This window comes from Arachis hypogaea, chromosome 20 (genome assembly GCF_003086295.3).
Source record: "Arachis hypogaea cultivar Tifrunner chromosome 20, arahy.Tifrunner.gnm2.J5K5, whole genome shotgun sequence".
In the NCBI taxonomy this organism is placed as follows: Eukaryota; Viridiplantae; Streptophyta; class Magnoliopsida; order Fabales; family Fabaceae; genus Arachis; species Arachis hypogaea.
In genome coordinates this window covers 81720565-81792653 of record NC_092055.1, presented here as the reverse complement: position 1 = coordinate 81792653, position 72089 = coordinate 81720565, and the positions used below count along the sequence as shown (strand labels likewise).

At 37.9% G+C, this 72089-nt stretch overlaps 2 non-coding genes across 2 annotated transcripts; both read left to right on the top strand.

Annotated features, from left to right (window-relative positions):
* The first annotated feature begins 22874 nt into the window (after positions 1-22874).
* LOC112787491 (small nucleolar RNA R71) lies at positions 22875-22982 on the top strand. Its single transcript, XR_003194902.1, has one exon. It is a non-coding gene; the product is annotated as a small nucleolar RNA R71 (small nucleolar RNA).
* Positions 22983-34266: 11284 nt separating this feature from the next.
* LOC112788368 (small nucleolar RNA R71) lies at positions 34267-34373 on the top strand. Its single transcript, XR_003195734.1, has one exon. It is a non-coding gene; the product is annotated as a small nucleolar RNA R71 (small nucleolar RNA).
* Positions 34374-72089: the final 37716 nt, after the last annotated feature.

Below are 72089 nucleotides of genomic sequence, written 5' to 3'. Positions count from 1 at the left end.
ATAAAATAAGAAAAGATTTGAAATTGAAATTTAAAATTAGAAAAAGATAAGAAAAGATAAGACGAGAAATTAAAATGATTTAAAATTTTAAAATTTGAAGCTAGAAAATATAAGATAAGAATTTGAAAAGATTTCAAAAAGATAAGATTTGAAATTTGATTTTTGAAAAATTGAATATTGAAATTTGAAATTTGAAATTTCAATTTTAAATTTTGAAGTTTGAAATTTCGATTTTAAATTTTGAATTTTGAAAAAGACAAGATAAGATTTTTGAATTTTGAAAAAGATAAGATTTTTAATTTTGAAAAGATTCAATTTTTGAAAATTGAAAACTAAGATAAGATAAGATAAAAATTTTAAAAATTGAAATCTGAATTTTAATGAAAAATTTTGAAAATTAAGTTAAAGTAAAGATAGAAAAGATTTTTTTATTTTTGAATTTAATGATAAAAGAGAAAAACAAGTAAAAGACGCAAAACTTAAAATTTTTAGATCTAATGCCCCATGTTTTCGAAAATTTGAAGGAAACACACAAAGGGACACCAAACTTAAAAATTTTAAGATCAAAACACAAAGAAAACTCAAGAACACTTTGAAGACTAACAAGAACACCAAGAACAAGAGTAAAAAAATTTAAGGAACACAAGAACACATAAAGAACACCAAACTTAAAATTTTTAGAAAACTAAACATAAAATTTTCGAAAATTAAAGGAAAAATAACAAGAAGATACCAAACTTAAGGATTGAAAACAAGACTCAAACAAAAAGACACTAATTTTAAAAAATTTTAGAAAAAGGACTTAAGATTTTCGAAAATTTTAACCACGAACATAAACAAAAAGACTCAAATCAAAAACAAAGATTAAACGAAGAAAGCTAAGGATTCTTGAAAATAAACTTTTTGAAAAAGTTTTAAAATTTTTGGGAAAGAAAATAGAAAACAGGTAAGACTCAAACCAAGAACACAGATTAAACAAAGAAAACACAAATATTTTTGAAAAATATTTTTTATTTTATCAAAAAATAGAGAAGAAAATAAAAATAAAAGACTCAATTAAAATAAAAATTTCCTGATCTAAAGAGCAAGACAATCCATCAGTTTGTCCAAACTCGAGCAATCCCTGGCAACAGTGCCAAAAACTTGGTGCACGAATCCCACACTTTCGTACAACTGTACCAGCAAGTGCACTAGGTCATCCAAGTAATACCTGAGTGAGTCAGGGTCGATCCCATGAGGATTGTGGTTTGAAGCAAGCTATGGTTGTCTTATAGGTCTTCGTCAGGTGAAATCAAGAACATCTAAATGGGTTGAAGCAATAGCAACACCCACTGTTCATGCTCTGGGTCGAGCTGTACGACCCGGGCTGATTGGAGACAAGTCGACCGACCTCTTCAGGTCAGCACTATCTGACCTCTTCTCAAAGAGCTCGGCCAAATCATCAGGAAAGCCCAAAAAGGGCCCAAACAGAGGAACGCAACCCAAGTCCATGGGCAGGCCAAGCCTAGAAGGATAAGGGTGGTTCCCCTTAAAGATAAGATGACTTCACCCAAAGATAAGATAAGATAACTAACTTATCTTATCTAGAAAGGTCAGCCCACACCATTATAAATACACTGGAGTACCCAGGTATAACTCATACTCTGATTCTACTAAAAACCTGCTTAATACCCTTGCTAACTTAAGCATCGGAGTCCCTTGCAGGTACCACCACCCTCCGGTGATGAAGGATCTGCATCATCAACAAGTCCAACAAGTTGGACACGGCGGCTCCAGCCACCACCCACAAGTCAGACACATCAGCGCCGACCAGCACAGAAGATCTCGTCCGAGATCAACCCACAGTTTCAGGTAAACCCTCGGAACACCCACTAATGACACCAGAGTAGTGATAAAGATCCTCCAAAAGAACATCTTCAGCAGATTTGGTGTCCCTAGGACACTGATTAGTGATGGAGGTACTCATTTCTACAACAGACAGCTGGATTCTGTCTTAAACGGTTATGGAGTTCGCCATAAAGTAGCAACACCGTATCATCTCTAAACAAATGGGCAAGCTGAATTCTCAAATAGAGAACTAAAGAGAATCCTAGAGAGGAGAGTAAGCGACTCTAGAAAGGATTGGGCTAGAAAGCTTGATTATGCTCTTTGGGCATACAGAACAGCTTTCAAAACCACCATTGGAACCTCATCATATCAGCTGGGATATGGGAAATCCTATCATCTGCCAGTGGAACTAGAACACAAGGCCTATTGGGCTACTAGATTCCTTAACCTTGATGCTAAAGCAGTAGGAGAGAAATGGCATCTCCAACTAAATGAATTGGACGAATTCCACTTAGCTGCATTTGAAAATGCAAAGATCTATAAGGAAAAGGCAAAAAGGTAGCATGGCAGGAAGATATCTTCCAGAGTCTTTGAACCAGGACAGAAAGTCCTGCTCTTCAACTCAAGACTCAAACTATTCCCTGGGAAACTCAAATCCTGTTGGAAGGGACCATATGTGATTACTAGTGTATCACCTTATGGGCACATAGAACTTCAAGGAAAAGATCCTGACACAAGATTCACTGTCAATGGATAGAGGGTCAAGCATTACCTTGGAGGAGATATTGAGCCAGGAGGCTCAACGCTGCTACTAAGTTAAGTTCAATGAAGTCCAGCTAAAGATATTAAAGAAGGGCTTGTTGAGAGGCAACCCAATGATTAATCATATATTATTTTCTAATTTTCTAATTATTTCTGTTTTAATTAGTTTTTCCTTATAATGAGTTTTTAACTAGGTTGATTTTAATGTTAGTGATCATGAACAGTGTTTACACAGAGACAGAATGATGCAGAACGGAAAGCAGAACATCTTGGAAAAGGGATCTCTATCGCGTTAAACGCCAGAAAAAGGGTGAAAATTGGGCATTTAAACGCCCATGGAGGTAGCAAGCCTAGCGTTGAACGCTAGCCAGGGAGCCTGGCTAGGCATTCAAATGTCCATCAGCAGGGCAGCCTGGCGTTGAACGCCAGAATGGGTGCCATTCTGGGCGTTCAATGCCCAGCAAGAAGAGGCAGCAGCGTTAAACGCCATAATGCAGCCATTCTGGGCGTTTAAACGCCATTAAGACAGCAAGGGAGGTAATTTCCAAAACCTTATCTTTTCTTTATTAAACCTATCTTTTTAAATTTCAATTTTGAAACTCCATGACTTTTCAATCAAATCTTTTTCAAAAATTTCAAATTCAAATTAATTTCAATTTTAAAATATTTTCAAATCTTTTAAAATCTTTTTCAAAATCTCATATCTTTTTCAAACTAGTTTTCACATCCTTTCAAATCTTTTCTTATTTTTAGTAATTCTTGTTCATATCTTTTATTAAACTTTAAAATCCTTTTTACTTCTTATCTTATCTTTTATATATTTTATATCTTTTTCATATCTTTCAAAGTTTAACAACTTATCTTTTCTATCATTTCCAAAACTTCCTTATCTTTCTTTTATGATTGAATTCGAAAATCACTCGCCCCTCCCTATATATAACCATGCTCCCGCTCCCCTCTCGCTCTTTCACCACCTCTCCATTCGAATTCTCTTCTTCTCTTCTCTTCTCCTTCACTTTCTTCTTCTTCCTTTCTTACCTTTTGCTCAAGGACGAGCAAACCTCTTAAGTTTGGTGTGGAAGAAGCCCTTTTCTCTCATTGAGATTCGAATCCCATGGCTCTAAAAAGTGGCAAGACTGCTCCAAGAAACAAGAAAGAAAATGACCCAACAGTTGTTTTTAAACCTGTCAGATTCTACACCAAGCAACATGAAGAACATTACCACAAAATAATGAGGAAGAGGCCAGTGATCCCTGAGGTCAGATTCGAATTAGGAGAAGATGGAGATTCAAAAGCAAACTCGAAAGAGAGGCTGGGAGATTCTAGCCAATGTTGAGATCACTGTTAGATACAACATGATCCATAAATTTTATGTAAATCTGTGGATGACAGATAAGAAAAAGAAAGATGGAACAACATTCCATACTTTTTGCACCATGGTGATGAGAGGACTTTTGTGTGGTTTAGAATTTCACAAATGAAGTCTCATTGTAAATTATAGTTTCTAAACCAATCAATAATCCTTTCATACAAAAGATTGTTTGTCACTAAAATGAACCCCTAAATTTATAAACCAAAGTATTGGAACCTCGGGTCGTTCTCCCTAGGAATTGCAATAAAGCATCTTATTATTGGTTATGGAGTATGTTTTGGGGTTTTTGGGATAAGAGACAGGAAATGTAAATGGCAATGAAATTCAAATAACAAAAAGGCCTTGGTAAGGGTTGGTGGTCAAGAATCTCTATCCTTATCACTAACCACAACATGAGAATTGGCAAGGATCAATCCCACTAAGTCAACCCCTAACTAATAGTAGAGGAAAGTCAAGTGAGCTATATCAATCCAAATCCATAAGTCCTAGTTCTCCACCAAATCAATTAGTGAGATCTAGCGTTAATGGCTCCCAATCGTCAATTACTTGGACATTAGTGACTCAAGAGTTCCTAAGTTACCTTCCCAAGCCAAGAGCATAAAATCCTACTCTAAAATCCTTCCAAGCATTTTATCAAACACTTGGAAGGCATAAAAGGAAAGCATAGTAAAATTTCAAGGAAAGTAAATCTACACTACTCAATTGCAAGGAATTAAACAACAACAAATCAAATAAACAATAAAAGAACATGAATCATAAATTGCATTAAAGGAAAAGGGAAGAACAAAAGTGCATCAACATAAAAGTAGAGAATTACAAGTATTAAATGCAAAATAGAAAGAGGAAAGGTAGAAGAAGAAGAAGTTGCAAAGGAAAAAGTAAATCTAAGCATGAAATTAACCTAGATCTAAGAATTCATAATCTAGATCTAACCTACTCCTAATTCTAGAGAGAAGAGAGAGCTTCTCTCTCTAGAAACTAACTAAAGCATGAATAAAACTCACTAACTAACTAGATGTCCCATCCCTCTTCTATTCTTAGGTTAAATAGCATCAGAAATGAGTTGGATTGGGCCCAAAATTCCTTAGAATTCGCTGGCCACGAGTTGCATTAAGTGAAGCATGTGCAACCATTGGTGCGTACGTGTAGGGGTGTTCATGGTTTGGTTAATCCAAAAACCAAACCAGTTTTTTGGTTAACCAAAAATATAGTATTGGTTAATTAACCAAATTGGTTTTACATGATAAAAATGGTTATTAACCGGTTAGTGAAATTCAAAACCGGTTTTTAACCAGTTATTAAAATAAAAACCGGTTTTTAAAAAAATAACCGGTTTTTATATAAAAAACCGGTTTTTGTACCAAAAAATCGGTTTTTGTACCAAAAAACCGTTTTTTTGTACTAAGAAACCGGTTTTTGTACTAAAAAAATTAGTTTTTATACCATAAAATTGGTTTTTACATATAAAAATAGATTTTTACACAAAAATTAATATTTTTACATATAAAACCCAAATTTTTATACAAAAAACCGGTTTTTGACCCAAAAACCGGTTTTTATACTAAAAAATTGGTTTTTATACTATAAAATTGGTTTTTACATGTAAAAATTGATTTTTACACAAAAATTAATATTTTTACATACAAAAACCCAAAATTTTAAACCTTTTTTTAATTGAATTTTTTTAATCTATTTTTTTTCTTTCTAAATGATACGAGTAACATTTGTAAATAATGAAGTTCCTTCCATTGCTTTCGTTCCTTTTTTTTTCTTATCTCTTTTCAATATTTTCTATAAATAATTTTTTCTCTTTCTCTCTCTCTCTCTCCCCTCTTCTCTTTCTTTTCTCTCTCTCTTTCTCTCTCTCCCATTTTTCTCTCTCCTCCTCTCTTTCTCTTCTCTCTCTCCCCCTCCTCTCTATCTATCTATCTATCTCTCTCTCTCCCCTTTCCCTCTTTCTCCCCCTCCCCTTTCGTTCTCTCTATCCTTCTCTCCCTCTCTCTCCCCATGCTCTCTCTCTCCCCCTCCCTCTTTCTCTCTCCCCTCCTCTCCCTCTCTCCTTCTCTCTCCCCTCTTCTCTTTTCTCTCTCTCCTTCTTTTTTTCTGTCTCTCTCTCCTTCTCTCTCCCCATCCTCTCTCTCTCCACTCTCTCTTTCTCTCTCTTCTTCTCTCTCTCTTATCCTTCTTCTCTCTTCTTATCTCTTTCCTTTTTTCTTTCTCATCCTCTATCTTCGCCTCCTCTATCTCTTCTCTCTCGCTTTAGAGATAAGAGGAGAAAAGAGATAGAAGCGGGATAGAGATTGAGAGAAGGTTGAGAGAGAAAGAGAAAAGAGATAGTAAGAAAAAAAAGGAGAAGGAGAGAAAAGGAAGAGAGGAAGAGGAGGAGAGAGAGAAAGAAGAAAAGGAAATAGAGATGAGCGAGAGAGAGAAAGAGAGAAAAAAAAGAGAGAGAGAAAGAGAGGGGAGGTAAAGGAGAGAGAGAGAAAGAAGAGGGGAGAGAGAGAGAGAGAGAAAGAGAGAGAGAAGGGAAAAGAGAGGAGAAAGGAGAGAGATATGGGAGAGAGAGAAGGAGAGAAGAGAGAGAGAGAGGAGGAGGAGAGATAGAAAAAGGGGAGAGATGATTAGAGAGAAGAAGGGGAGGAGAGAGAGGAAGAGAGAGAACGGAGGGGGAGAAAGAGGGCAAGGAAAGAGAGAGAGAGAGAGAGAGGAAGTGAGAGAGCAGAGAGAAGGAGAGAGAGGGAGAGAGAGAAAGAGGGAAGGGGAGAGAGATGGAGAGAAGGATAGAGAGACAAGGGAGAGAGAAAGAAAGACAATGTGGAGAGAGAAAGAAAGAGAGAGAGAGAGAGGGAGGGGAGAGAGAGGAGGAAGAGGGGAGAGAGAGAGAGAGAGAAAGAGAGGAAGAAAGGGAAAGATAGAGATAGGGGAGAGAGAGGAGGAGAGAAAGAAGGAAAAAGAAAAGAGAGAGAGAGAGAGAGAGAGAGAGAGAGAGAAGGGGAAAAAAGATGGAGAGAGAGAGAAGCAGAGAGAGAGGAAAAGGAGAGAGGAGATAAAGAGAAAAATGAGTTAGAGAGAGAAGGGAGAGAGAGAGAGGGGGAAGGAAAGGGGAGAGAGAGAAAAGGGAGAGAAATAGGGGGAAAAGGAGAGAAGGGGACAGAGAATAGAGAGAGAGAGAGAGAGAGGATAGGGAGAGAGAAAAGGAGAGGAGGAGAAAAAGGAAAATGAGAGAGAGAGTGGAGGGAGAGTAGGGAAAAAGAGAGATAAGATGAGAGAGAGAAGGGAGAGAGAGAGAGAGAGAGAGAGAGAGAGAAGGGAGGGAGAGAGAAAGAGAGAGGAAGGGGGAGAGGGAGGGAGAGAGAGAGAGAGAGAGAGAAAGAGAGAAAGAGTATGTAATTTGGTTATGAAATTAGGTTTTGATTTTAATTTGGTTTTGGTTTTGGTTAACCGGTTAAAAACCGATTTTTTTTAATTTGGTTTTGGTTAACCAATTCTAAAAAATATGGATATGGTTTTTAAATTGTTTCATTAAACTGGTTAACCAAAATGTGGTTATGGTTTTTTAACTGGTTAACCACATTTTGGTTTTTTTATGAACACCCCTACGTACGTGTACCGTGCGCGTGCGCGCCCCTATGCACGGTCAACTATGGTAAATCTTATATCATTTCGAAGCCCCGGATGCTAACCGTCCAACGCAACTAGAACCGTATCATTTGGATCTCTGTAGCTCAAGTTATGATCGATTAAGTGCAAAGAGGTCGGCTTGACAGCTTTTGCGATTCCTTCTTTTCTTCATGAGTTCTCCATTTTTACATGCTTTTTCTTTATTCCCTTGATCCAATTCTTGCCTCCTAAATCTGAAATCACTTATCAAACATATCAAGGCATCTAATGGAATCAAGGTGAATTAAGTTTAGCTATTTTAAGTCCTAGAAAGCATGTTTTCACTCTTAAGCACAAATTAGGAGACAATCATGAAACCATGCTATTTAATTGAATAAATATAGGAAAACGGTTATTAAATCCCCTAAATCAAGCACAAGATAAACCCTACAAATGGGGTTCACATGGTCAGGGGGAAGATCATCTATTTTAATCTGGATAGGGTGAGAGAGATCTTTAAATTACCCTTACAAAGGGATGACCCTAATTTCTACAATAAAAGGGTGGTAGCAAACCCTAAGTTGGATCAAGTCCTAGAGGACATCTGCCTGCCTGGAACTCAATGGATTGAGGATGCAAAAGGTAAGCCAAACCAGCTGAAAAGAATGAACCTCAAGCCAATTGAAAAGGATGGCTAAACTTCATTGGGCGTTCTATACTCCCTACCAGTAACTGGTCTGAAGTCACTATTCAGAGAGCTGTGATGGTTCACTGCATCATGATGGAGAATGAGGTAGAAGTCCACCAAATAATCCCCCGTGAGATATACAAGTTGGCAAACAGGATGTCTACTCGTACCATCATGGCTTATCCAAGCCTATTCCTTTACCTATGCCAAGAGGGTAAGATCCTGATCCACGTGGACAATTTTATTCCAGTGGAAAGCCCAATCACCAAGCAGGTGATGGAAAGCTCCAAGATACCAGAGGATCATCCCAAAAGGAAGGCACCTGAGCCTCCTCAAGAGATCCATCCAATTGAATACTGGGATCAGTTGAAAGAATTTGTGATGCACCTGCAAACTACCTTGGATAATCTAAGAGAGGAGCAAAAAGATCAAACTAGCATGATTTGCAAACTGATTAAGGAACAAGAGAAGCAAGGGTGTGAGATAGAAGAATTGAAGCGCTAAAAGCTCTCCCTTAAAGAGCCCAGCGCCCCTCAAGCTGAAGGTTGTTGAGTTTCAACCCTGTGACTATTCCAATTCCTATTTCTCATATTTCTGTTATTCTAATTCCTGTCTTTCATATTTAGGTTTACATGATCACTAGTAGTATTTAAGTCTTTATTTTATTTTTTTGAATTACATAAGCATTAGTAGTAATTAATTTTTATTTTTCAATTAGCTATAAAATATTCCTCTTATAATCATTAAACATGAATAAAATAGTAATTTTTTTAGAAGAATTAAAGATGCATAAATTTTTGAGTTCTACAATAAGAATAATCAATTATTTTGATGTGGTGGTATTGCTTTTATTTTTTGAATGTATGAATGAACAGTGCATTTTTGAAATTGGAGTTTATGAATGTTAGCTCTTGAAAGAACAAGGAAAAAGGAGAAGTATTATTGGTAATCTGAAAAATCTAAAAATTGATTCTTGAAGCAAGAAAAAGCAGCAAAAAGCATGTTGCAATAAAAGAAAAAAAATAATATATATATATATATATATATATGCATGCGAGAAAAAAAATATGGCAAAAAAATAAATAAAAAGCAGAAAAAGCCAATAGCTCTTAAAACCAAAAGGCAAGAGCAAAAAGCGAATAACCCTTTAAACCAAAAGGCAAGGGTAAAAGGATCCAAAAATCCTAAGAATGTGCTTAAGAACTCTGGACACCTCTATCTGGGGATTCTAGCAAAGCTGAATCACAATTCGAACGGGTCCACCCAGTTAAAGTGTCTGTGGCATTTATGTATCTGGTGGTAATACTGGAAAACAAAGTGCTTAGGGTCACGGCCAAAACTCTAAAATCTGTGTTCAAGAATAAAAAAGAACTAAACTATGAGAGTCAATAATATCATCTGGATTCTAAGTTCTTAAAGTGACCAACATTTTCGAGTTTTAATGGATACTGAGATGCCAAAACTATTCAAAAGCAAAAAGCTACTAAGTCCCGCACATCTAATTGAAATTGAGCTTCATTGGAAACTTTGAGATTTATTGTACCTTACTCTTCTTTTTATCCTACTGTGTTTTTAGTTGCTTGGGGACAAACAACGGTTTAAGTTTGGTGTTGTGATGAGCGAATATTTTATACGCTTTTTGGCATCATTTTCATATAGTTTTTAGCATCTTGTGTTTAATTTTTATTAAGTTTTCATAGGTTTTAGTGTAAAATTTAAATTTTTTTATTCTACTTTGATTTTGTGTGTTTTTATGCAATTTCAGGTATTTTCTGGCTGAAATTGAGGAGCTGGATCAAAAGTATGATTCAGAGATAGAGAAAGCACTGTAGATGTTGTCCGGATCTGACCTCCTTACACTCGAAAGAGATTTTTGGAGCTACAGAAGTCCAAAAGGAGCATTCCCAATGGCTATGGAAATCGAACATCCAGGGCTTTCCAACAATGTGTAATAGTCCATACTTTACTTTAGAAATGAAGCCTCAAAACTGGCATACAACGCTAGCCTCCTGCCCTATTCTGGCATCCAACGCCCAAAGGAGAAGAGACCAGCATCCAATGTAAGAACCACGACTAATCAACCGGTTAATTAAGTGATTAATGGCCCAAATTAGATTTTGAAAAGTTAGAGTAAGAATTTGAGGATTTAAAGGTGATTTTTGGACTCAGTGGGTTTTTCTGAGCCAGAAAATGTGCTTTTTTTGAAAAACCGTAAAAAACTACGAACCGGCAGTTGAACCGGTTGAACCGGTTCAAATCTGCCCAGTACCGCATGAGAAAAATTGGAAACTGGCGAAAACCTTAGAAAAATGTTAGAAATGGAAAACTGGGTGTTAATTTTAAAGGTTTGGCCCGAAGTTGGGCCAAACGCGCTAAAAATGCTAACGGGTTGGACCGGGCCCAAGTTGGGCCCAAGCCCAACATATAAAAGGTTCATGAATGAACCCATTTTCAGCACAACACATAATCAAACACTACACTTGCATGCTGAAAATGGGGAAGAAGAGAAACCCCATGGTTACTATTCATCCCAAACTTCCAAAGCTCATATCTGAGCTACGGTGCTCCGATTTACGTGCCGTCAGGGCTACACGTTCCTTGTGAAGAGCTCTACAAAACTCATATAAGAAACTGGTAAGAAAAGCTCGAATCTTTCTCAGTTTCTCTCCTCAAAATTTCGGGTTTATCGGGTTTTTGATTAAATGAGTTTTTGTGATTCTTGGTATTTAGGTTTGCTCTAATCCTTGCTTAGCCTTGGATTCTTGCTAGTAAATATATGGGAGAAGGTAAGAGCCACTAAACCTTTGTGAATTTATGTATAATTGGAACCCTAGGATGACTTGAGGTGATTTATATGTATATAGTCTGATTATTGTGGTTTTGGGAGCTCTTGGAACTTGTTTGTGCTTAGTGGAGTGGATGTGAAAGCTTGGAATTTGGCTGAAAGCTATTTGGTGATCAATTTGAGTTTTGGTGCAAAAAAGGGAATCGGCCAAGGTATGGCTTCAGTTTTCTCTATGTAGTATATAATATTCATGGACACATAGTCTAGTGACCAATAAGATAGGTTGAACTAAAATGATGGTTGGTGTGTTATATGATGATGAATTGATGATTGTTAGGTTAATTGTAATGAATTTTAATGATATGTTGATGTTGAATGATTGTATGGATTGGAAGTTAGTTCCTTATGATAATTGTAGTATGATGACTTATGAAATGGTGAGTGTGATAATGATTTTGATCATAAGTGTTATATGGTTGATGTTGGAATTGAAAGTAATGAAATGAGAAGGAGAATGTGGTAAGGTTGGTGTATTATGATACAACAGGTACATTTTGACGAAAAATGGAGTTTTGGATGGTATGGTATGCTTGAGAATGTGTATGGTAAGAAATTGTGTAAATTGTAAAGTTTGGTAAAATTGAGTTTTTGGTGAAATTTGCTCGATCATAACTTTTGCCTCGGTTATCAAAATTGATTGAAATTTTTTTATAATTAAAGATCCTTGAAAACTCTTTAAATTGATATAAAATTTGTGAAAATTGAAATTTTGTAGAGGAAGTTATGATCCTTCAAAGTTCGTGTTAAAAATCTGAAATTCTGCAAAGTTGCAGAATTTCATGATTTCTGATGTGTGCGGGCGCACACCCTTGTGCGGACGCACACCCTGCAAATATTTTGACCTGTGTGGATGCACACGTCTGTGTGCACGCACAGACAGGGAAGTGCGTTCTGTTTGCAGTGCCAGCACAGTTTGTGCGCGCACACATATAAGGAAAAACTTCAACCTGTGCGGACGCACACGTCGGGAAGGTCAGTCTGTTGGGGGCGCTGGCATAGGTTGTGCGAGTGCATAGATCCTTGTAAAAATTGACACCTGTGCATACGCACAGACCCTTGTGCAGCTGCACACGTCCTGTTTATCAAAATTTTATTTGTTTTCAATTATTCTACCTTCCTAACATGGTCGTAAGCTCCTAAAAACACCATTTTAAAAGTTATGGACTTAATTTTGAATATTGGAACATGGGATGTAACTTAAGGTTTCTAGAACACTTTTTATGATAAATTAGAAAACGGAGGCTTAGGTTTCTGGCGTGCTGAGAATGATTTGACATTGGGTGGAGGATGAGCGATATATGAGATAAGGAATGATGAACTTTAGGCCTTGGAAACTGAGTTATAAAAGGGACAGTGGTTGAGATGAGTTGAGGACTCGGATTGAGATGATGGATCTCTGTATACTGAAAATGTTTTCTAAAAACCACTGAAATATTATTTTTACTGAGAATTTGAGATGCTATGCGCCTAGCAGGGACGGCGGTTGGATCCCGCCTGTCGAGGTAGCGGCGGCGGCGTAAGGGCGGTAGTTCGTCCCACATGCGTTGAGATGTGAGGTCTGTGGCAAGAGTATCCTGCTTGCATCCCTTCGGACCTATAGAGCATGCAAGCGCCGGTACCTGGATAGTGATCCGGGCACTATATCTCGGGGGTTCCCATATGAAAAATTCGAAGGGCGACGTCTCCATGGAGATGTGTCGGGTTGGCAGTTGAACCGACAATGTGATATCATAGCCAGTAGGGCAGGCATTCATCATATGCATTTTCTACCTGTTTTTTTGCTTTGCTGACTTGTAATTGTATGCCTAATTTAATAACATGTCTATTTGCTTACTTGATCTACTTGCCTTGTATGCTGTTACTTGTGAATTATTTGGATTATTATTAATTGTGCTTTCTACTGGGATTGACGAGGTTCGGAAGGCGGTGGCAATGGGATCGCATGGAGGATAGGTTGGTGAAGGCTGTGGGACAGCGGTGTTTGTTTAGAATTAGAACTCCCTTAAGACAGTTCACCCGGTTTATTTATGATGAGGTTTATATTATGCTTATTTGTTTTATAATGCCTTAAGCTTGAATCTTGTGATGGATATGGAGCTTAGGATTGCCTTTGGCATCCCAGGGTCTTATATCCTACATCACTGGGCACTGTTACCATACTGAGAACCTCCGGTTCTCATACCATATCTTTGTTGTGTTTTTTAGATGCAGGTCGCAACCCACCTCGGTGAGTTGCTTTGGATGGTGACAGGCATGGAGGATCTTGGATTCTTTTGGAGTCTTTTTGGTTTATCTGTTTATACATCTCTCTTTTGTATATTGTTTTGCCTAGAGGCATGTTTATGAGAGAAAAACTTGTATAAGCTGTTTTAAAACTGTCAGTTTTCTGTATAATTCTGTATACTTGTATATGGCTAGCCGGCTTAAACTCCGCGAGCCGAGGCTAGTTTCCTATGATACTATATACTTATATTTTGCTGTATCTATTCTGTTTCTTGTGTCTCAAGCTAGTAGTTTCGTTAGTACGCTTTGCGCTTTGGAAATCCTATTTTTGAGCTATATTCTTTATCGGGCTTCTAGATTATATTATTTCTTCTATATATTATACATATGAGCTTAGAACTATCGTAATCTCTGATTAACCTTTGCTTTACGATGCGAGGTAAGGCTTAGGCTAATTAGGTGGTGGGTGGAAATCAGATTCCACACCTAAACTCACCGACAAGTGTACCGGGTTGCATCAAGTAGTAAAACTCACTTAGAGTGAGGTCGATCCCACAAGGATTGATGGATCAAGCAACTTTAGTGAGTGATTAGTCTAGTCAAGCTAACATTGGTGAATTGAAGTGAAATTGAAGCAACAGAATATAAATAGCAGTGAATTTAAAGTTGCAGAAAGTAAATGAGCAGAAAACTTAAAGAGCAAGGAATGTAAACTGCAGAAGCTTAAATGACAAGAAAGGTAAATTGCATGAAATGTAAATAAGCAGAATGTAGATTGGACAAAAGCTTAAAGAGCAAGAAAAAATAAATTACAGCAAAATGTAAAGGGGGCTGGGTGCTGGAAAGTAAAAGAAGCAGTAGATCAAAGCTTAGAGCAATTGCAGAGGAATTAAATTGTGCAGGAAATGTAAATCAAGCTCAGTGTGAATGGAAAACTGAAATTGTAGAAGTACAGAATTGCATATTTGCAGGAAAAAAGTAAATTTGGATCTCAACAATTTCAAATGTAAGTTGCAGAATGTAGAAGAGTAAAACAAGCTCAAAGGAAACTAAATTGTGAAAGTGCAGAAGAACAGAATTTCAGGAAAGGAAATTTGCATAAAGCTGAATTGATCTTTGAAATGTAAAGAGTACAGAAAATTAAAAGTGTTTCAAAGAAGACTATCTATTCTACCCTACTCGTAATGCTCTCTAGCAGAGCCAGCCTTCTTAATGAAATGAAACTGATGCCTTTATATAGGCTTTATAAAATGAAAATTGAAATCAAATTACAATTAAATGAAATTTCTATTCTAACTAATCCTTGTGCCTTTGAGTGATGTCAATTGGGCTTTGCTTGCTTTGGATTTCAATGAAATGGGTTGATTTTTATTTGGCCTTGAATAAAAAATGGATTTGAAGAAGGATGGGTCCGATTAGCTTTGGTTCAAGTTGGTTGGAGGCATGGGGCTGCTCCCAGTGGAACGCTCAGTTAAGTTAGTGAACTGAGCGCTACACATGCTCCTTGTGTCAAGCCTCAAACCAAGCCTTGCCCATAGTGTATACATAGCGCTCAGTGAGATAATTCAACGTAGCGCTCACATGTTGCGCTCGTTTCCCTCTTCGAGCCTTGGCTGCTCCTCTCCTTGGCTAGCAATGATGTAACGCTCGGTTAAGTGATGTAATGTAGTGCCCTTGCTTGCCCTTGTAGCGCTCTTCACTTGTCTTCATGGGGGCCCCGAAAAAGTTACAAAATTCAACGTAGTGCTCCCTTTAACAATGAGCGCTCCGTTGCCTTTTATGAACGCTACATGCTTTCATGAATGACTTTACTAACTAATGCATGCTTTTATTATACTACTTAGTCAATAAAGCCAATTGCATTACGTTAAAGCATTCATTCATTGATTCATTGGCTTTAATAATGTATTACATGCATGCTTGATTAGTAATGCCGTAAAGCTCATTCATTTTTGGCATTAATGATTCAAATGCTTTATACATGCATTAATTGGTATTATTCGCAATGCCAATTAATGAACTTTAGCGTTCATTCACATAACGCCATGATTCATTGGCTTGAATAATTAAATGCATGCATAAGGCATATATATCATGCCATGGCTTCATGGTAATGGGCCACGCTTTTAAAAGCGTGGCCTAAAGCTCCAAAGTGTGCCTCAACTCCAAAATGTGCCCAAAATTCCTCTTTTTTTTCTTTTTAACTTATTTTGTACTATTTTGCTTCTTTTTCCACTTATTTTCCTACAAAATTTATAAAATCAAAAGATCAAAAAAATATACCATTTAAGCACAAAAGAATGCAATATTTAAGCACTAATCCTCAATTTCTTGTATGAAAAAGCATAGAAAAACATGACATGATGACATGTCATCACAACACCAAACTTAAACCTTGCTTGTCCCCAAGCAAGAAAAGAATCATGCAATAAAGATTGACAATCCAAGGTATGAAGAATAGCAACTCAATGTTCATGGTTAGCTAGTTTTCTATGCATGCTACAATCACAAAAGAAATGTAAATGATTGATGCTTCTATCTAGCTCAATTTATGAAATCTTTTTCTTATATTTCTTCCTTGAAACAAGCTTTTGATTTTCTTATTAGCTTCTCCTTTTGGGTGCTTTGCCCCATGAGTTGATAACAAAGCTACGACTCTAAATGCTTTGTTTTCAAGTATTACCACTTGATATATAAGCACCACAAGCATTTAATTAGAGGACCTCATTAAGCTCATTTGTTTCTTTTTTTGACTCTCTAATCATTGATGCTCAGAGCCTTGAGCTTTGAGGGAGTGCTTTTTGCACTTTGAGCCTAACCTTGACTTCTAAGTGTTTTGTTTTCAAGCTTTTTGCTTGATACATAAACACCACAAGTACTTAACAAGGAAATTGTCATTGGTACTCAGAGCCTTCAGCTTTCTCATTCTTTCCCTTTTTCTTTTCTTGTCTTAACTGCATATGCTTTTTCAAGGTTTTCATGATTTCCAAAGATTTCACAAAATGTTCTAGATGCAAACTTCAATTATATAAAATCTAATGCAATTGATTAACAATTAACCATACTAGCCTTCCAATACTTGTATGCACATGCTAAGTTCTTCTTTAATTCCTTGTTTGTTTATGATCATGATACTTTATTGCTTTTGAATTTACAAAACTCAAGTTGGTAGTCATAATGTCACAGCACCATTTTACAATCAAAATTCAGGCTATGCTTATTCATACACACACATGCATACAGAGAATATAAAGACAATCATGCAATTTAAAGTGCTAGAAACAAATGAGAGGAAAAAGAACTTTACAACCTTGTAACTCATCTTCTCTATTGTTATCATTTTCCTCCCGTTCTCCTCCTTCCTATACCACACTTAAAATGCTTGCTCATCCTTAAGCAACAATTAAAACAATGGTAGTGGGGTCTAAAATGGATCACTAATGTCTTACATAAGAAGATGTCAGTAGCATATGTGTTTAAGAAAGCAAGTTAAAAATAACCATCAAGGCACAGAGAAACAGAAACATTGTGATTGCAAACATCAGAGGGTATGCATGATACATTGCATAAAGAATAAGTGGCACACCAAACTTAGTGTGACACTTTCACTTGAAATTGATGCAAGTATCCAGTAAGGATTGGAAGCAAATTTTGTTGCATAGCAACACCAAACTTAGAATGCAGTCACATGTCTATTTTATTTGAACTAAAACTAAGCAAAGGAAACTGTTATATGTTAAATACAATCACCAAGCCAAGAATCTGTCATGAATAAGGATTTCTTGGTGATGTATTAACAAAAACAGTTAATAAAAGAAAGCACTGAAAACAAGGAAATGACTAAAATAAAGAGAAAACTAAAATTGTCTAACTAAAAGAAAGATAACACTGTAAAAGGCCTTATGATTATGCAGACAAGTGGTGTTGCTAAATGAATTGCATAGAAAAATAAGTGGCACACCAAACCTAGAATCTTAGTGTGACACTTCCATGTAGAATTGATGCAATCATCCAAAGGGATTGAAAATAAATTGTTGCAGGGCTACACCAAACTTAGAGTGTAACCATATGCCAATTTATTGAAATTTAAACAAAGCAGACAGAGAACATAAACAAAGCAAAGAAATGAAATGTTACCTAAGGTTGGGTTACCTCCCAACAAGCGCTCTTTTAGTGTCATTAGCTTGACATGTTGTTCTTCACTTTCTTCCTCTTCTTCTAGTTTGTTAAGAGGAATGACCTCAAGGGGGGGGGGGGAAGATTCAGCTGGTGTCCCCTGTCTTGGCCTCTCCTCAGCAAGCTTCCTTTTGTTAATGGCTTGATTGAGCTTGCTTGCTAGATCAGGGGTAGGATTGGTGCTCTTGTTAGTTGCCTTCACTTCTTTGGATTCAAGACTTGGTTGCTGTGTGATTATTGGAGTTTTATCTTCATCTTGAGCCTTTTGAATTGCTAGCTCAATGAGCTCTTCCTTCATGTACTTCTCTTCCTCACATGAGTGTGAATTTTCTTGACTGACTTCCTTACTTTCTTGTTCTTCCACTTCCTCTTTTGCACTCAACATTTGAGTTAATAGAACTTTCATGGAGGAGGTCTGTTGTTCTTCCCAAGATTTCTTCATCTCCTCTTCATATCTTTCAATCACAGATTCAAGTGTTGAGCATCTTTGGTTCAGGGAGGTTTGTGGGGGTTGTGAGCTTTCATATTCCTTTGTCATCTCAAGTAGCTTCTGTGGATATGCAAATTCAGGTTTAAATTCCTCCTCCACTTCATTCTTCATTAAAATTTCACTTGATACAGTATCCTTTTCTTCTTGCCCTTCCACTTTCTTCTTTGCACTCAACATTTGATCTACCATCACTTCCATGTTTGTGAGGGAGTTTTCTCGTTCTTTCCAGGATTTCTTTCTCTCCTCTTCATATGTTTTGAACATGGACTCAAGCTTTGAGAGTCTTTGGTTCATGGAAGTTTGTGTTGGTTGTGAGTCTTGGGAGGGATTTTGTGATGAGGCATAGTCAAGTGATGAAGAATTTTCAAATGTAGAAATGGGAGGTGAGTTTGGACAATATCTCATGTGATTAGCTTGATCAATTTGTGGCTCTGGAGCAAATCTCCATGGATTGGAGTGCTCAGAATTTGCAATTTCTTGGTGATACTCCCAGCCACCATTAGGATAATGACTTGAATCATTTTGTGGTGGTGAGAAATATCCCATATGATTCTCTTGCTCATCTTGTGGTTCTGAAGCATATCTCCATGGATTGGAGTGCTCAGGATCTGAAGTTTCTTGGTGATATTTCCAGCCACCATTAGAGATTTGTGATGGTGGGTAATATCCCATAAAATTTGTTTGATCACAAGATGAGTTGAACTCCAATTGAATTTTGTAAAACACAACACCAATGAAAATTGAAATTGCTCATATCAGAGATGAGAATTTCTTAGTGAGGCAATAACACAAACACCTTGCTTATTAGCAGAGAACAAAAACAAAGAAAAAAATGCTTAATCTAGACTTCTCACCCACTTAATCATTGTTGATCTATATCAATCCCCGGCAACGGTACCAAAAACTTGGTGGGTGGAAATCAGATTCCACACCTAAACTCACTGGCAAGTGTACTAGGTCGCATCAAGTAGTAAAACTCACTTAGAGTGAGGTCGATCCCACAGGGATTGATGGATCAAGCAACTTTAGTGAGTGATTAGTCTAGTCAAGCTAACATTAGTGAATTGAAGAGAAATTGAAGCAACAGAATGTAAATAGCAGGGAATTTAAAGTTGCAGAAAGTAAATGAGCAGAAAACTTAAAGAGCAAGGAATGTAAACTGCAGAAGCTTAAATGACAAGAAAGGTAAAACAGAAGCTTAAAACATTTTCCATTTAAGAGAGGTGATGGATTCATAGGACATTCATAACTTTAAGACATAGTTACTAACTACTAATGATCATGTAATGAAGAGACAAACATAGATAAGCACTTAACATAGAAAACGAAAAACAGAAGAAATAAGAACAAGGAATGAATCCACCTTAGTGATGGTGGCGTTTCCTTCTTGAGGAACCAATGATGTCCTTGAGCTCTTCTATGTCTCTTCCTTGTCTTTGTTGCTCCTCCCTCATTGCTCTTTGTGGAGGAAAATGCATTTGAGGCATCTCCGGGATCTCATGGTGATGAGCTTCATGCGCCTCTTGAACTCCATGAATGGGCTCTCTTGCTTGCTCCATCTTTTTCTTAGTGATGGGCTTGTCCTCTTTAATGAGGATATCTCCCTCTATGTCAATCCCAGCCGAATTGCATAGGTGGCAGATGAGGTGAGGAAAGGCTAACCTTGCCATAGTGGAGGACTTGTCAGCCACTTTGTAGAGTTCTTGAGGTATAATCTCATGAACTTCCACCTCTTCTCCAATCATGATGCTATGGATCAGGATGGCCCGGTCTATAGTAACTTCAGACCGGTTGCTAGTGGGAATGATTGAGCATTGAATAAACTCCAACCATCCTCTAACTACAGGCTTGAGGTCCAATCTTCTTAGTTGAACCGGCTTGCCTTTGGAGTCAATCTTCCATTGAGCTCCTTCCACACATATGTCCATAAGGACTTGATCCAACCTTTGATCAAGGTTGACTCTCCTTGTGTAGGGGCGTGCGTTTTCTTCCATGTTTGGCAAGTTGAACGCCAACCTCACATTCTCCGGACTAAAATCTAAGTATTTCCCCCGAACCATTGTAACATAGTACTTTGGATCCGGGTTCTTACTTTGATCATGGTTCTTGGTGATCCATGCATTGGCATAAAACTCTTGAACCATTAGGATGCCGACTTGTTGGATGGGATTTGTTAGAACTTCCCAACCTCTTCTTTGAATTTCATGTCGGATCTCCGGATACTCATTTCTTTTGAGTTTGAAAGGGACCTCGGGGATCACCTTCTTCTTGGCCACAACATCATAGAAGTGGTCTTGATGGGCTTTGGAGATGAACCTTTCTATCTCCCATGACTCGGAGGTGGAAGCTTTTGTCTTCCCTTTCCCTTTTCTAGAGGATTCTCCGGTCTTAGGTGCCATCAATGGTAATGGAAAAACAAAAAGCTTATGCTTTTACCACACCTAACTTAGAATTTTGCTCGCCCTCGAGCAAGAGAAGAAAGAATAGATGAAGAAGAAGAAGAAATGGAGGAGAGGGAGAAGGGGTTGTGTTTCGGCCAAGAAGAGAAGAGTGGGTTGTGTTGTGTGAAAATGAGGAAGAATGGAGGGCTATATATAGGGAAGGGAGGGGGGTGAAGGTTCGGCCAATTAGGGTGGGTTTGGGTGGGAAATTGATTTTGAATTTTGAAGGTAGATGGAGTTTATGAGGTAGGTTTATGGGGAATAGTGGATGGATGTGAGTGGTGAAGAGGTGATGGGGAAGAGAGATTGAGGTGATTGGTGAAGGGTTTTGGGGAAGAGTGTTTATGGGATTATGTGAAAGAGGAGTGAGAAGAAGTGAGTGGAGGTAGGTGGGGATCTTGTGGGGTCTACAGATCCTGAGGTGTTCAAGGATTTACAACCTTGCACCAAATTGGGCATGCAAAATGTCCTTGCACACAACTCTGGGCGTTCAGTGCCAGATTGGTGCTTGTTCTGGGCGTTCAGCGCCAGCTCTCCTCCAGGGTGCATTTCTGGCGTTCAGACGCCCATTTGTTGCCATTTCTGGCGTTCAGCGCCAGAACCATGCTCTGTTCTGGCGTTGAACGCCCAAAACATGCTTCTCCAGGGTGTGATTTTTCTTCTGCTGTTTTTGATTTCGTTTTCAATTTTTATATTTATTTTGTGACTCCACATGATCATGAACCTATAAAGACATATAACTGAGAAAAATATAGTTAGATAAATAAAAATTGGGTTGCCTCCCAACAAGCGCTTCTTTAATGTCAATAGCTTGACAATGGGCTCTCATGGAGCCTCACAGATGTGCAGAGCTTTGTTGAGACCTCCCAACACCAAACTTAGAGTTTGGATATGGGGTTTTGACACCAAACTTAGAATTTGGTTGTGGCCTCCCAACACCAAACTTAGAGTTTAACTGTTGGGGCTTTGTTTGACTCTGCTTTGAGAGAAGCTTTTTCTGCTTCCTCTCCATGGATGCAGAGAGAGATCCTTGAGTTGTAAACACAAGGTTGTCCTTATTTAATTGAAGGATCAATTTTCCTCTGTCCACATCAATCATAGCTCTTGCTGTGGCTAGGAAAGGTCTTCCTATGATGATGGATTCATCCTCTTCCTTTCCAGTATCCAGGACTATGAAATCAGCAGGGATGTAAAGGCCTTCAACCTTTACTAACACGTCCTCTACTTGTCCATAAGCCTGTTTTCTTGAATTGTCTGCCATCTCTAATGAGATTTTAGCAGCTTGCACCCCATAGATTCCCAGTTTCTCTATTACAGAGAGGGGCATGAGGTTTATCCCTGAACCAAGGTCATACAGAGCCTTAAAGATCATGGTGCTTATGGTACAAGGTATTATGAACTTTCCAAGATCCTGTTTCTTCTGAGGCAATGTCAGTTGATCTAGATCACTTAGTTCATTGGTGAACAAGGGAGGTTCATCTTCCCAAGTCTCAATACCAAATAATTTGGCATTTAGCTTCATGATTGCACCAAGGAACTTGGCAGCTTGCTCTTCAGTGACATCTTCATTTTCTTCAGAAGAGGAATACTCATGAGAGCTCATGAATGGCATAAGGAGGTTCAATGGAATCTCTATGGTCTCTAGATGAGCCTCAGAGTCCTTTGGTTCCTCAGAGGGAAGCTCCTTATTGATCACTGGACGTCCCAGGAGGTCTTCTTCCTTGGGATTCACGTCCTTCTCCTCTTTTGTGGGTTCGGCCATGGTAATTAATTCAATGGCCTTGCACTCTCCTTTTGGATTCTCTTCTGTATTGCTTGGGAGAGTACTAGGAGGGATTTTAGTGATCCTTTTACTCAGCTGGCCCACTTGTGCTTCCAAATTTCTAATGGAAGACCTTGTTTCATTCATGAAACTCACAGTGGCCTTAGATAGATCAGAGACTAAATTTGCTAAACCTGTTTCTTCCACCATTATTAAAGCCTTGTTGAGGCTTTTGATCCTTCCATGAGAGATTTGGGTGATTTCTCCATGATGGATTGTAGGTGTTTCCATATGGTTCACCCATGTATTTTAACTCTGCTATTGCGGGGTTCTCAGGATCATAAGCTTCTTCCTCAGAAGATGCCTCTTGAGTACTGTTGGATGCAGCTTGCATTCCATTCAGACTCTGAGAAATCATATTGACTTGCTGAGTCAATATTTTATTCTGAGCCAATATGGCATTCAGAGTATCAATTTCAAGAACTCCCTTCTTCATAGACGTCCCATTACTCACAGGATTCCTCTCAGAAGTGTACATAAACTGGTTATTAGCAACCATGTCAATGAGTTCTTGAGCTTCTGCAGGCGTTTTCTTTAGGTGAATGGATCCACCTGCAGAAGTATCTAATGACATCTTTGATAGCTCAGATAAACCATCATAGAATATATCCAGGATGGTCCATTCTGAAAGCATGTCAAAAGGACACTTTTTGGTCAGCTGCTTGTATCTTTCCCAAGCTTCATAGAGGGATTCACCTTCTTTCTGTCTGAAGGTTTGAACATCAGCTCTAAGCTTGCTCAGCTTTTGAGGAGGAAAGAACTTGGCTAAGAAAGCCGTGACCAGCTTATCCCAAGAGTACAGGCTGTCTTTGGGTTGAGAGTCCAACCATATTCTAGCTCTGTCTCTTACAACAATAGGGAAAAGCATGAGCCTGTAGACTTCAGGATCTACTCCATTAGTCTTAACAGTATCACAGATCTGCAAGAATTCAGTTAAGAACTGAAAAGGATCTTTAGATGGAAGTCCATGAAACTTGCAGTTCTGCTGCATCAGAGAAAGTAGCTGAGGTTTCAGCTCAAAGTTGTTTGCTCCAATGGCAGGAATGGAGATGCTTCTTCCATGTAAATTGGAATTAGGTGCAGTAAAGTCACCAAGCATCCTCCTTGCATTATTGTTGTTGGGTTCGGCTGCCATCTCCTTTACTTGTTCGAAATTTTCAATAAGGTTGTCTCTGGATTGTTGTAATTTAGCTTCTCTTAGTTTCCTCTTCAGAGTCCTTTCAGGTTCTGGATCAGCTTCAACAAGAATGCCTTTTTCTCTGTCCCTGCTCAAAAGAAAGAGAAGAGAAAAAGAAAAGAAGAGGAATCCTCTATGTCACAGTAAAGAGGTTCCTTATTGTTAGTAGAAAAAGAAGAAAACAATTCGAACACAGATAGAGGAGGGGGTTCGAATTTGGTGAGTGATGTGAGGAAGAGATGCTAGTAGATGAATAAATAAATAGAATAAGATGAGAGAGAGGGAGAGGATTTTCGAAAATAATTTTTGAAAAAGAGTTAGTGATTTTCGAAAATAGTTTTTGAAAAAGGTTAATAGTTTTTTTTTCGAAAATTCAAATAAAAATAAAATAATTTGTTAATTAAAAAGAAATTTTGAAAAAAAGGGAAGATATTTTCGAAAATTAGAGAGAGAGAGAGTTAGTTAGGTGGTTTTGAAAAAGATAAGAAACAAACAAAAAGTTAGTTAGTTAGTTGAAACAAATTTTGAAAAGATAAGAAGTTAGGAAGTTAGAAAAGATATTTTGAAATCAAATTTTTGAAAAGATAAGATAAGGAGATATTTTTGAAATTAGTTTTTGAAAAAGATTTGATTTTTAAAATCACAATTAATGACTTGATTCACAAGAAGTCACAAGATATGATTCTAGAACTCAAAGTTTGAATCTTTCTTAATAAGTAAGTAACAAACTTGAAATTTTTGAATCAAAATATTAATTGTTATTGTTATTTTCGAAAATTTGATACAAAAATAAGAAAAAGATTTTTCAAAATATTTTTAAAATTTTCGAAAATAACTAAGAAAAATGAAAAAGATTTGATTTTTGAAAAAGATTTTGAAAAAGATGAGATTTTTAGATTGAAAATTTGATTTGACTCATAAAAACAACTAGATTTTAAAAATTTTTGAAAAAGTCAAATCTAATTTTCAAAATTCTAAGAGAGAAAAAGGGAAAGATATTTTTTTGATTTTTGAATTTTTTTTTATGAGAGAAAAACATAAAAATTATGCAATGCATGAAAGTTATGGATCAAAACAATGAATGCATGCAAGAATGCTATGAATGTCAAGATGAACACCAAGAACACTATGAAGATCATGATGAACATCAAGAACACATTTTTGAAAAATTTTTAATGCAAAGAAAACATGCAAGACACCAAGCTTTAGTATGTAACTCATACATGACACGCCTGACATTCCCTACAGTCAGAAGAATTGGACATGGCTTTACAGCCAGCCAGGCTTCAACATGCTTTATGAAACACTAGAATTCACTCTTAAAAATTCTGAAGAAAAATATATTTTTGAAAACATTTGTTTTTCATTTTAAAACTTTTTCAAAAACAAAGGAGAAATTTTTGAAAGATTTTTTTGAAAAATTTTTGAAAATAAAACAAAAAGAAAATTACCTAATCTGAGCAACAAGATGAACCGTCAGTTGTCCAAACTCGAACAATCCCCGACAACGGTGCCAAAAACTTGGTATGCGAAATTGTTACTCAGGTTGTGAATCATTACATATCTTCACAACTTCGCATAACTAACCAGCAAGTGCACTGGGTCGTCCAAGTAATACCTTACGTGAGTAAGGGTCGAATCCTACGGAGATTGTTGGTATGAAGCAAGCTATGGTCACCTTGTAAATCTCAGTCAGGCGGATATAAAATGGTTATGGAGTTTTCGAAAATAGATACAATAAAATAAGGATAGAAACACGTATGCAAATCATTGGTGAGAATTTCAGATAAGCGTATGGAGATGCAATCGTTCCTCTGAATCTCTACTTTCCCGCTGTCTTCATCCAATCAGTCTTACTCCTTTCCATGGCTGACTTTATGCAAGGGCATCACCGTTGTCAGTGGCTACATCCCCTCCTCTTGTGAAAATGGTCCAAGATGCCCTATCACGGCACGGCTAATCATCTGAGGTTCTAGATCATGCTGGAATAGGATTCACCCTCCTTTTGCGTCTGTCACTACGCCCAGCACTCGCGAGTTTGAAGCTCGTCACAATCATTCAATCATTGAATCCTACTCGGAATACCACAGACAAGGTTTAGACTTTCCGGATTCTCTTGAATTCCGCCATCATTCTAGCTTACACCACGAAGATTCCGATTAAGAGATCTAAGAGACACTCATTCAATCTAAGGTAGAACGGAGGTGGTTGTCAAGCACACGTTCATAGGGAATGATGATGATTGTCACGTTCATCACATTCAGGTTGAAGTGCGAATGAATATCTTAGAAGTGAAATAAGATGAATTGAATAGAAAACAGTAGTACTTTGCATTAATCTTTGAGGAACAGCAGAGCTCCACACCTTAATCTATGGAGTGTAGAAACTCTACCTTTAAAAATACATAAGTGAAAGGTCCAGCCATGGCCGAATGGCCAGCCCTCTAAAACGTGATTACAAGATCAAAAATACAATCCAGGATATCTAATACAATAGTAAAAAGTCCTATTTATAATAAACTAGCTACTAGGGTTTACAGAAGTAAGTAATTGATGCATAAATCCACTTCCGGGGCCCACTTGGTGTGTGCTTGGGCTGAGCTTGAATGTTACACGTGCAGAGGCTCTTTCTAGAGTTGAACGCCAGGTTGTAACGTATTTCTGGCGTTCAACTCTAGTTTGTGACTTGTTTCTGGCGTTTAACTCCAGACAGCAGCGTAGAACTGGCGTTCAACGCCCTTTTACGTCATCTAAACTCGGCCAAAGTATGGACTATTATACATTTCTGGAAAGCCCTGGATGTGTACTTTCCAACCCAATTCGAAGCGCGCCATTTGGAGTTCTGTAGCTCCAGAAAATCCACTTTGAGTGCAGGGAGGTCAGAATCCAACAGCATCTGCAGTCCTTCTTCAACCTCTGAAGCTGATTTTTGCTCAAGTCCCTCAATTTCAGTCAAAAAATACCTGAAATCACAGAAAAACACACAAACTCATAGTAAAGTCCAGAAATGTGAATTTAACATAAAAACTAATGAAAACATCCCTAAAAGTAACTAGATCCTACTAAAAACATACTAAAAACAAATGCCAAAAAGCGTATAAATTATCCGCTCATCACTGGTTCAATTGAGAAGGCCTGACCTCAAACCCGTGGCTGGAGGATGGTTAGAGTTCATCCAATGCTCTATCATTCCTACTAGCAACCAGCTGAAGTTACTGTGGACCGGGCTATCATGATCTATAGTATCATGATTGGAGAGGAAGTAGAAGTTCATAAGATCATATCTCTAGAACTATACAAGGTGGCTGACAAGCCCTCCACTTTAGCAAGGTTAGCCTTCCCTCATCTCATCTATCACCGATGCAATTCAGTCGGAGTTGTCATAGAGGAAGACACCCTCATTGAAGAGGACAAGCCCATCACTAAGAAGAGGATGGAGCAAACAAGAGAGCCCACTCATGGACCTCAAAAAGAGCATGAGGAAATTCCTCATCAAGAAATCCCTGAGATGCCTCAAGGGATACACTTTCCTCCACAAAACTATTGGGAGCAACTCAACACCTCTTTAGGAGATTTGAGTTCTAACATGGAGCAACTAAGGACGGAGCACCAAGAGCACTCCATTATACTCAATGAAATCAGAGAGGACCAAAAGGCCATGAGAAAGGAGCAAAAAAGGCAAGGAAGAGACATAGAAGAGCTCAAGCACTCCATAGGATCTTCAAGAGGAAGAACTAGCCGCCGTCACTAAGGTGGACCCGTTCTTTAATTTCCTTGTTCTTATTTTTCTGTTTTCGATTTCTATACCTTATGTTTTGTCTATGTTTTTGTCTTTATTACATGATCATTAGTGTTTAGTGTCTATGTCTTAAAGCTATGAATGATTCCATGAATCTTTCACCTTTCTTAAATGAAAAATATTTTCTGAAAAAGAAAAAGAACTACACGAATTTTGAATTCTATGTTGAAATTAGTTTAATTATTTTGATGTGGTGGCAATACTTGTTGTTTTCAGAATGAATGCTTGAACAGTTCATATTTTTTATATTGAATTTTATGAATGTTAAAATTGTTGGCTCTTGAAAGAATAATGAAAAAGGAGAAATGTTATTGATAATCTGAAAAATCATAAAATTGATTCTTGAAGCAAGAAAAAGCAGTGAAAAACACAAAGCTTGCAAAAAAAAGAAAAAAAATGGGGAAAAATAAAGAAAAAAAAAGAAGGAAAAAGAAAAAGCCAGCAAAATAAGCCAATAACCCTTTAAACCAAAAGGCAAGGGTAAAAAGGATCCAAGGCTTTGAGCATTAATGGATAGGAGGGCCCAAAGGAATAAAATTCTGGCCTAAGCGGCTAAATCAAGCTGTCCCTAACCATGTGCTTGTGGCATGAAGGTGTCAAGTGAAAAGCTTAAGACTGAGCGGTTAAAGTCATGGTCTAAAGCAAAAAGAGTGTGCTTAAAAGCTATGGGCACCTCTAACAGGGGACTCTAGCAAAGCTGAGTCACAATCTGAAAAGGTTCACCCAGTTATGTGTCTGTGGCATTTATGTATCCGGTGGTAAGACTGGAAAACAAAATGCTTAGGGTCACGACCAAGACTCATAAAGTAGCTGTGTTCAAGAATCAACATACTAAACTAGGAGAATCAATAACACTATCTGAATTCTGAGTTCCTATGGATGCTAATCATTCTGAACTTCAAAGGATAAAGTGAGATGCCAATACTGTTCAGAGAAAAAAAGCCACTAGCCCCGTTCATCTAATTAAAACTAATCGTCATTGATAATTTTGGGATTTATTGTATATTCTCTTCTTTTTATCCTGTTTTGTTTTTAGTTACTTGGGGACAAGAAACAATTTAAGTTTGGTGTTGTGATGAGCGGATAATTTATGCCCTTTTTGGCATTGTTTTTACATAGTTTTTAGTATGTTTTAGTTACTTTTTATTATATTTTTATTAGTTTTAATGCAAAAATCACATTTCTGGACTTTACTATGAGTTTGTCTGTTTTTCTGTGATTTTAGGTATTTTCTGGCTGAAATTGAGGGACCTGAGCAAAAATCTGATTCAGAGGCTAAGAAAGGACTGCAGATGCTGTTGGATTTTGACCCTCCTACACTCGAAGTAGATTTTCTGGAGCTACAGAAGCCCAATTGGTAGACATCTTGGGCTTTCTAGTAATATATGATAGTCCATACTTTGCCCGAGATTTGATGGCCCAAACTGGCGTTAAAACGCCAACCAGAGACCCTTTTCTGGAGTAAAACGCCAGAACTGGCACTAAAACTGGAGTTAAATGCCCAAACTGACACCCAAGCTGGCGTTTAACTCCAAGAATGGCCTATGCACGTGAAAGCTTCAATGCTCAGCCCAAGCACACACCAAGTGGGCTCCGAAAGTGGATTTCTATACTATATACACTTAGTTACTCATATTTTGTAAACCTAGGTTACTAGTTTAGTATAAATAGCACTTTTTACCATTGTATTCGTATCTTTTGATCATCTCTGGACTTGGAGGCTGGCCATTCGGCCATGCCTAGACCTTTTTCTCTTATGTATTTTCTATGGTGGAGTTTCTACACCTCATAGATTAAGGTGCGGAGCTCTTCTGTTCTTCATAAATTAATGCAAGTACTATTGTTTCTCTTTCAATTCATGCCTACTTCTTCTCCAAGATATACTCTTGTACTTAATTCAGTTAAGTCAGAATGAAGGGGTGACCCGTGACAATCACCCACTATCTTCGTTACTCGCTTAGCCAAGATCCGCCTGCCTGACAACCACAAGTGGTCTACATGATGTTCAACGTAGTCAATGGATGACAGCCGAAGTATATTCTCTTGGGTCTCTAATACACGGATCGAGTCCGTCAGATTAGAACCTTCGTGGTATAGGCTAGAACCAATTGGCAGCATTTCTGAGATCCGGAAAGTCTAAACCTTGTCTGTGGTATTCCGAGTAGGATCTGGGAAGGGATGACTGTGACGAGCTTCAAACTTGCGAATGTTGGGCGCAGTGACAACGTGCAAAAGGATAGAGAGATCCTATTCTGACACTAGTGAGAACCGACAGATGATTAGCCGTGCGGTAGTTGTACCTGGTATTTTTCATCCGAGACGAGAAATCCGACAGTTGATTAGCCGTGCAGAGATCGTACCTGGTATTTTTCATCCGAGAGGATCATACAGCTTGCCATGGAAGGGAGCACGCATGATTGGAAGAAGACAATAGGAAAGCAGAGGTTCAGAAGCAACAAAGCATCTCCAAACTCTTATCTGAAATTCCTACCAATGAATTACATAAGTATCTTTATTTTATTTTATGTTTTATTTATCTTTTAATTATCAAAACCTCATAACCATTTGAATCCACTTGACTAAGATTTACAGGATGACCATAGCTTGCTTCAAGCCGACAATCTCCGTGTGATCGACCCTTACTCACGTAAAGTATTACTTGGATGACCCAGTGCACTTGCTGGTTAGTTGTGCAGAATTGTGAAAAGTGTGATCACAATTTCGTGCACCAGTGGGTCTCCTTATCTTAGGCCAGCCGCGTTTAAGTGGGCTGTGATCTTCTGCTTTGGGCCTACTTGGGCCCTTATAGCAATTTGACCGAGCTCTTTGGGTAGAGGTCGGCGTCGACCAATCTTTGTAAGAGGTCGGTCGTTTTGTCTTCATCCAACCTGGCTCACCTAGCTCGGCCCAGGGTATGAACACGTCACTTGCCAAATTTTCCCCAACTTTGAAAACTATCGCAGGCGCTCTTGGGTGAAGAACATAGCGCTCTTGGGTGAAAAATGTAGCTTTTCCCGTGCATGTATGGTGCTGCAGGAGAACGTAGTGCTCTTCAAACAAGCGTAGCACTATCTTGGGCTGGTGAAGGAGCGCTCCTTGCAAGAAACACAGTGCTAAAGGTGCTCCCCTGTTTCGTCCTCTATTGTGCTCTTCACCTGAAATTCAAGCAAAACTCATTTCAAAGCAATGTCCCATAAATTCATCATATAGTTCATATAATTGCATCACTTGAATGAGATTTTACCAATTCTATGGTCCTTTTAGATAAGAAAAAGAGGTAGATGACGTAAGTCATCAATCATGCAATGGATCATGATAGCTCTGTCAACAGTCACTTCTGACCGGTTGCTAGTGGGGATGATGGACTGTTGGATGAATTCCAACCACCCTCTAGCTATGGGCTTTAGGTCAAGCCTTCTTAGTTGAATGGGATTGCCTTAGGAATCCCTTTTCCACTATGCTCCTTCAACACAGATGTCAGAGAGCACTTGATCCAATCTCTGATCAAAGTTGACTCTCCTAGTGTACGGATGTGGATCTCCTTGTATTAGAGGCAAGTAGAACGCCAACCTCACACTTTCTGGGCTGAAATCTAAGATTCTCCCTCAGACCATAGTGCTCCAATTCCTTGGATTTGGCTCCACACTAGTGTCATGGTTTTTAGTAACCCAGGCATTAGCATAGAACTCTTGTACCATTAGAATCCCAATATCTTGAATAGGATTGGTTAGGACTTCCCAACTTCTTCTCTGGATCTTTCTTCGGATTTCCAAATACTCATTCTTCTTGAGCTTGAAAGGGACCTCAGGGATCACTTTCTTCTCTGTCACTACTTCATAGAAGTGGTCTTAGTGAGCTTTGGTGATGAATCTCTCCATCTCCCAAGATTCAGAGGTGGCGGTTATTGCCTTTCCTTTCCTCTTTCTAGAGGGTTCTCAAACTTGGGTGCCATGAATGGTAATGAAAAGAAAAAAAAGCTTTGCTTTTCCAACACCAAACTTAAAACTTTTCTCATCCTCGAGCAAAATAAAGAAAAGAGAAGAATATAGTAGAAGAAGAAAATAGAAGGAGAAAGAGAGAGAGAGAGAGAGAGCCAGTGGGGCTTATGAGTGTAAAAGAGGTGTGTGTATGAAGGGTTAGAGTGAGGGGTATTTATAGGAAAAGGGTAGGTTATGGTTCGGTCTTGGGTGGGGAATTGGGTGGGAAATTTAATTTTGAAGTGGGTGGGGGTTCGTGGGAGTTATGATGGTTTTGGGGAAGTGATCTGGATGTGATTGGGCTAGGGTTTATAGGGAAGTGTGTATGTGGAAGTGTGAAAGTAGGTAGGAATAAGTGGGGTAGTGAAAGATACTGTGGGACCCACTGGTCTTGAGAGGCTAGGGAATCCATATTCCCTGCTTCTCTGCATTAGCGTTTGAATGCCCAGGGGCTGCTCCCTGGCTGGCATTCAATGCCAGCAATGCTGCCCATTAGGGGCGTTGGACGCCCAGCCAGAGCTCCCTGGCTGGCGTTCAAGTTCAATCATCACTCCATCCAGAGTATTCTACTTTCACTGCTGTGAATTCTATCTCTGTTCTGACTGCTACATATGATCATGACCCAAAAAGAAAAACAAAATAAAATAAAAGGAAATAAATAATTAATTAAAATTGGGTTGCCTCCTAACAAGCGCTTCTTTAACGTCATTAGCTTGACGGTTAGCTCTTTACAAAGGTGAGTATGGGCTCAGATTTTTGCCCCTTATAGGAAATTTTCTTCCTGTCTTCTCATGAATGAGCTCCACATGCTCTAGAGACAGAACACGACTCACTGTATGTGGTAAAATTGGTTTCTTAGTGAAGACAACTCTCATGCCAAGTGAGAGGCCTTCAGTTGGGACTTTTTTGTCCATCCAGCCTTTAGGTACTTTCTTCCTAGTACCCTGGTTCTTAGAGCTTGTTGATGGCTGCCCAACACTAAACCTAGAATTGATGTTTAGGGGTTCTGTAAAGCTCTGTATAGAAAGAGAGGGTTGGAACACTAGGTGTTGCACAGTTATCTCTGTTTTAGAGGGAGAATTGGGATGAGGCATCTTGAATAAGATGTGGTCCTCCCCTAATTGTAGAGTCAATTCTCCTTTAGCCACATCAATGATAGCATTGGCAGTGGCTAGGAAAGGTCTAGTAAGGATGACAGAGTCATCCTCATCCTCTCCAATGTCCAAGACAATGAAGTTTGTAGGGATGTAGTGGTTTTCAACCTTCACCAAGACATCCTCTACTAAGCCATATGGCTTCTTCATTGTCTTGCCTACCATCTTTAATGAGATGTTTGCAGCTTGTACCTTAAGGATTCCCAGCTTCTCCATTACAGAGAGTGGCATGAGGTTTATGCTTGACCCTAGGTCACATAGAGCCTTTTCAAAGGTCATAGTGCCTATAGTGCAAGGAATCACAAAGCGTCCAGGATATGGAAGCTTCTGAGCTAACTTCTGTTGAACCAAAGCATGGAGTTATTTGGTAAGTAGTGGAGGTTCTTTCTCCAAAGGCTTTGTACCAAATAACTTGGCATTCAGCTTCATTAGAGCTCCTAGGTACCGAGGAACTTGCTCTTCCCTAATGCCTTCATCGTCATCAGAGGATGAGTAGTCATCAGAACTTATGCACTTTAGGAGTGCATCCAAAGGCACCTCTATGGTCTTTATGTGAGCCTTGGCTACCTTTAGTTCTGAGATATAGGGTTCTTGAGTAGGATGTAAGCACTCAGAGGGTGTGCTTTTACTGGCATTCAATGCCAGCTCTATTAGCTCTTTGGGCATTGAACACCCTTGCTGTGCACTCTTACTGGCGTTAAACGGCAGTTCTTCTGTCTTTTTGGTCGTTGAACGCCCAGCAGGGATGTCCTTGCGGGCGTTCAACGCCAGCTTCCCTTGTTGTATGGGCGTTGAATGCCCAGTGAAGGGTTCCTCACTGGCCTTCAATGCCAGAACGATTGTATGTTTGGGCGTTGAACGCCCAGTGGGGGATTCCTTACTGGCCTTCAATGCCAAAAAGCCTGCTTGGTTTGGCGTTGAAAGCCCGGTGAGGGGTTCCTCATTGGCGTTTAGCACCAGAGTTCCTGGGTGTTTGGGCGTCGAACGCCCAACCAGTTCTCTTTGGCTGGCATTCAACGCCAGCTCTACTGCCAGAATGGACGTTGAACGCCCAATGAGGGGTTCCTCACTGGCGTTCAGTGCCAGGCTTGCTGCCAGATTGGACGTTGAACGTCCAGTGAAACCTTCTTCACTGGCGTTCAATGCCTTCCCAAATTCTCCAGATCCGGCCTCTACCTCTATGGTTATGGCCTTGCACTCTTCTCTTGGATTCACCTCAGTGTTACTAGGAAGAGTGTCAGGAGGAGTTTGTATCTCCGAGTTTGTAATGGAGGACCTTGTTTCATTTATGAAACTAAGAGTGGTCTTAGAGAGGTTGGAAACCAGAGTAACTAAGTCAGAAAGGCTCTGCTTAGAGGTTTCCGTGTTCCCTTGAGAAGATGGGAATGGTGGTCGTTGTTGAACCTATTCTGGCTCCTTCCACCTTGATTGTTATTGAAACCTTGCTGAGGTTTCTATTGATCCTTCCATGAGAGGTTAGGATGGTTCCTCCATGAAGGATTGTTGGTGTTTCCATATGGTTCTCCCATGTAATTCTCCTCCTCCACGGTGGGTTGATTAGGATCATAAGCTTCTACTTTAGAAGAAGATTCCTGAGTACTGCCAGCTGCAATTTGCATTCCAGTCAAATGCTGAGAGATCTTGTTGACCTGTTGGGTCAATATCTTATTCTGAGCCAATATGGCATTCAGAGTTTTAACTTCATAAACTCCTTTCTTCTGAGGGATCCCATGGTTTACAGGATTGCTCTCAAAAGTGTACATGAATTGGTTGTTTGCAACCATCTCAATGAGTTCTCTAGCTTCTATATGTGTTTTCTTCGAGTGAAGTGATCCACCTGTAGAGCTGTCCAATGAGATTTTGGACATCTCAGATAGACCATCATAGAACATGCTTAGGATAGACCATTCTGAGAGCATGTCAAGAGGACATCTCCTGATCAGTTGCTTGTATCTTTCCCATGCTTCATAGAGGGATTCACCTTCTCTTTGTCTGAAGGTTTGAACTTCCACTCTAATCTTGCTCATCCTTTGAGGAGGAAAGAATTTATCCAGAAAAGCATTAGCCAGCTTTTTCCAAGAGTCTAAGCTCTCTTTTCGTTGGGAATCCAACCATATCTTAGCTCTGTCTCTTACAGCAAACGAAAAGAGATATATAAGAATTCATCTAAAAACTAATGTGGATCTTCCATTGGAAGTCCATGGAATTTGCAGTTCTTATGCAGAAGAGAGACTAACTGAGGCTTAAGCTCAAAATTGATTGCTCCAATGGCAGGTACAGAGATGTTTCTACCATAAAAGTCAGAGGTAGGCATGGTGAAGTCATCAAGAACCTTTCTGGCATCATCTTTAGGTTCGGCCATGTCTCCTTTTTCTTGTTCAAAGTTTTTTGAAAGGTTTCTTCTGGAGTGTTGCGCTCTAGCTTGTTGTAAGCTTTTCTTCAGAGTCCTTTCAGGTTCAGGATCAAGATCAAAGAGGGGTTCTTTATCCCAGTTCCTAGTCATAAATAAGAAAAAAAGAAAAGAAGGAAAAGAAGAAAGCTTTTTGTTCCACTTGGACCAAGATCTTCCAGTGAGATGTGAAGAAAGAAGAAGAAAATAGAAAAGTGAAGATGGAAGATGAGAGAGGAGTAGAGCTCGAATAGTACAAATAGAGATGAGAGGAATTAGAAGAGATAAATAAAAATTAAAATATTTTTGTTTTTACTTTACTTGTTAATTAATTTTCAAAAATAGGAGAGAAGAAGAGAGAGTTTTCGAAAATTAAGAGAGAAGAGTTAGTTAGGAAGTTTTGAAAAAGAAGAAAGAGAAGAGAAGTAGTTAAGAAAAGATTTCAATTTAAAATAAGATAAGACATAAAATAAGAAAAGATTTGAAATTGAAATTTAAAATTAGAAAAAGATAAGAAAAGATAAGACGAGAAATTAAAATGATTTAAAATTTTAAAATTTGAAGCTAGAAAATATAAGATAAGAAATTGAAAAGATTTCAAAAAGATAAGATTTGAAATTTGATTTTTGAAAAATTGAATTTTGAAATTTGAAATTTGAAATTTTAATTTTAAATTTTGAAGTTTGAAATTTCGATTTTAAATTTTAAATTTTGAAAAAGACAATATAAGATTTTTGAATTTTGAAAAAGATAAGATTTTTAATTTTGAAAAGATTCAATTTTTGAAAATTGAAAACTAAGATAAGATAAGATAAAAATTTTAAAAATTGAAATCTGAATTTTAATGAAAAATTTTGAAAATTAAGTTAAAGTAAAGATAGAACAGATTTTTTTATTTTTGAATTTAATGATAAAAGAGAAAAACAAGTAAAAGACGCAAAACTTAAAATTTTTAGATCTAATGCCCCAAGTTTTCGAAAATTTGAAGGAAACACACAAAGGGACACCAAACTTAAAAATTTTAAGATCAAAACACAAAGAAAACTCAAGAACACTTTGAAGACTAACAAGAACACCAAGAACAAGAGTAAAAAAATTTAAGGAACACAAGAACACATAAAGAACACCAAACTTAAAATTTTTAGAAAACTAAACATAAAATTTTCGAAAATTAAAGGAAAAATAACAAGAAGATACCAAACTTAAGGATTGAAAACAAGACTCAAACAAAAAGACACTAATTTTAAAAAATTTTAGAAAAAGGACTCAAGATTTTCAAAAATTTTAACCAAGAACATAAACAAAAAGACTCAAATCAAAAACAAAGATTAAACGAAGAAAGCTAAGGATTCTTGAAAATAAACTTTTTGAAAAAGTTTTAAAATTTTTGGGAAAGAAAATAGAAAACAGGTAAGACTCAAACCAAGAACACAGATTAAACAAAGAAAACAAAAATATTTTTGAAAAAGATTTTTTATTTTATCAAAAAATAGAGAAGAAAATAAAAATAAAAGACTCAATTAAAATAAAAATTTCCTGATCTAAAGAGCAAGACAATCCGTCAGTTTGTCCAAACTCAAACAATTCCTGGCAACGGTGCCAAAAACTTGGTGCACAAATCCCACACTTTCGTACAACTGTACCAGCAAGTGCACTAGGTCGTCCAAGTAATACCTGAGTGAGTCAGGGTCGATCCCATGAGGATTGTGGTTTGAAGCAAGTTATGATTGTCTTATAGGTCTTCGTCAGGCGAAATCAAGAACATCTAAATGGGTTGAAGCAATAGCAACACCCACTGTTCATGCTCTGGGTCGAGCTGTACGACCCGGGCTGATTGGAGACAAGTCGACTGACCTCTTCAGGTCAGCACTATCCGACCTCTTCTCAAAGAGCTCGGCCAAATCATCAGGAAAGCCCAAAAAGGGCCCAAACAGAGGAACGCAACCCAAGTCCAAGGGCAGGCCAAGCCTAGAAGGATAAGGGTGGTTCCCCTTAAAGATAAGATGACTTCACCCAAAGATAAGATAAGATAACTAACTTATCTTATCTAGAAAGGTCAGCCCACACCATTATAAATACACTGGAGCACCCAGGTATAACTCATACTCTGATTCTACTAAAAACCTGCTTAATACCCTTGCTAACTTAAGCATCGGAGTCCCTTGCAGGTACCACCACCCTCCGGTGACGAAGGATCTGCATCATCAACAAGTCCAACAAGTTGGACACGGCGGCTCCAGCCACCACCCACAAGTCAGACACATCAGCGCCGACCAGCACAGAAGATCTCGTCCGAGATCAACCCACAGTTTCAGGTAAACCCTCGGAACACCCACTAATGACACCAGAGTAGTGATGAAGATCCTCCAAAAGAACATCTTCAGCAGATTTGGTGTCCCTAGGACACTGATTAGTGATGGAGGTACTCATTTCTGCAACAGACAGCTGGATTCTGTCTTAAACGGTTATGGAGTTCGCCATAAAGTAGCAACACCGTATCATCCCCAAACAAATGGGCAAGCTGAATTCTCAAATAGAGAACTAAAGAGAATCCTAGAGAGGAGAGTAAGCGACTCTAGAAAGGATTGGGCTAGAAAGCTTGATTATGCTCTTTGGGCATACAGAACAGCTTTCAAAACCACCATTGGAACCTCATCATATCAGCTGGTATATGGGAAATCCTGTCATCTGCCAGTGGAACTAGAACACAAGGCCTATTGGGCTACTAGATTCCTTAACCTTGATGCTAAAGCAGCATGAGAGAAATGGCATCTCCAACTAAATGAATTGGACGAATTCCACTTAGCTGCATTTGAAAATGCAAAGATCTATAAGGAAAAGGCAAAAAGGTAGCATGGCAGGAAGATATCTTCCAGAGTCTTTGAACCAGGACAGAAAGTCCTGCTCTTCAACTTAAGACTCAAACTATTCCCTGGGAAACTCAAATCCCGTTGGAAGGGACCATGTGTGATTACTAGTGTATCACCTTATGGGCACATAGAACTTCAAGGAAAAGATCCTGACACAAGATTCACTGTCAATGGATAGAGGGTCAAGCATTACCTTGGAGGAGATATTGAGCCAGGAGGCTCAACGCTGCTACTAAGTTAAGTTCAATGAAGTCCAGCTAAAGATATTAAAGAAGGGCTTGTTGAGAGGCAACCCAATGATTAATCGTATATTATTTTCTAATTTTCTAATTATTTCTGTTTTAATTAGTTTTTCCTTATAATGAGTTTTTAATTAGGTTGATTTTAATGTTAGTGATCATGAACAGTGTTTACACAGAGACAGAATGATGCAGAACGGAAAGCAGAACATCTTGGAAAAGGGATCTCTATCGCGTTAAACGCCAGAAAAAGGGTGGAAATTGGGCATTTAAATGCCCATGGAGGTAGCAAGCCTAGCGTTGAACGCCAGCTAGAGAGCCTGGCTAGGCATTCAAATGCCCATCAGCAGGGCAGCCTGGCGTTGAACACCAGAATGGGTGCCATTCTGGGCGTTCAATGCCCAGCAAGCAGAGGCAGCAGCGTTAAACGCCATAATGCAGCCATTCTGGGCGTTTAAACGCCATCAAGACAGCAAGGGAGGTAATTTCCAAAACCTTATCTTTTCTTTATTAAACCTATCTTTTTAAATTTCAATTTTGAAACTCCATGACTTTTCAATCAAATCTTTTTCAAAAATTTCAAATTCAAATTAATTTCAATTTTAAAATATTTTCAAATCTTTTAAAATCTTTTTCAAAATCTCATATCTTTTTCAAACTAGTTTTCACATCCTTTCAAATCTTTTCTTATTTTTAGTAATTCTTGTTCATATCTTTTATTAAACTTTAAAATTCTTTTTACTTCTTATCTTATCTTTTATATATTTTATATCTTTTTCATATCTTTCAAAGTTTAACAACTTATTTTTTCTATCATTTCCAAAACTTCCTTATCTTTCTTTTATGATTGAATTCGAAAATCACTCGCCCCTCCCTATATATAACCATGCTCCCGCTCCCCTCTCCCTCTTTCACCACCTCTCCATTCGAATTCTCTTCTTCTCTACTCTTCTCCTTCACTTTCTTCTTCTTCCTTCCTTACCTTTTGCTCGAGGACGAGCAAACCTCTTAAGTTTGGTGTAGAAGGAGCCCTTTTCTCTCATTGAGATTCGAATCCCATGGCTCTAAAAAGTGGCAAGACTGCTCCAAGAAACAAGAAAGAAAATGACCCAACAGTTGTTTTCAAACCTGTCAGATTCTACACCAAGCAACATGAAGAACATTACCACAAAATAATGAGGAAGAGGCCAGTGATCCCTGAGGTCAGATTCGAATTAGGAGAAGATGGAGATTCAAAAGCAAACTCGAAAGAGAGGCTGGGAGATTCTAGCCAATGTTGAGATCACTGTTAGATACAACATAATCTATAAATTTTATGTAAATCTGTGGATGACAGATAAGCAAAAGAAAGATGGAACAACATTCCATACTTTTTACACCATGGTGATGAGAGGACTTTTGTGTGGTTTAAAATTTCAGAAATGAAGTCTCGTTGTAAAGTATAGTTTCTAAACCAATCAATAATCCTTTCATACAAAAGATTGTTTGTCACTAAAACGAACCCCTAAATTTATAAACCAAAGTATTGGAACCTCGGGTCGTTCTCCCTAGGAATTGCAATAAAGCATCTTATTATTGGTTATGGAGTATGTTTTGGGATTTTTGGGATAAGAGACAGGAAATGTAAATAGCAATGAAATTCAAATAACAAAAAGGCCTTGGTAAGGGTTGGTGGTCAAGAATCTCTATCCTTATCACTAACCACAACATGAGAATCGGCAAGGATCAATCCCACTAAGTCAACCCCTAACTAATAGTAGAGGAAAGTCAAGTGAGCTATATCAATCCAAATCCATAAGTCCTAGTTCTCCACCAAATCAATTAGTGAGATCTAGCGTTAATGGCTCCCAATCGTCAATTACTTGGACATTAGTGACTCAAGAGTTCCTAAGTTACCTTCCCAAGCCAAGAGCATAAAATCCTACTCTAAAATCCTTCCAAGCATTTTATCAAACACTTGGAAGGCATAAAAGGAAAGCATAGTAAAATTTCAAGGAAAGTAAATCTACACTACTCAATTGCAAGGAATTAAACAACAACAAATCAAATAAACAATAAAAGAACATGAATCATAAATTGCATTAAAGGAAAAGGGAAGAACAAAAGTGCATCAACATAAAAGTAGAGAATTACAAGTATTAAATGCAAAACTAAAAAGAGGAAAGGTAGAAGAAGAAGAAGTTGCAAAGGAAAAAGTAAATCTAAGCATGAAATTAACCTAGATCTAAGAATTCCTAATCTAGATCTAACCTACTCCTAATTCTAGAGAGAAGAGAGAGCTTCTCTCTTTAGAAACTAACTAAAGCATGAATAAAACTCACTAACTAACTAGATGTCCCATCCCTCTTCTATTCTTGGGTTAAATAGCATCAGAAATGAGTTAGATTGGGCCCAAAATTCCTTAGAATTTGCTGGGCACGAGTTGCATTAAGTGAAGCATGTGCAACCATTGGTACGTACGTGTACCATGTGCGTGTGCTCCCCTATGCACGGTCAACTATGGTAAATCTTATATCATTTCGAAGCCCCGGATGTTAACCGTCCAACGCAACTAGAACCGTATCATTTGGATCTCTGTAGCTCAAGTTATGATCGATTAAGTGCAAAGAAGTCGGCTTGACAGCTTTTGCGATTCCTTATTTTCTTCATGAGTTCTCCATTTTTACATTCTTTTTCTTTATTCCCTTGATCCAATTCTTGCCTCCTAAATCTGAAATCACTTATCAAACATATCAAGGCATCTAATGGAATCAAGGTGAATTAAGTTTAGCTATTTTAAGTCCTAGAAAGCATGTTTTCACTCTTAAGCACAAATTAGGAGACAATCATGAAACCATGCTATTTAATTGAATAAATATAGGAAAACGGTTATTAAATCCCCTAAATCAAGCACAAGATAAACCCTACAAATGGGGTTCACATGGTCAGGGGGAAGATCATCTATTTTAATCTGGATAGGGTGAGAGAGATCTTTAAATTATCCTTACAAAGGGATGACCCTAATTTCTACAATAAAAGGGTGGTAGCCAACCCTAAGTTGGATCAAGTCCTAGAGGACATCTGCCTGCCTGGAACTCAATGGATTGAGGATGCAAAAGGTAAGCCAAACCAGCTGAAAAGAATGAACCTCAAGCCAATTGATAAAGGATGGCTAAACTTCATTGGGCGTTCTATACTCCCTACCAGTAACCGGTCTGAAGTCACTATTCAGAGAGCTGTGATGGTTCACTGCATCATGATGGAGAATGAGGTAGAAGTCCACCAAATAATCCCCCGTGAGATATACAAGTTGGCAAACAGGATGTCTACTCGTACCATCATGGCTTATCCAAGCCTATTCCTTTACCTATGCCAAGAGGGTAAGATCCTGATCCACGTGGACAATTTTATTCTAGTGGAAAGCCCAATCACCAAGCAGGTGATGGAAAGCTCCAAGATACCAGAGGATCATCCCAAAAGGAAGGCACCTGAGCCTCCTCAAGAGATCCATCAAATTGAATACTGGGATCAGTTGAAAGAATTTGTGATGCACCTGCAAACTACCTTGGATAATCTAAGAGAGGAGCAAAAAGATCAAACTAGCATGATTTGCAAACTGATTAAGGAACAAGAGAAGCAAGGGTGTGAGATAGAAGAATTGAAGCGCTAAAAGCTCTCCCTTAAAGAGCCCAACGCCCCTCAAGCTGAAGGTTGTTGAGTTTCAACCCTGTGACTATTCCAATTCCTATTTCTCATATTTCTGTTATTCTAATTCCTGTCTTTCATATTTAGGTTTACATGATCAATAGTAGTATTTAAGTCTTTATTTTATTTTTTTGAATTACATAAGCATTAGTAGTAATTAATTTTTATTTTCCAATTAGCTATAAAATATTCCTCTTATAATCATTAAACATGAATAAAATAGTAATTTTTTTAGAAGAATTAAAGATGCATAAATTTTTGAGTTCTACAATAAGAATAATCAATTATTTTGATGTGGTGGTATTGCTTTTATTTTCTGAATGTATGAATGAACAGTGCATTTTTGAAATTGGAGTTTATGAATGTTAGCTCTTGAAAGAACAAGGAAAAAGGAGAAGTATTATTGGTAATCTGAAAAATCTAAAAATTGATTCTTGAAGCAAGAAAAAGCAGCAAAAAGCATGTTGCAATAAAAGAAAAAAAAAAATATATATATATATATATATATGCATGCGAGAAAAAAAATATGGCAAAAAAATAAATAAAAAGCAGAAAAAGCCAATAGCTCTTAAAACCAAAAGGCAAGAGCAAAAAGCAAATAACCCTTTAAACCAAAAGGCAAGGGTAAAAGGATCCAAAAATCCTAAGAATGTGCTTAAGAACTCTGGACACCTCTATCTGGGAATTCTAGCAAAGCTGAATCACAATTCGAACGGGTCCACCCAGTTAAAGTGTCTGTGTCATTTATGTATCTGGTAGTAATACTGGAAAACAAAGTGCTTAGGGTCACGGCCAAAACTCTAAAATCTGTGTTCAAGAATAAAAAAGAACTAAACTATGAGAGTCAATAATATCATCTGGATTCTAAGTTCTTAAAGTGACCAACATTTTCGAGTTTTAATGGATACTGAGATGCCAAAACTATTCAAAAGCAAAAAGCTACTAAGTCCCGCACATCTAATTGAAATTGAGCTTCATTGGAAACTTTGAGATTTATTGTACCTTACTCTTCTTTTTATCCTACTGTGTTTTTAGTTGCTTGGGGACAAACAACGGTTTAAGTTTGGTGTTGTGATGAGCGAATATTTTATACTCTTTTTGGCATCATTTTCATATAGTTTTTAGCATCTTGTGTTTAATTTTTATTAAGTTTTCGTAGGTTTTAGTGTAAAATTTAAATTTTTTTATTCTACATTGATTTTGTGTGTTTTTATGCAATTTCAGGTATTTTCTGGCTGAAATTGAGGAGCTGGATCAAAAGTATGATTCAGAGATAGAGAAAGCACTGCAGATGCTGTCCGGATCTGACCTCCTTGCACTCGAAAGAGATTTTTGGAGCTACAGAAGTCCAAAAGGAGCATTTCCAATGGCTATGGAAATCGAACATCCAGGGATTTCCAGCAATGTGTAATAGTCCATACTTTACTTTAGAAATGAAGCCTCAAAGCTGGCATACAATGCTAGCCTCCTGCCCTATTCTGGCATCCAACGCCCAAAGGAGAAGAGACCAGCATCCAATGTAAGAACCACGACTAATCAACTGGTTAATTAAGTGATTAATGGCCCAAATTAGATTTTGAAAAGTTAGAGTAAGAATTTGAGGATTTAAAGGTGATTTTTGGACTCAGTGGGTTTTTCTGAGCCAGAAAATGTGCCTTTTTTGAAAAACCGTAAAAAACTACGAACCGGCAGTTGAACCGGTTGAACCGGTTCAAATCTGCCCAGTACCGCATGAGAAAAATTGGAAACCGGCGAAAACCTTAGAAAAATGTTAGAAATGGAAAACCGGGTGTTAATTTTAAAGGTTTGGCCCAAAGTTGGGCCAAACGCGCTAAAAATGCTAACGGGTTGGACCGGGCCCAAGTTGCGCCCAAGCCCAACATATAAAAGGTTCATGAATGAACCCATTTTCAGCACAACACATAATCAAACACTACACTTGCATGCTGAAAATGGGGAAGAAGAGAAACCCCATGGTTACTATTCATCCCAAACTTCCAAAGCTCATATCTGAGCTACGGTGCTCCGATTTACGTGCCGTCAGGGCTACACGTTCCTTGTGAAGAGCTCTACAAAACTCATATAAGAAACTGGTAAGAAAAGCTCGAATCTTTCTCAGTTTCTCTCCTCAAAATTTTGGGTTTATCGGGTTTTTGATTAAATGAGTTTTTGTGATTCTTGGTATTTAGGTTTGCTCTAATCCTTGCTTAGCCTTGGATTCTTGCTAGTAAATATGTGGGAGAAGGTAAGAGCCACTAAACCTTTGTGAATTTATGTATAATTGGAACCCTAGGATGATTTGAGGTGATTTATATATATATAGTCTGATTATTGTGGTTTTGGGAGCTCTTGGAACTTGTTTGTGCTTAGTGGAGTGGATGTGAAAGCTTGGAATTTGGCTGAAAGCTATTTGGTGATCAATTTGAGTTTTGGTGCAAAAAGGGGAATCGGCCAAGGTATGGCTTCAGTTTCCTCTATGTAGTATATAATATTCATGGACACATAGTCTAGTGACCAATAAGATAGGTTGAACTAAAATGATGGTTGGTGTGTTATATGATGATGAATTGATGATTGTTGGGTTAATTGTAATGAATTTTAATGATATGTTGATGTTGAATGATTGTATGGATTGGAAGTTAGTTCCTTATGATAATTGTAGTATGATGACTTATGAAATGGTGAGTGTGATGATGATTTTGATCATAAGTGTTATATGGTTGATGTTGGAATTGAAAGTAATGAAATGAGAAGGAGAATGTGGTAAGGTTGGTGTATTATGATACAAGAGGTACATTTTGACGAAAAATGGAGTTTTGGATGGTATGGTATGCTTGGGAATGTGTATGGTAAGAAATTGTGTAAATTGTAAAGTTTGGTAAAATTGAGTTTTTGGTGAAATTTGCTCGATCATAACTTTTGCCTCGGTTATCAAAATTGATTGAAATTTGTTTATAATTAAAGATCCTTGAAAACTCTTTAAATTGATATAAAATTTGTGAAAATTGAAATTTTGTAGAGGAAGTTATGATCCTTCAAAGTTCGTGTTAAAAATCTGAAATTCTGCAAAGTTGCAGAATTTCATGATTTCTGATGTGTGCGGGCGCACACCCTCGTGCGGACCCACACCCTGCAAATATTTTGACCTGTGTGGATGCACACGTCTGTGTGCACGCACATGCAGGGAAGTGCGTTCTGTTTGCAGTGCCAGCACAGTTTGTGCGCGCACACATATAAGGAAAAACTTCAACCTGTGCGGACGCACACGTCGGGAAGGTCAGTCTGTTGGGGGCGCTGGCATAGGTTGTGCGAGTGCATAGATCCTTGTAAAAATTGACACCTGTGCATACGCACAGACCCTTGTGCAGCTGCACACGTCCTGTTTATCAAAATTTTATTTGTTTTCAATTATTCTACCTTCCTAACATGGTCGTAAGCTCCTAAAAACACCATTTTAAAAGTTATGGACTTAATTTTGAATATTGGAACATGGGATGTAACTTAAGGTTTCTAGAACACGGTTTTATGATAAATTAGAAAATGGAGGCTTAGGTTTCTGGCGTGCTGAGAATGATTTGACGTTGGGTGGAGGATGAGCGATATATGAGATAAGGAATGATGAACTTTAGGCCTTTGAAACTGAGTTATGAAAGGGACAGTGGTTGAGATGAGTTGAGGACTCGGATTGAGATGATGGATCTCTGTCGAGGTAGCGGCGGCGGCGTAAGGGCGGTAGTTCGTCCCACTTGCGTTGAGATGTGAGGTCTGTGGCAAGAGTATCCCACTTGCATTCCTTCGGACCTATAGAGCGTGCAAGCGCCGGTACCTGGATATTGATCCGGGCACTATATCTCGGGGGTTCCCATATGAAAAATTCGAAGGGCGACGTCTCCATGGAGATGTGTCGGGTTGGCAATTGAACCGACAATGTGATATCATAGCCAGTAGGGCAGGCATTCATCATATGCATTTTCTACCTGTTTTTTTGCTTTGCCGACTTGTAATTGTATGCCTAATTTAATAACATGTCTATTTGCTTATTTGATCTACTTGCCTTGTATGCTGTTACTTGTGAATTATTTGGATTGTTATTAATTGTGCTTTCTACTGGGATTGACGAGGTTCGGAAGGCGGTGGCGATGGGATCGCATGGAGGATAGGTTGGTGAAGGCTGTGGGACAGCGGTGTTTGTTTAGAATTAGAACTCCCTTAAGACAGTTCACCCGGTTTATTTATGATGAGGTTTATATCATGCTTATTTGTTTTATAATGCCTTAAGCTTGAATCTTGTGATGGATATGGAGCTTAGGATTGCCTTTGGCGTCCCAGGGTCTTATATCCTACATCACTGGGCACTGTTACCATACTGAGAACCTCCGGTTCTCATACCATATCTTTGTTGTGTTTTTCAGATGCAGGTCGCAACCCACCTCGGTGAGTTGCTTTGGATGGTGACAGGCATGGAGGATCTTGGATTCTTTTGGAGTCTTTTTGGTTTATCTGTTTATACATCTCTCTTTTGTATATTTTTTTGCCTAGAGGCATGTTTATGAGAGAAAAACTTGTATAAGCTGTTTTAAAACTGTCAGTTTTCTGTATAATTCTGTATACTTGTATATGGCTAGCCGGCTTAAACTCTGCGAGCCGAGGCTAGTTTCCTATGATACTCTATACTTATATTTTGCTGCATCTATTCTGTTTCTTGTGTCTCAAGCTAGTAGTTTCGTTAGTACGCTTTGCGCTTCGGAAATCCTATTTTTGAGCTATATTCTTTATCGGGCTTCTAGATTATATTATTTCTTCTATATATTATACATATGAGCTTAGAACTATCGTAATCTCTGATTAACCTTTGCTTTACGACATGAGGTAAGGCTTAGGCTAATTAGGTGGTGGGTGGAAATCAGATTCCACACCTAAACTCACCGACAAGTGTACCGGGTCGCATCAAGTAGTAAAACTCAGTTAGAGTGAGGTCGATCCCACAAGGATTGATGGATCAAGCAACTTTAGTGAGTGATTAGTCTAGTCAAGCTAACATTGGTGAATTGAAGTGAAATTGAAGCAACAGAATATAAATAGCAGTGAATTTAAAGTTGCAGAAAGTAAATGAGCAGAAAACTTAAAGAGCAAGGAATGTAAACTGCAGAAGTTTAAATGACAAGAAAGGTAAATTGCATGAAATGTTAATAAGCAGAATGTAGATTGGACAAAAGCTTAAAGAGCAAGAAAAAATAAATTGCAGCAAAATGTAAAGGGGGCTGGGTGCTGGAAAGTAAAAGAAGCAGTAGATCAAAGTTTAGAGCAATTGCAGAGGAATTAAATTTTGCAGGAAATGTAAATCAAGCTCAGTGTGAATGGAAAAGTGAAATTGTAGAAGTACAGAATTGCATATTTGCAGGAAAAAAGTAAATTTGGATCTCAACAATTTCAAATGTAAGTTGCAGAATGTAGAAGAGTAAAACAAGCTCAAAGGAAACTAAATTGTGAAAGTGCAGAAGAACAGAATTTCAGGAAAGGAAATTTGCATAAAGCTGAATTGATCTTTGAAATGTAAAGAGTACAGAAAATTAAAAGTGTTTCAAAGAAGACTATCTATTCTACCCTACTCCTAACGCTCTCTAGCAGAGCCAGCCTTCTTAATGAAATGAAACTGATGCCTTTATATAGGCTTTACAAAATGAAAATTGAAATCAAATTACAATTAAATGAAATTTCTATTCTAACTAATCCTTGTGCCTTTGAGTGATGTCAATTGGGCTTTGCTTGCTTTGGATTTCAATGAAATGGGTTGATTTTTATTTGGCCTTGAATAAAAAATGGATTTGAAGAAGGATGGGTCCGGTTAGCTTTGGTTCAAGTTGGTTGGAGGCATGGGGCTGCTCCCAGTGGAATGCTCAGTTAAGTTAGTGAACTGAGCGCTACACATGCTCCCTGTGTCAAGCCTCAAACCAAGCCTTGCCCATAGTGTATACATAGCGCTCAGTGAGATAATTCAACGTAGCGCTCACATGTTGCGCTCGTTTCCCTCTTTGAGCCTTGGCTGCTCCTCTCCTTGGCTAGCAATGATGTAACGCTCGGTTAAGTGATGTAATGTAGTGCCCTTGCTTGCCCTTGTAGCGCTCTTCACTTGTCTTCATGGGGCCCCGAAAAAGTTACAAATTCAACGTAGTGCTCCCTTTAATAATGAGCACTCCGTTGCCTTTTATGAACGCTACATGCTTTCATGAATGACTTTACTAACAAATGCATGCTTTTATTATATTACTTAGTTAATAAAGCCAATTGCATTACGTTAAAGCATTCATTCATTGATTCATTGGCTTTAATAATGTATTACATGCATGCTTGATTAGTAATGCCGTAAAGCTCATTCATTTTTGGCATTAATGATTCAAATGCTTTATACATGCATTAATTGGTATTATTCGCAATGCCAATTAATGAACTTTAGCGTTCATTCATATAACGCCATGATTCATTGGCTTGAATAATTAAATGCATGCATAAGGCATATATATCATGCCATGGCTTCATGGCAATGGGCCACACTTTTAAAAGCGTGGCCTAAAGCTCCAAAGTGTGCCTCAACTCCAAAATGTGCCCAAAATTCCTCTTTTTTTTCTTTTTAACTTATTTTGTACTATTTTGCTTCTTTTTCCACTTATTTTCCTACAAAATTTATAAAATCAAAAGATCAAAAAAATATACCATTTAAGCACAAAAGAATGCAATATTTAAGCACTAATCCTCAATTTCTTGTATGAAAAAGCATAGAAAAACATGACATGATGACATGTCATCACAACACCAAACTTAAACCTTGCTTGTCCCCAAGCAAGAAAAGAATCATGCAATAAAGATTGACAATCCAAGGTATGAAGAATAGCAACTCAATGTTCATGGTTAGCTAGTTTTCTATGCATGCTACAATCACAAAAGAAATGTAAATGATTGATGCTTCTATCTAGCTCAATTTATGAAATCTTTTTCTTATATTTCTTCCTTGAAACAAGCTTTTGATTTTCTTATTAGCTTCTCCTTTTGGGTGCTTTGCCCCATGAGTTGATAACAAAGCTACGACTCTAAATGCTTTGTTTTCAAGTATTACCACTTGATATATAAGCACCACAAGCATTTAATTAGAGGACCTCATTAAGCTCATTTGTTTCTTTTTTTGACTCTCTAATCATTGATGCTCAGAGCCTTGAGCTTTGAGGGAGTGCTTTTTGCACTTTGAGCCTAACCTTGACTTCTAAGTGTTTTGTTTTCAAGCTTTTTGCTTGATACATAAACACCACAAGTACTTAACAAGGAAATTGTCATTGGTACTCAGAGCCTTCAGCTTTCTCATTCTTTCCCTTTTTCTTTTCTTGTCTTAACTGCATTTGCTTTTTCAAGGTTTTCATGATTTCCAAAGATTTCACAAAATGTTCTAGATGCAAACTTCAATTATATAAAATCTAATGCAATTGATTAACAATTAACCATACTAGCCTTCCAATACTTGTATGCACATGCTAAGTTCTTCTTTAAATCCTTGTTTGTTTATGATCATGACACTTTATTGCTTTTGAATTTACAAAACTCAAGTTGGTAGTCATAATGTCACAACACCATTTTACAATCAAAATTCAGGCTATGCTTATTCATACACACACATGCATACAGAGAATATAAAGACAATCATGCAATTTAAAGTGCTAGAAACAAATGAGAGGAAAAAGAACTTTACAACCTTGTAATTCATCTTCTCTATTGTTATCATTTTCCTCCCATTCTCCTCCTTCCCATATCACACTTAAAATGCTTGCTCATCCTTAAGCAACAATTAGAACAATGGTAGTGGGGTCTAAAATGGATCACGAATGTCTTACACAAGAAGATGTCAGTAGCATATGTGTTTAAGAAAGCAAGTTAAAAATAACCATCAAGGCACAGAGAAATAGAAACATTGTGATTGCAAACATCAGAGGGTATGCATGATACATTGCATAAAGAATAAGTGGCACACCAAACTTAGTGTGACACTTTCACTTGAAATTGATGCAAGTATCCAGTAAGGATTGGAAGCAAATTTTGTTGCATAGCAACACCAAACTTAGAATGCAGTCACATGTCCATTTTATTTGAACTAAGACTAAGGAAAGGAAACTGTTATATGTTAAATACAATCACCAAGCCAAGAATCTGTCATGAATAAGGATTTCTTGGTGATGTATTAACAAAAACAATTAATAAAAGAAAGCACTGAAAACAAGGAAATGACTAAAATAAAGAGAAAACTAAAATTGTCTAACTAAAAGAAAGATAACACTGCAAAAGGCCTTATGATTATGCAGACAAGTGGTGTTGCTAAATGAATTGCATAGAAAAATAAGTGGCACACCAAACCTAGAATCTTAGTGTGACACTTCCATGTAGAATTGATGCAATCATCCAAAGGGATTGAAAATAAATTGTTGCAGGGCTACACCAAACTTAGAGTGTAACCATATGCCAATTTATTGAAATTTAAACAAAGCAGACAGAGAACATAAACAAAGAAAAGAAATGAAATGTTACCTAAGGTTGGGTTACCTCCCAACAAGCGCTCTTTTAGTGTCATTAGCTTGACATGTTGTTCTTCACTTTCTTCCTCTTCTTCTAGTTTGTTAAGAGGAATGACCTCAAGGGGGGGGGGAAGATTCAGCTGGTGTCCCCTGTCTTGGCCTCTCCTCAGCAAGCTTCCTTTTGTTAATGACTTGATTGAGCTTGCTTGCTGGATCAGGGGTAGAATTGGTGCTCTTGTTAGTTGCCTTCACTTCTTTGGATTCAAGACTTGGTTGCTGTGTGATTATTGGAGTTTTATCTTCATCCTGAGCCTTTTGAATTGCTGGCTCAATGAGCTCTTCCTTCATGTACTTCTCTTCCTCACTTGAGTGTGAATTTTCTTGACTGACTTCCTTACTTTCTTGTTCTTCCACTTCCTCTTTTGCACTCAACATTTGAGTTAATAGACTTTTGGAGGAGGTCTGTTGTTCTTCCCAAGATTTCTTCATCTCCTCTTCATATCTTTCAATCACAGATTCAAGTGTTGAGCATCTTTGGTTCAGGGAGGTTTGTAGGGGTTGTGAGCTTTCATATTCCTTTGTCATCTCAAGTAGCTTCTGTGGATATGCAAATTCAGGTTTAAATTCCTCCTCCACTTCATTCTTCATTAAAATTTCACTTGATACAGTATCCTTTTCTTCTTGCCCTTCCACTTTCTTCTTTGCACTCAACATTTGATCTACCATCACTTCCATGTTTGTGAGGGAGTTTTCTCGTTTTTTCCAGGATTTCTTTGTCTCCTCCTCATATCTTTTGAACATGGACTCAAGCTTTGAGAGTCTTTGGTTCATAGAAGTTTGTGTTGGTTGTGAGTCTTGGGAGGGATTTTGTGATGAGGCATAGTCAAGTGATGAAGAATTTTCAAATGTAGAAATGGGAGGTGAGTTTGGACAATATCTCATGTGATTAGCTTGATCAATTTGTGGCTCTGGAGCAAATCTCCATGGATTGGAGTGCTCAGAATTTGCAATTTCTTGGTGATACTCCCAGCCACCATTAGGATAATGACTTGAGTCATTTTGTGGTGGTGAGAAATATCCCATATGATTCTCTTGCTCATCTTGTGGTTCTGAAGCATATCTCCATGGATTGGAGTGCTCAGGATCTGAAGTTTCTTGGTGATATTTCCAGCCACCATTAGGGATTTGTGATGGTGGGTAATATCCCATAAAATTTGTTTGATCACAAGATGAGTTGAACTCCAATTGAATTTTGTAAAACACAACACCAATGAAAATTGAAATTGCTCATATCAGAGATGAGAATTTCTTAGTGAGGCAATAACACAAACACCTTGCTTATTAGCAGAGAACAAAAACAAAGAAAAAAATGCTTAATCTAGACTTCTCACCCACTTAATCATTGTTGATCTATATCAATCCCCGGCAACGGTACCAAAAACTTGGTGGGTGGAAATCAGATTCCACACCTAAACTCACCGGCAAGTGTACTAGGTCGCATCAAGTAGTAAAACTCACTTAGAGTGAGGTCGATCCCATAGAGATTGATGGATCAAGCAACTTTAGTGAGTGATTAGTCTAGTCAAGCTAACATTAGTGAATTGAAGTGAAATTGAAGCAACAGAATGTAAATAGCAGGGAATTTAAAGTTGCAGAAAGTAAATAAGCAGAAAACTTAAAGAGCAAGGAATGTAAACTGCAGAAGCTTAAATGACAAGAAAGGTAAATCGCATGAAATGTAAATAAGCAGAATATAGATTGTACAAAAGCTTAAAGAGCAAGAAAAAATAAATTGCAGCAAAATGTAAAGGGGGCTGGGTGCTGGAAAGCAAAAGAAGTAGTAGATCAAAGCTTAGAGCAATTGCAGAGGAATTAAATTGTGCAGGAAATGTAAATCAAGCTCAGTGTGAATGGAAAAGTGAAATTGCAGAAGAACAGAATTGCAGATTTGCAGAAAAAGTAAATTTGGATCTCAACAATTTCAAATGTAAGTTGCAGAATGTAGAAGAGTAAATCAAGCTCAAAGGAAACTAAATTGTGAAAGTGCAGAAAAACAGAATTTCAGGAAAGGAAATTTGCATAAAGCTGAATTGATCTTTGAAATGTAAAGAGTGCAGAAAATTAGAAGTGTTTCAAAGAAAACTTTCTATTCTACCCTACTCCTAATGCCCTCTAGCAGAGCCAGCCTTCTTAATGAAATAAAAACTGATGCCTTTATATAGGCTTTACAAAATGAAAATTGAAAACAAATTACAATTAAATGAAATTCCTATTCTAACTAATCCTTGTGCCTTTGAGTGATGTCAATTGGGCTTTGCTTGCTTTGCATTTCAATGAGATAGGTTGATTTTTATTTGGCCTTGAATAAAAATAGATTTGAAGAAGGATGGGTCCGGTTGGCTTTAGTTCAAGTTGGTTGGAGGCATGGGGCAACTCCCAGTGGAGCGCTCAGTTAAGTTAGGGAACTGAGCACTACACATGCTCCTTGTGTCAAGCCTCGAACCAAGCCTTGCCCATAGTGTATACATAGCGCTCAGTGAGATAATTCAACGTAGCTCTCACATGCTGCGCTCGTTTCCATCTTCGAGCCTTGGCTGCTCCTCTCCTTGGCTAGCAATGATGTAGCGCTCGGTTAAAGTATTCATTCATTAATTCATTGGCTTTAATAATGTATTACATGCATGCTTGATTAGTAATGCCGTAAAGCTCATTCATTTTTGGCATTAATGATTTAAATGCTTTATACATGCATTAATTAGTTTTATTCGCAATTCCAATTAATGAACTTTAGGGTTCATTCATGTAACGCCATGATTCATTGGCTTGAATAATTAAATGCATGCATAAGGCTTATATATCATGCCATGGCTTCATGGTAATGGGCCACGCTTTTAAAAGCGTGGCCTAAAGCTCCAAAGTGTACCTCAACTCCAAAATGTGCCCAAAATTTCTCTTTTTTTTCTTTTTAACTTATTTTGTGCTATTTTGCTTCTTTTTCCACTTATTTTCCTACAAAATTTATAAAATCAAAAGATCAAAGAAATATACCATTTAAGCACAAAAGAATGCAATATTTAAGCACTAATCCTCAATTTCTTATATGAAAAAGCATAGAAAAACATGGCATGATGACATGTCATCATTAGGGTGTTACATCCAACGCCAAACAAGGACCCCCTAGCCAGCGTTCAATGCCCTAGAGGCCTCCTAGTACATGTATCTCAATCAAGCTCAGCCCAAACACTCCCCAAGTGGGCCCCAGAAGTGGATTTCAATACTAATAGACTGTTTTATCCTTCTTAATATAATCCTTAGTCATTAGTTTAGTATTTAAGGATTTTTACACCTCTCATCAAACGGGGGATGCACACTTTACACATTTATCATTGTATTTTCTATCAGTATGAGTTTTTAAACCTCCTAGGTTGATGGGAGGAGCCCTGCTGAGTTTTATGGATTAATAAAAGTATTACTATTTCTTTTCAATTCGTGTTTGATTCTCTATTCTAAGATGTATCTTTGTTCTTCATCAATATGAATGTGTTGAACTGGCATAAGGTTATGACATTCTACATGGGTTCAGAGAGAGTCTTTCATCGGACAATGATGAACCACTAGGTTGATTATACATCTCTTAGACGGCTAATCCACGACTTCGTTGGGGACTTCTCAAAACATCAGTTCAGCCGAGGTATGGGAGATTAGAGTCTTTGTGGTAGAGGCTAGAACCCAAAGGTGCAGCATTCTCTGATCTGGAAGATTCGACCTTGTCTATGGCATTTTGAGTAGGATCATTAAAGAGAATGGACTGCAGGAGCTTCACCCTCAAAATGGATCCACACTAACCTTGGGGTTTAGATCTGGAAGAGCATTGCCGACCTCTCAATTGGCGTTGATCACATATAGCCTGCCATAGAAGAAATCATTCACAGTTGAAGAAGACAGTAAGACTAGAATTAATCCAGAAGAACAAAGCATCTCGAAGCCTTAACCATCTTCTTATCTTTATAAACATATCAACCTAGTTAAGATCTCTTTATTCCAATTTTATGCGTTTAAACAAATCCAACAACTCTTCTATCCGCCTGACTAAGATCTGCAAGATAACCATAGCTTGCTTCAAATCACAATCCTCGTGGGATCGACCTTAACACACTCAGGTATTACTTGGACAACCTAGTGCACTTGCTGGTTCAGTGTACAAAGTGTGAGGATTTGTGCGCACCAGAATGCATGCTTAACAAATTACAGAGATTCAAGCTAAGACCAAAATATAAGAGAAACAAGGACTGGAGCAAACTAGGACATCTTGTAAGATCCAAATTTTTTAAAGATAGACTATGAACTGATTTTTAACCTAGTTTATTGGGTCAAGGATCAATTTTCAAAAATTATTTTACTAAAGGAAATTAAAATAAGTTTTTGATGAATTGAGTTTAAATTAAATTTGAATTTTTTATCTAACTTTATAATAATTGAATATTTTCTATATTTAAAATTTAATGTTGTGGGAATTGAAAAGTAATAAGGTTTTGACAATTTGATTTAAATAACTGAGATTTGGGATTTTGTATTTTTAAATTTTATGAAATAAGAAAAATTGGTTGGGTTATCCCTAGTTTTAATTTAAATTACTTATTTGAAATTTATTTAGTAAATTGATGAATAAAGTGTTCTAAAAATAATTATCTTGGTATATGTTTAGTTTTCAATTACTACCCCACTCCCAATTTTATTAAAAATACCTACACTAACTTACCCATAAACCATAACCCTAACACTAACTCTGCTTACTGCCCTCCAGCTGCAACCCATGAAGAAAGAAAGAAAAAAATGGGGAATCAAAAATCAGGAAGAGAAGAGAGGGGAATGAGGGAGAAGACGATCGTCGTCGTTGTTGTAGAGGGAGAGAGAGGGAGCACTATCGTTGTTGCAGAGTGGAAGGAGAGAGCCCGCGCTGTCGTGCTCGTTGCTGCCTATTCTAGTCGCCGTCATCCATGCTTGTCACCGCCAGCCATCGCCAAACTGCATGTGCCATAATCAAGGTCTTCATGGCCGTCAATGGAGGGTCATGACTGAGAAGTAGAACGCGACAGAGAAAGGGGCAGTAGCTGTTACCGGAGCTTCGGCAACCATCGCTGATGCCGATCGAGGTCGCCGGTGAGCCTGTGCCACCATCAGAATTGTTCTGTGCTGGTGTTGTGATACAGAAAAAATTAATTCTCCGTATTAACTACCGGCAAGTGCATCGGGTCGTATCAAGTAATAAAATTCACAAGAGTGAAGTCGATCCCCCGAGGATTAAAGGATTAAGCAATTAATAGTAAGTTTATTATTCTAGTTAGACAAGCATGGTTGAAAGGTGAGTGAATATGAAAAGTAAATGAGATAAAAGTAAAGGAAAGCAATGAAGTGCAAGAAAAGTAAATTGCAAGAATATAAAGTGCTGGAAAATGAAAGAGCAAGAAAAGTAAAGAGCAAGAAATAAAGTACAAGGAAATAAAGTGCAAGAAAATAAATGATGGAAAGTAAAGATAGAAAACATAGGGGATTGGAGATGTTGATTCCTCTTAAATCAATGTGTCTCACTCCTTCTCAATCATATGAAGTAGATCTTTGGCAGATTGTTAATAATTGACTTCCAATTCCTTGGCAACCCAATTTTTCTTAACACAATCAATTTCCAATTTCTTGATCTAATTGTTCATGAGAAGAGGTTAAGCTCAAATTTCTAATCCATGAGCAACACAACCTTTAGGATCTCAATTTAAAGAGGTTATATGTCATGTACCAACTAAGAATGTGTTGATCAAAAGAGTTATGAGGGAGAAGCTTCAAACTGAATCCTATGATCCCTTTTCCAAGGCTCAAATAGAGATTCAAGTAGATCCAAACCTCCTTCCGGTAGTGAATGGATCTATGAAGCACAAAATCTTTCCCTTAGCTACGACAAGCAGATTAAGAAGAAGAAGAAGAATTGCGTTAATTCATTTGAATTACAATAGAGCTCCTCCCCCTAAAGATGTGGGGTTTAGTTTATCATCGCTCTGGAAAACTCAGCAAGCAAAATAAAGTACATGAAAAGTAAAACTAAGTACAAAGAAGAAAGAAAAATAGTCAAAGTTTTCCAATTCGGATCCTAATTTCCAGATCCCCGATCTCTAAGTTCAAAACTCTTCTTATATATACCACTCTCTGATCTTCAAGTCAGTTTTCAAGTATTTGGATGTGGGCCCTTGGCCTTAACTGAAGCAGTGAGGAAAATTTGAGGTCCTTCTCATAGCGCTAACAATGTTACCAACGTTGTATTTTGGCGTTAATACTGGCGTTAGTGCGCTAACGCTGTCACTAACGCCAACGCATGTTGACAAATCTTCCAGCCCTAGCTTGTGCCTTGATCGAAGATGTTAGTGTGTTAACGTTGGTGGCGTTAGCACACTAACGTTGGGCACAACGTTAGTACTGGCGTTGGTGTGCTAACATTGCCCATTAACGCTCCCTTCCTTCTTGTCCAACATTGGCAGTAGCGTTAGTGGGCTAACTTTGCCACTAACGCCAGCTTCTTCTTCTCCCTTGGCCACATTACCACCGGCGTTAGTGGGCTAACTTCGGCACTAACGCCAGCTTCTTCTTCTTCCTTGGCTACGTTAACGTTGGCGTTAGTGGGTGTTAGTTAGCTAAGTTTGCCACTAACGCCAGCTTCTTCTTTGTAGAGCATGTTAGCCCTGGCGTTAGTGGGCTAACTTTGCCACTAACACCAACACCTTCTTGCCTTCCTCTGCTTCTTTTTTGCCTGTCATCAATCAAACAAGTGCGTCAAAGCTCTGCCATAATCACAAGATATTGTATCATTTAATGCACCAAGTAGTACTTGAATAAATCTCATGAAAATAATTATAATTCACTAACGTTTGATGAATCAAGGCATGCATATGTAACTCATCCAAATGCTTGCTTATTGATGAAGATAATGCATGAAACTAGCCTAAAACATGCTAAAAATGGCTTGTAAAACTAGCCAAGATGCCCTAACATCACAACACCAAACTTAAATCTTGCTTGTCCCCAAGCAAGGAAATGAAATTCAGGAAAAGTAATGAAAGTGTAAAGAAGCATAAGTGCTTATTGAGACAACTTTCAATCCTAGTTCATGGGATTTTGCATGCATGAATCCTTTAGTAATTCTTCTTTGTGGCTAAGGTTACAACACTCTTTTGGATACTAGCTTTGTTTGCATCCTATGAGACTTATTATTGTTTGATCCTTAACTTGAATTTTCTTGTTTTCTTTTCTTTTGAATGAGACTTATTGCTTTGCTGAGGATAAATGTTCTGTGTTAAGGCAACTCTTTATGGTAAGCTTTAGGCCAACATTCTCGAACTAGTTGGTTCAAGATGCTAGGTGTTGAGACACCCCTAAGGACTTACTTGCTCAAACTTCTGCTTAACACATACACACCACAGGCATTTAGCTTGCTTTTGTTCTTTGGACATTGGTGCCCAGCACCTCTTTGGGTTACTAAATGCCTTGTCACAAAGCAGCCCTTGATTGTGGACTTTCAGTTGGCAATCCCAGGTTAGTTAACCCAAGTTGCCAGGTGATGAAGCACTCCCTTATAACTTAGTCATCCAAGCTTATCTTTGTACAAGAACATCACAGACATATATCCCAAGTTTCAAGCCATTAGTGCCTAGCCTTATTGTCTTTTTTTTTGCTTCTTTCTCTTTCATTTGCTTTCTTTTACAGGGATCTTTTTGTTTGCCAAGTCTCATAGAATGTAACTCAAGTTCATACCTAAAGAGTAATGCTAACCTTTATCTTTATTCATGAATCAACAATTGAACTAGCATATACCACCACCCACTAGAACTTTATTCATCCTTCATAATTGAACTTTACTCTTTCTTTTTTTTCATAACATTTTCTTCTTTGTTTAAACTTAGGAAACAAGCATACAATTCAAGCAAGGTGAAGTGGCATAGGTACCTAAACTAGCAAGGAAAAATAAACATAAAATCAACCTAATGGAAATGAATCATGAATAAAAGGACATTGATCAACAGGGGCACAATTGCACTTTCAATTAACACATTTAAGTTAAAGACAGTCAAGTAACAATACAACCTCTTGGTGTCCACTTGTTTTCTCCTTGTCATCACCATCTTTTGACTTTTATATCCTTATTTTATCTCTCTAGATGGTGGTGCATATTTCTTCCAAGAGGTGAAATGACTATCTGCAAAGATATTGAAAGTTGCTTGTTCCCCAAGCACTTGACAGATTGTTATCATGCATGTATGTTTATGAATTCTTGAACTAAAGGTGGTGTGTGAACACCAAACTTAGTTTTTTGCTCATCTTTCTATGCAGAAACAGAGTGCATATTTTAGCTTTTCATGCATGTATGAAACATCATGTGCTTTGCTTCTATGAGAAAATAAAAATATAAACTAGAAAGTAAACAAGCAAGGTTAATTGATTTCTGTGATTGCTTGAAATTTGTGATTGTTCATGATTGTCTCAAGGGTTACTTTGTGCTCACATGATGTTAATGGTGGAACACCAAACTTAGTACCATGCATTCACCCTTGATTTTGTTCCTTTGTTAGCACAATCACATTGGTGTGCAACACCAAACTTAATTTCTTGCTATACACAGGAATTTAACCAACCATTTATTTTGAAGAGAGTATGAAAGAGTTAGCTAAGGTTGGGTTGCCTCCCAACAAGCACTTTTTTTAACGTCACTAGCTTGATAGTTGTCTCTTATTAGGGAGGCTGATGATCATAATGCCTCAACTTTTCCCCTCTCACAGTGAGCCTTATTCTAGTATCCTTCTTGATAATTTCCACATGTTCAAGTGAGAGGATTTTGTTCACCGTGTAATATCCAGAAAAGTGTGGAGATGTTTTCATTGGTTGGTAGGTTAGCATCACTTTATCCCCTGGTGAGAAGCCTTCAGTAGGAATCTTTTTCTTTCTCCATCCTCTTGGCACCTTCTTTTTAGGATTCTTCTTTTTTTTTCGGGAGATGATTCATGCTTTGGTGGCTCAATTCCTGGAAAGTTCTTGTTGAAGGTCTCATATGGGGGCTTTGGTTGTAGTTTCTCCTTGACTCTTTGAACCTGTTGCACCATTTCTACTTCTTCTTTGTCTTTCAAGCATGGGCTTAAAGGCTTTGGAGGTGGCTCATTGAGTGCCTCCTTCAAGTTTGGATCTCTGGCATTAACCTTCATGCATTCCTTTTCTTGAGTGGGCTCATGCAAGGTCTTGAAGACATGAAACACTAGGTGCTCATCATGTACTCTTAGCATCAATTCTCCTTTTTCAACATCTATGAATGCTCTGCCCGTAGCTAAGAAGGGCCTCCCCATAATGATGGGAGTATTGAAGTCCTCCTTCATGTCTAGGATGACAAAGTCAGCTGGGAGAAAAAATTTCCCCACTCTTACCAGCACATTCTCCACAACCCTAAGTGCTTGCTTAATGAATTTATCGGCCATTTGAAGAGCTATTTGTGTAGGTTTCAATTCATGAATTTGGAGCTTCTTCATTAAAGATAGGAGCATGAGATTTATGCTTGCACTATGGTCACAAAATGCTTTCTCAATTGTCATTTTACCTATGGTACAGGGGATATGAAAGCTCTCTAGATCCTTCCTCTTTCTTGGCAAATCCCTTTGGATTATGGTGCTACACTCCCTGGTTATCATAACAGTTTGTCCTTCTTTCAAGGATCTTTTCTTTGTCAACACTTCCTTCAAAAAATTAGCATATAATGGCATCTATTCAAGGGCTTCTATGAAAGGAATGTTGATGCGAAGTGTCTTAAATATCTCTAAGAATTCGGAGTACTGCTTATCCTTGTTTTCTCCCGTGAACCTTTGAGGATATGGAAGTTTGGGGACATATGGCTGCACCTCTTCCTTCTTCTCTTGTGGCTGTGGTTTAAGGATATTCGTGTCTTCCTTTGAGATTTGTGAGTCTTTGGTCTTGTGATCCTCCTCACTTCTCTTCTTTATCTTTTCTTTTGGAACTTCTCTGTCATGTTCTTCATGAATGGTGGCTTCTTTTTCCATAGTCTTTCCACTTCTCAATGTGATTACCTTGCACTCTTCCCATTTTATAGTTTTTCCTTTGTCCTTTGGGTTGTCTTCAGTGTCACTAGGGAAGGCATTTGCTCGCTTGTCACCTATCTCTGTGATTTGTTTAGCCATCTGTCCTATTTTCCTTTCAAGATTTCTTATTGATGCCTCCTGGTTTTTAAGTATCATGGCATGATCATTCCTTGCCATTTCTTGACTTTGGATGAGTTTCTCCATCATTGCTTCTAAATTAGAGATCTTTTGAGACTCTAACTGTGGTTGTGCTTGCATGGGATATGATAGTTGTTGATGAAAGTTATTGGAGCCATTTAAAGAGTGGTTAAATAAGGGTATGGGGTGGTTGTTTTGATGCCATTGTGAAGTGTTTTGAGGTTGGAGATTTGAGTTTTGGGTTTTCAGAATTGGTTGTTGTTAGTTGGTGGTTGGTTGTAATTGTTTATGTTGCGAAAGTTATTGGAATTGGAGTTCTTTTACCATTGATTCTGCTGGTCTCCCCACCTCAAGTTAGGATGATTCTTCCAAGATAGATTGTAGGTATCACCATGGAAGTCATTTTGGAATGGACTTGAGGTGTTGTTTATGTACTACACTTGCTCAGGTCCTTATTGCTCATAGTTAACTGACTCAAAGAGAGAACGGAAATAGAATAAGCTTGTAGATGTCTGGGTGTACTCTATTAGTTTTGACAGTGTCACATATCCTTAGGAAAATAGATAAGTGTTGATTTGGGTCCTCCAAAGCCCCTCCTCTAAACTGGTAGTTGTTATGAACTAAGGTGATGAGTTGAGGTTTAAGCCCAAAATTGTTGGCATGTACATTAGGAGTGAGTATACTACTCCCACAGTTCCTACAATCGGGAATAGTATAGGAGGCTAGCACCCTCCTGGTAGGTTGGCCATTGTGGTTGGCCACCCTTTCCTCATGCACCTCATCCTCCATGACTTGATCCAAGTCTTCTTCTGAATCCTCTTTACCAACAACTCTTTTCCCTCTAGCTTCTCTTCTCAACCTTAGTAGAGTTCTCTCTGGTTCAGAATAAAAGGAAGTTGATGTTGCTTTTCTCCCTCCTGGCATACACAACACAAAGACAAACCAAATGCAAATTGAACACTCTAGTGTTAGAGTATTGTTAGAGTTAGCTGACACAAAGTATCAAACAGTTAGTATGCTTAAACAAAACAAAAGAAAAGTGCTTAATCTAGACTATCACCCACTTAATCATTGTTAATCTGAATCAATCCTTAGCAACGGCGCCAAAAAATTGATACGGAAAAAATTAATTCTCCGTATTAACTACCGACAAGTGCACCGGATCGTATCAAGTAATAAAAACTCACAAGAATGAGGTCGATCCCATGAGGATTAAAGGATTAAGCAATCAATAGTAAGTTGATTATTCTAGTTAGAAAGCATGGTTGAATGGTGAGTGAATATGAAAAGTAAATGACATAAAAGTAAAGGAAAGCAATAAAGTGCAAGAAAATTAAATTGCAAGAATATAAAGTGCTGGAAAATTAAAGAGAAAGAAAAGTAAAGTTCAAGAAATAAAAGTACAAGGAAATAAATTACAAGGAAATAAAGTGCAAGAAAGTAAATGATGGAAACTAAAGATAGAAAACATAAGGGATTGGAGATGTTGATTCCTCTTGAATCAATGGGTCTCACTCCTTCTCAATCATATGAAGTAGATCTAAGGCAGATTGTCAATAATTGAGTTCCAATTCTTTGGCAACCCAATTTTTTTTAACTAAATCAATTGCCAATTCCTTGATCTAATTGTTCATGAGAAGAGGTTAATCTCAAATTTCTAATCCATGAGCCACACAACCCTCAGGATCTCAATTCAAAGAGCTTATATGTCACGTACCAACTAAGACGTGTTGATCAAAAGAGTTATGAGGGAGAAGCTTCAAACAAAATCCTATAATCCCTTTTCCAAGGCTCACATAGAGATTCAAGTAGATCCAAACCCCCTTCGGGTAGTGAATGGATCTATGAATCACAAAAGCTTTCCCTTAGCTATAATAAGCGGATTGAGAAGAAAGAAAAATAGTCAGAGTTTCCCAATTCGGTCCCAATTTCCAGATCCCCGATCTTTAAGTTCAAAACTCTTCCTATATATACTACTCTCTGATCTTCAAGTCAGTCTTCAAGTATTTGGATGTGGGCCCTTGGCCTTAACTGAAGTAGTGAGGAAAATTTGAGGTCCTTCTCATAGCGTTGGCACTGGCATTAACAATGTTACCAACGTTGCATTCTAGCATTAATACTGGCGTTAGTGTGCTAATGCTGCCACTAACGCCAGCGCATGTTGATAAATCTTCCAGCCTCAGCTTGTGGCTTGATCGAAGATGTTAGTGTGTTAATGATGCCGGCCAGATTCACCGTCAATCTAGGTTTTCACAAATTAGAATCTTATCGTTGAAGGTATAGCCTAAACCAATGATCAATCCACCACATCAAATGTTTAATCTAAAAATATGTCACAATTCGAAACCAATTCAATTCTTGAAGTTTCAATTCCCGGGTCATCTCCCAAGGACACTTGAGACCAATGAGTGTGCAATCTTGGTTGTGAGGATCACGGGGTTTGTAATGAAGAGATAAACATATAAAGCCATGAAAGAACATACAAAATTGTAATAAATGAACTAATAAAGGAATTAAGGAAGTGTAAGTGACTATGCAATATAGACAAGTAAAGTATAAAAGGAACTAATGTAAATGTGTATAAAGGAATTGAAGCATAAAAGGCATCTTGGCTTGGAGTGAGCTAAGGGTCCTTTCCTTGTTGGAACCACAACCATGCCAACTAGAATGGATCAATCTCATTTAATCAACTCTCACATCAAAAAGTAAGTTAAATGAGCATAAGTCTTCTTAACCCACAAATCCTAAATTGCTTGCTAATTAACTTAGCAACAACATAGCGTTAGTTGGAACAAGAACAATTAACAATCCAAAATTGACACTAAATGTCGGACATTCCAACTCTAGGAACCCAATTGTTCACTTTTCCCAAGCCAAGAGATAGAAAACTAGCCCAAAATCATGCTTGACATTTTGTCAAACACTTGGTGGACAAAAAGCTTAAACATGGGAAAAATGAGAAAAATCTTGAAACCAAAAACAACAAATGATCTCAATCAACAATAAAGACTCAAGAAAGCATGTAACACTCATCAAACATCAATTTCATCAACAAGAAATATAAATTGCAAAGGAGAAGTGAAATTGAACTATAACTTGAATTATAAGAAAGTGTAAGAACAATGTAACTATAAAGAGTAATAGCAAGAGATACTTACAATGGGAATTATCAAAATCCAAGATGAAAATTGAAATGGCACTTGAATGTAAAAACCATAGTATAAACCCTAGTAGAGAAGATGATGAAAAACTTAAACAAAAACTACACTAAAAACTATCTACCACTACTCCTAAGCTATACTATGGTCTTCATTCTCCCTTCTTTATGAGCTAAATGGCTTCAGAAATGGGCCTCAAATCCATCAAAATTTCTTGTCACGTGCTATTTTAATGAAGGCATGTGCTTCCACCTGTGCGGACGCACAGACGTATTCGCCCGCACACTGTGCAAAAGATCTCGACCCATGCGTACACACAGGAGGGGGTGCGCACGCACACTAGGCGATGCTTGATTGGACGCGCGACGCGGCTCACGTGCACGTGTGGTTCTAATTTGATAGTTGTACGTACACACGCAGGTCTGTACACACGCACACTAGGCTGAGCTCTTCTCCTTTGATTCTTCATGCTTCCTCCACTTTGAATGCTCTTCTGTCATTTTCTCCAAGCCATTCCTGCCTTGTACCTCTGAAATCACTAACAAATAACATCAAGGCATCGAATGGAAGGTAAATGGAATAAAATTAATCAAATTAGGCACAAAAGAGCATGTTTTCATAATCAAGCACAATTTAGGAGGAAAGTTCAAATGCAGGCTATTTTGTGGAATAAATGCAAGTTTATATGATGGAATCCATTCAATTTCAACCAAAAATCATCATCAAATATGGATTCATCAATTCTCCCACACTTAAACACTAGCATGTCCTCATGATAAACACACTCAAAGGAGATAAATGAAAGGAAAATGAATTATTCTATGTACTACCTAAATGCATGTAACTATCCAAAGGGTTACTATTAATATGCACTATGCAAAGAGTTGGTAAAACAAACCATGAAACTCCAATCCATCACAAGAAGGCTTTGGGGCAAATGCAAAGAGTTTATGCATTAAAACTAATATCCAAGGGATTGCATTGAACTTTTCAAAACTAGTCAACAAACAACTTGCAAGAAGATACAACATGAGATGCAAGAACATAGAATTCAGCGATCGAACCCCTCACCGGATGTGTATTCACTCAATTCGCTCAGTGTTTAGGGATTTAATCACCCAATTCTCCTTTTATCATGCTTTTCAAAGATTTGCACTTCATCTAACAATCAACTAGTATTTGATACATGAAAGACAAATATCATGAGGTCTTTCGAGGGTTGTAATGGGGCCAAGGTTTTGGTAGGATAAGTATGGTTAAGTGGACTTAAAAAATTAGTTCTTTGATTAGCTTAAGTATCCACCTAATCCTATATTACCCATATACTCATAACATCGCAACCTAGCTACCCAAATTTTCCTCCTATCTCACCTTACTCATGCACTTTCTTTTCAAAACATGAACATATGCATCCTTTATTTCAACTTTTTATTTCACTTTCTATTATGCACAATTTTTTTTTCTTTTTTTTAACTCTTGTATTTGTTAGCACAAGAGATGCGTATGACTTAAAACAAAGAACACATGAGCATTTTTCTAATTGCCAATTTTTTCACAATGAACTCCATGTCTCTATCACGAATGCTTCCCAACAATTCCTCCACACTTAGAATATACACACTAATCCACCCAAGCTAATCAAAGAGTAATTCAAGGACATCAATGGTAAACACTTAAGGGGAAGTAATGTGCTAAAATCATAACAAAAAAGAATTACAGGCTCAACAGGGGTTCACAATGGTGAGTACAAGGGTTGGCTATATAGGTCAGTGAGTTTAACATCAATGATGGCATCAATCATGCTAAATGCATCCAAACAACAAATACAGGATATAAAGAATCATGCAAATCAATTATCACAATTGAAAAAGGAGTAAAATTACACCAGAATAAACATTATGGACTGAATTCAACTATATGCTCAATAAGGATATGCACACATCTCTGTTTCATGTCATTCTCTCTTATGTTTGATACTTACTTGGGGACAAGCAAGATTTAAGTTTGGTATTGTGATGCCAAGGCATCTTAGCCTAGTTTTACTAGTCTTTTTCCCTTGTCTTTAATAGGTTTTATACACTTTCTTGAGTTACAAGTAAGCCATTTTGGTAGAAATTCATGTGTACTTGGATTCAATCAACCATGAGTAAATTGATGCATTTTCATGAGTTTTGTGCTATAATTGCTTATATGTCAAGGATGAGAAGAAGTCTCATAATTTTAGCATAGCTTTGATGCATTTGTTGATTGATGATAGGTAACCAAAAGGCTTGGAAGAAGGTTGAAGAAAGGGGATGGCAGGAATGGAAATGAAGGCAGCATTGAGAAGATCACGTTTGAGTTAACGTTTGCCTCAAACGTAAACTCAAACGTGGAATACAGCAAAGCCACCCTGAAGGAAGTTACCATTTACGTCAACGTTTGCCTCAAATGTGAGGTCAAACGTTGGCTCAATAATTCACCCAGGAGGAGCTAACGTTTGCGCCAACGTTTGCCTCAAACGTGAGGTCAAACGTTGGCTCAATAATACACCCAGGAGAAGCTAACGTTTGCGCCAATGTTTGCCTCAAACGTGAGGTCAAACATTGGCTCAATAATACACCCAGGAGGACTTAACGTTTGTGCCAACGTTTGCCTCAAACATGAGGTCAAACGTTGGCTGAAAATTACCCTGGAGAGAATCCCGTTTGAGCTCACGTTTGACCTCAAACGTGAACTCAAACATGAGTGACAGCAAAACTCCATTCTGCATAATGATAATACAAGACGTTTGAGTCAACGTTTGCCTCAAATGTTGACTCAAACGTGAATGATCCCAAAGTCCATTATGCAAACAGGTTTCTTTTCAAGACCAAGGGCAATCAACAGAGGCTATCTTCAATCCAATTCCATCAAGGCCAAGGGCCCAAATTCAAGGCTTAATAATCATTAGAAGGAAGTGTATAAATAGAAGCTAGTTTGATTTAGAAGGAACTTTTTTACTTTCACCTTTTCTTCTTTTAGAATTTTCATTCTGTAACTTTGATTTTGGATCTTGGAGAATTGGGAGGAGAATTGAGTTCTCTTCCTCTCTGAGTTTTCTTGTTTTCTTTTCTGCAAAGCTTGCTTGAGTCTTGAAAGTGAAGAATTGAGGAAATTCTGTCTCAACCTCACCTTGAGATCTCTTTGTTCCTTTTTGCACTGATTTTCATCTTTCATTTTGTCTGCAATTGTTTTCTAAATTGGATCAAGGAAGGTAGTGAGATCTAGACTTAGTTTTCTAGTCTCTTGACCCCTGAGATCTTGCATTTTCCTTTCTGTTCATCTGCTAAGGCTTCTTCAAGCCAAATTACTTTTCTATTTGAGATTTACTTCAGTTTAATTCATCCTTTAATCTTCTGTCCATTGCAATTTTATTTTCTCTTGTTTAATTTCTGCAATCCCAATTCCCAAATCCTTTTATAATTCAAGCAATTTACATTTCTTGCACTTTAAGCTTCAGTCATTTACATTTCTTGCAATCTAAGTTTCTGTAATTTACATTACTTGCACTTTAAGATTCAGCTCTTTTAATTCTTCTGCACTTTAAATTCTTGTCAATTATCCCTCTCCCTTTAAATTTTAAGCAATTTAGCTTCTGTTGGATACAAATCAGTCAAATCAACTCTTGTTCGCTTAACTAAATCAACCACTAAATTAAAATTGCTCAATCCTTCAATCCTTGTGGGATCGACCTCACTCACGTGAGTTATTATTACTTGATGCGACCTGGTACACTTGCCGGTGAGTTTTGTGTTGGATCGTTTTCCACACATCAAGTTTTTGGCACCGTTATCGGGGATTGATTAGATTGACAATGATTAAGTGAGGTGGTGATCTAGATTAAGCAATTTTTCTTTACTTTTTGACTAACACACTAACTATTTGAATTTTTGCTTAAGCTAACTAAAACTTCACTCTAGCAATGGATTGAAGTGTTACTGGTTTTCTGGTTTTGTGTGTTTCTTGTGTTTTGTTTGTATGTCAGATACAAGGAGAGTTGTTCCTACCTTTTGTGAACAAGAAGAAAGAACTCTCAGAAGGATAAGAAGAGAAGCTAGAGGGAAGGCTGTTGTTGGAGAAGAAGATTCTGAGGAGGAATATCACGAAATGGAAGGGGATCCCTCTAATTCCAATCATCCAGAAGGAGGGGTCAACAACAATCTACCACAGAGGAGAGTATTGGCCTCTTATACATTTGCAAATCCTAGACATTGTGGGAGTAGCATCCTTACCCCGAATGTCAATGCAAATAACTTTGAATTGAAGCCACAACTCATCACATTGGTCCAAAATAATTGCTCTTTTGGAGGAGGGCCACTTGAAGATCCAAACCAACACTTATCCACTTTTCTGAGGATATGTGATATTGTCAAATCTAATGGTGTGCATCCTAACATCTACAAGTTGTTGCTATTCCCATTCTCCCTCAGAGACAAAGCTACTCAGTGGTTGGAGACATTTCCAAGGGAGAGCATCAATACTTGGGAAGATCTAGTGAGCAAGTTCCTTGCCAAATTTTACCCACCTCAAAGGATTATTAGATTGAAGACTGAAGTGCAAACATTCACACAATTGGATGCTGAATCTCTATATGAGGCATGGGAAAGATACAAGGCTTTGCTCAGGAAATGTCCACTAGACATGTTCACTGAATGGGACAAGCTTCAAAACTTCTATGAAGGATTCACTTTGAAGGCTCAAGAAGCACTGGATCACTCAGCTGGAGGCTCTTTACAACTCATGAAAACTGCAGAGGAGGCCCAAAATCTCATTAATATGGTGGCAAACAACCAATATTTCTTTGCTCATCAAAGGCAATGCCAACCATCACAAAGAAAAGGAGCGATGGAGTTGGAAGGAGTTGACTCAATCCTGGCTCAAAACAAAATGATACAGCAGCAGATTCAGCAATAGTTTGAGCAAATAGCCAAGAAGATTGATAGCCTTCAAGTTGCAGCAGTAAACACAAGCCAGCCATCAACCACATGGGGGCAAGGTGAAGAAGTTTGTAAAGATCAACAGCAAGAACAAGTGAATTACATGAACAATCAAGGCTCTGGACACAATGAGGTTTATGGTGACACTTATAACCCATCCTGAAAAAACCATCCCAACCTCAAATGGGGAGACAATCACACTCAGACTCAACAGCCATGGCAAAGGAATTCAACCCAAAATAGTTGGAAAAATACAAACCACAACAACCAGCAAAATAACAACCAAAATACATACAGAAAACCCCAAAACACTTACCCCAACTTTAACCACCATCCATCCAATAATCAAACCACCAACCAAAACACTTGCCATCAACCCTCAACACCTCACAACCAACCAATCTCACAAAACTCTCAGAAGATCACCAATTTGGAGCTCTTAATAGAGAAAATGATGAAGCACCAAGAGATGACAACAAAGAACCAGGAAGCTTCCATGAAGAATATAGAGAAGAAGATTGGACAACTTTCCAAGCAAATTGCAGTTGAAAGGCCATCAAGCTCATTACCAAGCGACACCATTCCTAATCCAAAAGAGGAATGCAAAGCTATACGGCTAAGGAGTGGAAAGACATTGGTGGACAACAAAGAAGCAACCAAGAAGCCTAAGGAAAGCGACAAAGAACCAACAGAAAAAGAGAAAGCTAGCAACAGGGACATGACAACAAGCAAAAATGTCCCAGAGAAGCTCAAAGAGAAGGACAACCAGCCACACAATTCAAGGGGAGAAAAGGAGGAACAAACACAAGGACAGCAGCAAGCAGAGAAGAGCTTTACACCGCCACTGCCATATCCCCAAAGATTCAACAAAGAAGCAAATGATCAACACTTTCATAAGTTCCTTGAGACTTTCAAGAAGTTGGAGATAAACATTCCCTTGGCTGAGGTATTGGAGCAGATGCCTCTATATGCAAAATTCCTGAAAGATCTCATCAATAAGAAGAGAAGTTGGCACGAGAAAGAAACTATATTGCTCACTGAAGAATGCAGGGCATTAATTCAAAAGGGCTTCCACCCAAACTTGAAGACCCTGGAAGTTTCTTTCTGCCTTGTACCATTGGAAGATTGATCATCAACAAGGCAATGTGTGATTTAAAGGCAAGTATCAACCTAATACCCTCTTCTTTGGTGAAAAAGCTTTGTATAGAGGAAGTGAAGCCAATACAAATGTCTCTGGAACTGGTGGATAAGTCAGTGATATGTCCCAAGAGTGTGATTGAAAACCTTCTAGTTAAGGTGGACAAATTTATATTCCCTGCAGACTTTGTGGTCTTAAACTCAGATGAGGATGAAGGTGATTCCATCATACTGGGGAGACCATTCTTGGCCACAGCTAGGGCCATTATAGATGTGGAGCAAGGAGAGCTGACCCTCAGAATGCATGATAAAAGCATCACTCTGAATGTATTTCCAGAAACACAGCTCATTGATGAAAAAAAGAATTGCATGGAAACTGACAAGGAAGACTTGCAATGGAAGGAAGGAATCAACAAGATAACCAGTAATCACCTTCCAAAGCAAGAAACAGACAACACAGCAAAAAGAAAAGAGAATGAGACGACGCAGAGTGATGAAGGAACTCAAGAAGAAATTGAAGTGTTGACCACTAAGAAGGAGAATCCCAAAACAAAGTCCACTGTCAAAGAAGAAGGATCAACAAAAAGAATAAAGAAAAGCAAGAAAAGGACTCAAAAGGGGTGGAAGAACAAGAAGATTCCAACTGAGGGGTTCTCCAAGGGTGATGAAGTACAGTTGATCTATCAACAGTTAGGAACAAGCCAACAAGCCAATGACTACTACACAGTTTGCAAAATACTCTCACTTGAGCATGCTGAAATTGAACATCAAGGAACAAAAAGGAAGCTCACAATGAGGGGGGACAAGCTGAGACACTACAGTCGTCAACCACCCTAAAAGGGGCCAATGTCAAGCTAGTGACAATAAACGAGCGCTCCATGGGAGGCAACCCATGATTTAGTTTTCTTGTCTTTAATGATTCAATATGAATAATAATTGTTGCACTAACTTAAATTCAATTCTTTCTAGACAAAATTGGCAACTGTTCATGGCATTGGAGGGCATATGATCGAGTTCTAAGTTTGGTGTGCCCACAAGCACACAATGACATATGTTCCTTGGGATGTGTAATCAATCATTCAGCCTGGTGTGCTACATATTGCAAGAACAAGCCATGAAAGGCAAGAATCTTTTGAGTTTTGAATCTCATGAAAGTATAATAATATATATATTTAAAGAAAAAAGAAGAAAAAAAAAGTACCTCTTATGAAGATTTAACCAAAAGTGACATTGAAATTTTAAAAGGCAATAGTTGGAGGAAGCATCATTATGGACTATACAACCAAACATTAAGTTTGGTGTCCTCCAAAAATATACAAAATGAAGTCACGGTTAAATAAGCATAGGGAATGATAGTCAATCTATAGTTCTAGATATGAAAGGTTCTCTTGTTACGGTTTGATAATGCTTGTCTTGTTGTGATTGTTAGGTAGTCAGAGAACTATCCAATGGAGGATGCAAACCCAACATGGTTGAATCCAGGCCTACTTGTAACCTTCGAGAGGATGATGATTGTCATAGAGGCACAATAGAGTCGAAGGCCACAAAAAAGGGAGAAGAAGATGAGAACCACAAGAAGAACCACAAGGAGAACAGGAGGAACAGCAACAATTCCAACCACAGAACAATATGGACATGGTTCAGATGCAAGAGGCAATTGAGAGGTTGTCACAATAATACATGGGGATTCAAGAGAAGCAGGAAGAATTCCATTCACAGTACACGAGGTCTCAACAAAGACAAGAGGAGCTTCAGTTGAGGATGATAAGTCAACAAAGGGATTATGAGTCAAGATCCTTAGTGATGCAACATGAACAAGCTTTCCAATTTCATGAATCATTTAACCAATTGACCCAACTACAAGCTGAGAATATGAGAGCTTTCAAGGAATTCACAACCCTTCAGGATGCAAGGTATGGAGTTCAAGCTGACTATAACATAAATGGCCAAATAAAGTTGAGCTACATTGCGGATCATCTACACAATATGGAACCAGCATTTCCAACTTATGATGAATACTTCAAGGGGAGGAGTGAAAGAGAAGTAGACAAAGCATTACTCCTTGAAGACAGAGTAAAAGAGACAATGAAGAAAGCTGGATTCTGGCAAAAGCTAACAGGCAAAAGAAAGGGAGAAACCAGTAAACAAGCAAGTGAGAAGAAAAAGAAAGACAAATGAAAGGTGGAATTGCCCTTTGCTTATCACATTCAATAAAGAAAGAGCATGCTTGTTTAGTTGATAGTCATTTTACTTTAATAGTTTTTGCATCATGTCTGTTTAACTTTGCAATAAGTAGGCTAGCCTAAGTGTGTTCTTGTGTTTATTCACTTTCACTTGACTAAATGCATGCTTTGTCCCTTGTGCCTTTTTAATTCAATAAAAGAGAAATATTTGAATTAGGAAGTAAATATCCAATGTTGCATAAGTTAGAATGAAAGTTAGTGGTGGTATTTGTTGATTTAATGCATGGCTCATAAAATAAATGCTGCATAAT